Raw genomic sequence first — 72,089 nt, 5'->3', positions numbered from 1 at the left:
AGTTGGTCTAGCGGCACGTTCACTTGGTCAGCTCTCTGTCTTTGCCTACAAACTGGCTAAGGGGACCCCGGTTTGAAACTGACTCACGTCTTTTGGATGGTGACATTAAAGGTCAGTCCCCACATCAAAATAATCATATCTGATTGATACACGTCTGTAAAAACCTAATTACACACACACACACACACACACACACTTGTTGGTTTTTTACATACTTCTCCATGCTTTCAGCATTCTGCAGGGGGGGGGGGGGGTATCTTGGTTCTGGTCAGAGAGGTTTTAATCAATGGGCAGCAATAAAACATGAGTGACAGCAATGCTATGACTTTCTTTTGAAAATAATCCTAATTGTGAAGATGCATATGACTTTAGGGCTATTTGTATCATGATACAAATGATGTTCCAACATTCATATCTAAAATGAATATATTTATTTTTCCCTTACTACATATAATACAGTCAAACCTGCTTTAGTGACCACCTGTCTACAATGGCCACCTTTCTACAAAGACCACTTTTTTGTTTCCCTTGAAACATTGAAACATGTACTATAGGCGCCTGTACATAAAGACCAACTGCCTATAAAGACCATATTTTTGGTCTCCCTTGGGTGGTCTTTAGAGACAGGTTTCACTGTACTAATTGTTTTCCATCTAAACTGTTGGGGTGATCTCATTGTACAAAATACAAAGCCAAAACTTATAAACAATTTTCACTAAACTCTTTCACAGCCATGTCAGAGTGGTAAATTGTATCTTAGAAGAAGATAATACAACACACGCACAAAAACCGAACAACAAACCAACAACCATCTTACAACCACACCTACATGTACATGTACCATGGAAGCGTCATGGTGAAGTGATTCTGACTCTTGTATTTCAATCATAAGGTCGTGAGTTCGAAGCCCACTCCAGGACGTTAACTTCCTTTAGCAAAAAATTCATCTACATTGCGCTGCACTCCACCCAGGTGAAGTAAATGGGGACCTGGTAGGAATTTATTCCTTGAAGCGCAGAGCGTGTGACAGCTGCTCTGCTAAAGCCAGGGTAATTATGCTGCATTAATGTAGAGTGCTTAGAGACTTCTGATAAAGTAAGTGTTCGGCGTTATATAAGCAAATATAATTATTATTACCTTGCACTGATTCTCCCGTTGATTGTTGCAGGCGTAGAACATCCTGCCTTTGTTAGGACCATCCTTCTTGACACACACCATCTTGGCTGGTTGGCCATGCTTGCATGGGGGATTCCCCCCTCCACCACCGGTCCTCTCTGAGGGGTTTCCCCCGTGATGGGTCTTGGTGTAAGACGTGATGTCAGCTTTCTCCATGGTGGAGTGGTAGCGGTGGGAGAGCTCGAGGAGGAGGATGTTCAAATGCTCTGTTTATATACATGTACAAGGGAAGAGAGAAAGACATGTTACATTTTATTTGTCTATGACAATTATTCTCTCAGTTACAAAACAGAAGGCCTTAATTTCTTCAGTTTTTCTCATAAAGCTTCAATCTATTTTGATTTAATTACTTTATTTTCATTACACTCATCCAACATGCTTGCAATATACTGTTTTTGTAATTTTGTTGTTTTGTTTTTCTTGCTGCTTTGATGTTTTGATGTAAACATTTATTCATTTTTATATACTTTTTCCCCATTTGCTATGTTTTTCTTTTTTAATGCTTTGTTGTATAATTGTATGTATGATGTAAACTCACCATTTTAGTCTTTGGACTTTTTGACGAGATTGAATAAAACTAATTTGAATTGAATTGAATTGAATTGAACATGTTCATATGCCACAGAAAAACATCCAATTACAATATTAGGATCCCTGACTATGATCCCTAACAGTGGTACAGTATGACACAGAAGATTCTAGATTATTACCAGAAGTTCCAGAACTAAAGGAAACGTCTTAAGGGTAGCATTCACCTAATAGTTATTATATCTATGATTGGGGTTCCATGCAAGTACTGTAATACAAAATATCAACTTCAAATATAATTTCTTTAAGATGTATTGTAAGTTTAAATAATCTCAGATAAAAGCAAAATCAATGATTGAGTAGATCGACTTGTCTATGCACTCATGTACACTCACGAAGTTAACTCTGAGTTAATTACTATGTGAGCCTTAATATGAAATCACCTTTTTCCTGAAAGCTTTTCAATTTTCTTTGATCCTTTAAATTCAATATGAAATCAAGCTATCAAAGAAACCAACCTTTGACAGCCTCGGTCATAATCTGCTTGTAACTTGACACACTAGGAAAGGAGACTGGTATCACGATCTCTCTCTGACGTACTGATCCACTATGTACCGTGTCCGCCGCTGGAAAGTTGAGGTCACCACGCATTCCAATCTGTTATGCACACGAACAAGTCAAAGACAAAAGGAAAGCATATACAAATTTGCAATATATAAATATATAATATACACTGTAATGTATTCAATACATCATGTGTGATCCACATCAATTGTATTGTACATATTTTCTTGACAAAAGCATCTACCCAAATGCCAAAATGTTCAATTTACCAACAAATTGAGCAATGTGTATACAATTAAAAGATATAATACAGCAGAAACTTGTTATCACAAACTTCTCAGGATAAAGGAAATTACGGTATCATAATATAAATGTATATATATATCCCCCCCTCCAAAAAAAAAAAAAACAATAACAACAACAAAATGCAAGGATGTAGGACCAGCAAAATTACTTCGTAATTACATATTTTTGTTTTAACAGTGTTCTTTACAACTTAGGAGGTTCCACTGTATCTGACAGTTGGAAAGGTAATACAATATGCTATCATACAGGAATCCCAACTCGTTTAATAGCTTGAGTCATATGACTGCATTTTTATTGTTCTTCTGCATGTTTGAGGCAAACCAAAAAGTTCTAAATAAAAGCTGAGCATGTTACTTACATTTGACATCATGGAGACTGGTGTCCTGAACCCCTTTTTCACTTCTCTACTAGGTACTCCTCTTATAAGTGCATCTCCTGACTGTGTCTGGGAACCAGTCTTCCCAATTGCACTTTGTGTTCTATTCTGGTGTGCATGATGTAGTGAGGGTATGTTGCCTCTTGTGTTGCCGACTTTAATAGATAAATTGAAACAAAATTATTAGACACTTCATATACATCACAAAAGAAAGGGATTGTTGGATTCACAATTTCATGAGTTACGAAATACATCCAAACACTTTTTATCATTATCCTCATTCCAAACTTCCAATACAAATTATACATAATTTGGGGTGGATGCATAATTTTATGATTTATGCTCCACTATGGTTATGAACCTGAGGTTTAAATCATCCTGTTGGTGCCCCATCATGGCGGATGTGAGAAATAGAGTGTTCTCAAAAGCAAATGATGAATGCATTGAGTTCCAAGTCAGCATAATGACAAAGCAAAAGAATAAACATACAAATGATGTGTATCAATTAAATCTGAAGAAAACAATGGAAGACAAATTTACAAAAGAAAATCAGAAAATCATAACACACTAATGCAATTAGCACTGCCTTTGGAAACTCATCAGACATGTTACCACTATTAAGAAAGCAAAGTGGATATTGAAAATACAGACTAACATAGGTACCTTGTAAATCTATGTGTCCTACTTGTAAACCCTGTTGTGATGTCCCTACTCTAAACTGATTGCTTGGTTCATAGTTCTTTCTAGGCTGTACACTGTTTCCTGTAGAATGTAAACAATCTTTAACTAGCATGGGAACTCTATGTAATACATTGTTCTTTTGCTCTTGTGAGAAAACTTGGTTGTTACGGAAACTACTGCAGAGGATATCATCAGTGATGGAATCCTCACTGCTTGTTTCATGCACGTCCCGTGTTGACTGTCCATGCTCATCATCAGGGATTTTGCATGATGCAATTGTTTCAGCATTGTAGCTCTGGCTGTTCTCAAACTGTGAGGGATCACTAAGGATGTTTGTGACTGCTTGCACTGAACTTTCCTCAACTATCTCTCTGCGAAATATCTTTGGTAAAGGTGTGTTTGGTTCACCAGTGGGCTTTGAGATGAGTGGTCTGTGATTGAAGGTCAGTTTCCTTTCACGAGAAAGAGAGGCCTTACTCAGGTATATAGATGTGCTCTGTTCCAACTCTAAATTATGTTCCTGGTCTTCTAAAAACTTCTCCTTGACAGAATGATCCATAGAGAGAGGTCCCGGAAAACAACCCATGCTTTCTCGCTGTTGGTCATCACTTTGGAATTGATTGATGCGATCATGAAATCTACCATTGGTACCATAAGACAACTCCTTACCAGAAGGCTGGTTATCAAACTGTAGTCCAGGACTCAGTACATCCTCCCCCAGAGTTTGCATGTTACCTGTATGAAACTGGGACTTTCTTTGATGCGAGGAACTCTGATTGCATCTCTCTTCCTCAAAGACAGCTTCCCTGCATAACTCTCGGCCTCTTCTTGTGTATAAACTCATGACATCTCTCTCAAGTGATGGTGTATCAGTTCGTCTGTTGACATCGCAGAGGATCTCAACATTCTGGGATTGTGACAGCTGTTGGCTTCCACATCTTCCAATGCCTTTGGACAAACCACTTTGACTATCATCAACTCCAAAGAAATCACATGGTGAATGACAGTCTGGCAAACTTGGATGTTGTGCTCCATTTTGTATTGCATGTGACATATGGAACACATCCTGGAAACTTTCATCTGAGGTGAAGGGATGAGAATTTTGTCTGGATTGAGAATCACGGTAGTCAAGTGCTACAGATGAATGAGTGTGGGGTACACTTATATTCCAATTCTGCATGTTTGTGCCAGCAAAAGATTGTCCAACCTCTAAGAAATCCCTCTCTGAGAGACCAGGCAAACTTTGGTTGTCTCTCGTGTTTCTGATACAGGTTTGCGAGGAACAAAGGCCCAGCTTTTCTATTGTTGTTGGTGAGGTTATGCAATCCTCCACTACAGGTTTAAAGGATGAGGTTTGAGGAGGTGAAAACGTGTTTCCAAATGGTGCCGTAGACATGATCATTCCACTTGCAGGGGTGCTACATGCTTGGATACTGTCAGCGTGTGTTGGATGTATCTGAAGTGGTTTACTCCGGTCGTGTCTCGGTTGAAATTCTCTCTGGGTAGGAGTGTTAGGATTCCTCCTCTCTGAGGTGTCAAATGGTGGGGTAAGCCTGGCATTCCTCACTAGAGGAGTACCATATGGCAGCATTCTACTGGACTCAGAAGGCAGTATTTCTTGAAAGTCACCACAATCTTGTCTTGGTAGGAACATTGACTGGGTAGGAGTTTGTGGATTTCTTCTGACTTTTCCACTGGACACAAACTGCTTCCAGTAGATCCCCCCTTTCAAAAAATCACTCTGGTCCTGGAGAAATAAACAGAAAATAAAAGCACACTTAAACTTTCTACATACCATAATCATACAAAGGTTATTCATAAAGTTAAATAAGAGTATTTTAAAGCATTCAATAAGAATCCACCTATTTGGAGATATTACTAGGGCCTTAAAACGTAATACATACAACACAGGTTTAAAGCCCTTCTGGGTCCAAACAGACACGTATCAATTATCTAAATGTGCAACAATTATGAATGTTCCATCAGAATGCAATCAAAAGCTACATACATATAATTTGTGGCATCAAGCCTTTTATGATCAGGAAACACTGTGACCGCTTATTCCATATCTATGAAAGTGCCAATTCATGGGCATTTTGTAATCTCCTATCTTTTTGATTACTTCATGTACAGTGTATGCTGATTCTTACCTTACAAACCACAAAGTCTGATTTGTTTGTTGCATTTCTTCTAACTGAAGTTTTCAGGTATGAAGGATGAGGTAAGATGGCAAAGGCAGGGCTGGAAGAATGATCTTGCAGTCTCACGTCAGGATTGTAATAATGGTCTGTGTGATAGAAAATCAATCTCCTTTTAATACAAACTTTGAACTGAACAGTATTTAATGGAGTGCATATCAAACAAGGAGAAGAAAAAAAAAAGAGCCTGAACCAATTTGATTTATGCAAGAACATGATGAAAATTATGACTTTCATCTTGAATTTAAAATCTTAAGAGAACAGGCTCAATTCTGGTGAAAACTTAATCCAAAACTGCAGAGATGCACAACTGTAAAACTAGAAAAAAATTCAACAGGAACCTTGGGTGAATTGTATTCAAAAACCCTTTTTTCACAAAGAGAATCCTTGGCGATAAGCAAACATTTTGAGTTTGGTCAGTAGTGAATATATCATTTCAGGCTGTGAATGTTTTATAAAAGTGTTTATGCCCAAGGTTTCTGAATGTATTATTGCGCAAAGAAAGTATGGAATAGCATATGAAAATTTAAATACAAGAACCAGAAGCCACAGAAAGAAATGGAAAATAACAATTCAGCCAGTTAAAGATGGAAAAGTGCGATGGAGATGAACATACATGTAAGCAGTAATGATGAACACTCACCTGGTTGCATTGTAGCCAAGCTACGCAGCTCTTCTGGAGGTGGCAATTTGAAGACTGGTGACCATGTCTCCTGTTTAGATCCATGGCTAGACATTGATGCTGGTGATCCGAGTTGAAGTTGCATTCTTCTTTGGTCTTGGCTAGTATTCCATGTGAATCTTGAATCCAATTCATATCCTTCTCTAATCTGACAAACAGGTATGCTTTCCTCCGCTTGGTTTGGGGTCACAGAGATTGGAATCTGATGGCAGTCACTGGAGTTCTTAACATTGCCATAGATGACCATGTCACTACTGCGTTGGTCCTGAATCAAATTTTCTGTAACCAGATGTGGCGTCTGAACTAGATATGGTTGGTCATGGGCGGTTCTGACCGATTGGTGATCTTGTTCTGAAGACCATGACAAAGTGGCATTACTATCACCATTCACTTCCTTTCCAAACCATTCAGATGCTTGACCTGATAGTCCCACTATCTGAGCGGAAGTGCTACACTGTCCCATTGAAGACACCTCTCCATATGACTTCTCTGCAATTTGGACTTGATTAGTGGCCGATTCATGTTGCCTTGAATCAGACATCTCTGGAACTGACTGCTCACCTCCTGACATAAGTGTAGGATAAAACAACCCTGAAGCTTCCTTGGAAGGTGGATGCCCAGTCATACCATATCCTCCAGAAGGGCTTGCCGGAAGATGCTGTGTATCAATCAACTCCATATCCGGAACCAGAGCATCAATATCCTGAGACGGTATAGGTGAAGGGTCATTACTATCTATGAAGAAGTGGCCATTCTGTACGTCTTGGAAAGACAACGTTGTGTCCTTATTTCTCTGTGTTTCCTGTGAAAAGTCTAAGGTGTCTATGGAAGTTGCAGCGGATTGCTGACTATTGCAATCAGGAATCACTGATTCAAGATCGTGTGATATCGGTCCATTGGACAGTTTATGGTCAGCTGTCTCTGGCTTTCTGACATGTTCTTTCTTCTGCCGATTCTTAGAAGTTTCAAGCAGCTCTGAACTGAAGTTATGAAGATTGCGGTTACCAGGATGAATAATAATATTCTGTGCATTGTTCCTCAACAAATTACCTTTATTAACAGGATCAGAATCTGCTTCCAGATGCTGGGATCTCTGGAAGACATCACTTGTATCAGTGGACCAATGACATTCACCACTCAAGTCCATGGAGTCATCAATAGTATCTTCACCTAGCTGCATATCTTTCTCCACAGATTTCTTTCCATCAATAATGGGATGAGCATCTGAGTCCAAACCAAGGAATGTCTGTGAGACATGAAATAAATTCTCTGAGCTATCTTCTTTGCAGTTCATATTCAAAGACACAACATCAGAATGCATAAGCTGCTGTTCATATTCTCTCACAGGTTTGTCGCTCTCATCACCTACATGAGGATCAGAAACTGCTTTCAGGCTTGGGGATTTCTGGGACACATCAGCTTCAGGTGTATTCTTGAACCCATCTTCTTCAGATCTTGAGCCGAGAGATGCATCATCAGTATCAATATCACTTGGATTTATACAGCAATAAGAATCTTTTCCCAAAGACTGGGCTTCATTTTCAACAACATGCTGTACATCAGAACATTTCTGTGAGGTTGGAGATAGCTGACAGACATCCATTTTATTCTTTGACCAATCTTCTTCACAGCTCAAGTTCAAAGCCATATTATCATCATTATCAAAAGTAATGTCAGGAGGTTTAACGTGATGCGTATCACCACTCACAAGATTGTCTCTATCTTCAACTTGAGCAGTATCTGGTTTTGGGCCTGGGGGTTTCTGGACAACATCAGTCGCAGAGTCGAAGCTAACACGGTCATTAACACAGTCCACATACGTACCGTCAGCATCAGAATCAGCAGGATGTATAATGTATGCTGCATCATCCCTCTCAGGTTTGTCTTCATGATCACCAACATCTGAAACTGATTTATGGCCTGGGGATTTCTGGTCAACTTCAGGCATATTCTGATAGCTAGCAATGTCATTGCTAGGGTCAATACAAGTTCCATCAGTATTAGAATCGACAGGATGCACTGTGTCATGTGAATCATCTTCATGAAGATAAGAAACTGATAACAGGCTTGGGGATTTCTGTAACACATCAGTAGTATTCTTGAGTCCATCAGTTGTCCTCTTTACACCAGTATGTTCATACTTAGAGCCCATACCATCATCCTGATGTGCATTATTACTCTCAGGGTTGTCTGTACCTTCACCTTGATCACATAGTGCTGCCATGCTTGGAGACCTCTGGAAGACATCCACTTTATTCTGAGACCCATCTTCTTCACAGCTTTGGTCCTGAGACCAATCATCAGGATCAAAGTCAATCTGAAAACATATCTCCATACTATCACAATTCGATTCTCCGGAGAATTCACCTGTCAAGTTCCTACGTTTCATTTTGTGTGTGGTTTCCTGTTCATTCTGGGTCAGATCCAGGGATGGGTGCTTCACGGTCTTGTGAACTTCCTCAAAGGCTGCACCATTGTTATTGTGTGAATGCTGAGGGGTATCTGGTGCTTTGTGAGCAGTATCTATCTCAAGGGAAGATTCTTCTGGTGTATTTGATTTCATATCTTGTTCATCAATATCTGGCACAATCTTAATTTCTTCTTTTTCCTGACATTGATCAGAACTGCTGCCAGTTTGAGTTGCCAAGACCAATTCTTCATGAGAATAAATAACATCGGGAATTGCAGGGGATTGGCAACTTCTTTCATCCCTATCCTGGCCCTGAATCTGTTCAGCTGCCTTCTCAGATGGGCAATGTTGAATCTCTTCTACATCTATTCTATTACTATTCATATTTGACTCTAAACTTGTACTAGTCATAGATAGTTCTTCCTTGTGATCTTTACTTGGTATATTGCATGTACACCTGATGCCCTTGCATTTCTTACATTCCTTGTTCTTTAATTCTGACTGTGAGTCTACCTTGCACCTTTTAATAATCTTGTCTGTCTCTAAACCTAAGAGTAGGAGGACAATTTGGGAGGAAACTATCCGTTACCTTTGATATATTTGCTTGAAATTTCTTCTTCCGAATGTTAAAGCATAGCAAAACACAGGATAACTATACTTTAACTGTTTTTACTGGTACATGTATTGTTTCTTTTGTTTTAATTATCATAAGATTCAAACTGATGTACTAAGAACATAGTGACTTTTTTTTTAATAAATTGTAAATGGTATATTCAACTAAGAATATGCATGCATTACTCTCAACCAAACTACCCATAAAGACCTAAATCTGCTACAGAAGTGGCCCAATAATGTGTTACATACGTGGACTAAGAGAAAACTATAGGAAAACTATAGAAAAATTAGGATACCTAAGCATGCAGAGACAAAGTTCCCTTCAACATACCTGTTCTTTTATTCAAACAATGTTTCATGTGCTGGTTTTGCCTCGGTGCCGGACTCTCCTGGGAGACCCTGGACTCATCACAGACTGCTGCTTCCCTGTGACCACCTTCGGCTGCTTGACCACTAGTGGCCTTCAACCTCACAAGATCATTCTCACTGGGGATGCTGTGATGTTGTGACGTTCTCATCGATGCTGCAGTTCTTCTCATATGACCTGCATCAAATTCTCTAGAAGTATGTATGGGAAGACTGTCAGGAGGATGTGATTCTGTATTGTAAGACAGATGATCATCAAACACATCTTTTTCCAGCACCACAGGTTCTGAAGAAATCACACTTGCTTGGTAATTACTCTGATAGACATTTACTGGTGCTTGTGGTCTGATGGTTGTCGGAGAACTAGTATCCTTCATATGACCTATAGATGAATGTAATACTGTGTCAGTAACTCCACCTTGCGAAATCTTCTGCTTCAGGGGAGGCTGGAATGGTTTCTTCCCCTTACCAAGCAAAGCAAGAATTCTAGAGGTGCTTCTTTTAGCTCCTGGAGCATTCCCAGTGTGGCCTTTGGTTTCTTCTGACAGCCTAGCCTCCACACTATCCGGGTTAGTGCCTGGCATGACTGAACTAGCTGAAAGATCTGTGTGCTTCCTGTAGCTGGTACAGTCCTGTTCAGAAGACGTTCTCCATAGATCCTGATTTGTGGAACTAGGATCGCTAGAGAAGGAAGATTTGTTCATGACAGGTGCATCTGTCCTGGAGAGATCACTTCCACCTTCTCGATCGTCCAACGTACCTCTCATGTCAAAGTCCTTTTCTGGTTGACTTCTGACTTCAAGTTCACATGGATCTACACCCATGACAGTCTTGCTCGTACTTTCAGGATGTGGTGAGAAACTATTGGCTGTATTATGACTTGGAAGAGTCCTATCATCAAGGTAGCCCTCATTCCATTCCTGTGATTCTGGTTGAAAGTCATCCTTAAGCTGTTGAGGATCATATCCTGTATTGTTTCTTGTTGGCTGTTGTAGTTCAGATGCTGCATGATGTGTAGTGCTTTGAGCTGCCTTGACTGTGCTCCTTCCATACAGGTTCAAGATATTTGGACCCTGAGGCGAAGATACCTCTGTCTTGGTACATGGAGTACTGAAGAGTGAAGACCTGGGGCTTTCGAACCCTGATGAAGTAGCCAATTGCTGGATTTCTTGTGTCTGTAGAGGATTCTCTTTCTCAGGACTCGGTCGCTTGTTGACTTGCCTTGGAGGTACAAATCCCTGCAAACAGTACAGATAAAATTGTTAATAGAAAGTCAACTAATACAGGTAATATAAATTACATACTTGTAATCAGAAGTTAAGACCAGGGGGTGTTTCACAAAACTTGTCATCAGTGACAAATGACAGTTGCTTCTGATTGGTTATCACCAGATTTGTCACTGATTTTTGTCATTTGTCATTGAGCGCCTGCTTAACCATGGACATAAGTGCTATTCAATCAACCAAGGTTATTATACAGGTTCAAACCGTTCAATACTCTAATAACATTTGAATGTGCGATTTCTAAATACCGTATTTGCCGGCGATAAGGCCGCAGCGCCGTATAGGCCGCACCCCCGATTTTGAAATTTAAAAAAAATTTAAAAAAATTTAAAAAAAAAAAAAAAAAAAAAAAAAAAAAAAAAAAAAAAAAATCGTTTTTTTTTTTGTTTTGTTGTGTTGTTGTTTTGCTGCCGAAAACCCACGCGTGGAAGGACCTTCATTTAACATCGAGGTGCAGTTAAAGGCGCTGATTTGTGCTTGTAAACTTGTCACAAATAATAGTAACAATGTCGTTTTTAGAAGAATGTGTAAGATCATTAATGTGAATTAAAAACAATAAAGTACCTATGGTACCAGTGGTGTACCTTGTGGTTGTGGTACACCATTTGTTATAGAAACAAATTTGAGGAACTATTATTATAAACTACATATTGAGATCTATTAGAAAGATTACTTTCAAACCAAGATGACAGTCAAATTTTAGTGTTGTTGTAGTTTACGAGAGGTGAGTCAACACACTGATTACTGAGCTGGGAGACATTGCTAGGCATAGTGCCATAAATCGAAACTAAAAACAAACAAAAAAAAAATTTTACTCTTTCGCCGCATAGGCCGCACCCCGACTTTTTTGATATTTTCTCTTCCAAAAATACTGCGGCCTATACGCCGGCAAATACGGTAGGCCATTTTCGTAATGTAACCAAGTTTATGTATGCCTTTATGAAGCACCTCGATACAAATTATTTCATTATTCTGTTACAAAAAAATGTATCTCACTAGACGGAATTCAAATTGCATATTTTGTTGCTAGATAGGAAAAAAATTATGGCTTGCCCTACCTAACAACACATAACATATGCTATTTGCATTCTGATTATTGAAATGCAATTATTTGTAACAGGATATTTAAATAATTTGTATTGAGGCACTTATGTATTTGAAAGTATTAGTTTGGGTACATAAATGAAAATGGCCTATTTGTTTTTAACCGACATATCCTGCTAAAACAAAGTAGCAGTATATAAAAATTTTGTCTCTGTTTTCACGAAGTGACGGTAGTGGAAAAAAAAATTGCATTCACTTTGCGTGACGATTTTCCTCAATACCGTCACTTCGTGAAAACAAGGACGATTTGAATGCAAAACAGTATTTGCTACGACTGGTATTTGTTCTAAGTGAGTTGGTTAATTTGGGATTGCCTCCTCCATCACAGTCTTTTCAAGGCAGGGATTCTGGAAGAGATACATATTTGTGCTTCAAACTACCATACTGATAGGATAAATATATAATGGCCACTTGTCTACGATTCCCACTTTAACAATTCAAATCAAGAGATTACCGGTAAGTGTACTTTTAACATTTCTGCTAAAGAACACATACATGTACATTAGATCAGCAAGTACAGAGGGGCCACAATTGTGCACAAAATAGTTGATACTTGTGATATTAATTTAACAAGCAAATTTTTTGCTACACAGGTTTTTTTTGTTGGCCTTCAATAGACTATTATAGACAAAACGTTGGCTATTACTTACCATTCTCTTTCTTTTCAGCGGCTGTCTTCTTAGAGCCTGGGTATGAGGTCTGTGATCAGGTTGGTTTACTGAGGCCTTTTCATTCTTAACAGCTTCCGGGTTTGGTTTATCAGACGATACACTCTCTTCAATGGTGATCAAATATTTCTCACTTTCTAGCACTTCTCCAATGGCAGCCTGCACGAGTGAGGGAAGCATATAAGTACACAAAAAGTCAAGAAAACAAACCAACTGACAAGCAATGCACAGTAAACTGCAACTGTTAGAAATAGGAGCTTCTTGATATTGAAGCTGTGTTCTAGAAGTTAAACAGGGAGAACATACTTTGCATGTTGCCCTATTACTCATTATTTGGCACAGAGTATTTCAGACTTTTCAAAATTTCCATGTCAAGAACATGAAATCTCCTTGATAATAGAAAATATGAATGATTTGAATCAACATTTTAAATACCTTTTACAAAGTATTTTCAAAGATGCTAATGGCTTTCCTTAAATAATTGTTAAGTCCAACTCAGAGATACATTGTAAGTCAACTTAGGATCTTTGTGAAACACCCCCTAGGTTAATGAAGAATGATAGAATTTTACAAAATTTATTACTCCTGGGTTACTAACCATGCGAAAAAACTTAATGAGAGCAATTACTGCTTACCTGGTTTGCTTTGATATGAACTTGATCCAACCTTTTGTTTCCTGCTCCAATAAGATCAGCTTTGGTTCCTTGGTCATTGATCTTGAGGACACCATCTTGCCAAACCTTGGCTTTCTTCCTCTTCTGATGTGTGTATAAAACCTAAATGTAAACAAAAAATGACAGGGATCAGTATTAAATCTAACATGATATCATTATCTCCCCCTTTTTTGTTGTTGGATTTTTAAGAAGAAGAAGAAAAATGCATGCATATCATGTGAGTGTATATATATGCATACATGCCAACATTTGAAAATCAGAAATCTGTACAAATTATGCTATTTTCAAAAAAAAGAGGAACAATCCTAACTCTCCTATTCAATACTACAGACAAATTTGTACAGGAAGAGGAACACCTGCATTAAAATGATAATTATCTTCTCCCAAAAAGAGGAATGTTCCTCTTTAATCTGAACAGTTGGCATGTATGTATATGTATACGTAAATTTGAATTCAAAACAAATATTTTATAGTATTCAGCAATAATTTTCATAAACTGACTTACTTTAATAAATAACTACAACAATTACATCAATGTCGTTTTACTAAGAATGAATCAATGTCGTATATTTTGTCTGCTGCATGGAGACGGGTAATTCCAGCCATATTTGGCTTAAAAGCTGGGGTCTTTAGAAAATAGTAATATCTTCCTTATAATCAGACATAAATAACCGTCTGGTATGGGGTCATTTTTTAATAAAACTGACATTTGTCAATATTCAAGGCGGTCAGAGGAGCCAGATGAAATCTCAGCGAAACAACTGTCGATATCAGAGACTGAAGCTTTCGGTTTACCTTATAATGTGCTCTTTGATTGGATAAATATCAACAATACTAAATAATTGACTACCGGTATTTATTTTGTAACCTTTTGTGATACATGTATGCAGTTATACCATTACAAATGTGCAGTGTCATCTTGATCATACAGATTCTCAATAGTCATTGATCTGAAATACATTTAAGACAAAATCAAGAAACGAAATAGGATTATTTGAATCCTGACTATAAACAAGGATTGACATTACTTGTTAACTAAGTGAATAGGTAAATACATAATTTGAGTGTATCAAAAATGCTTGTGCATTGCAAACTCTATTCTGCTAACATTATTAAAAACATCACCATTGTAGAATACAGGAATAGCCTTTTGATAAACGGGCTCGAGTTGTGACGTCAGAAGCGAGAGTTTCACTTTCACTACATTGTTTTGGCCGGATTTCAGGGGGCGTTTGAAGGGTGCCAGCCTATTTTACATTTTTGAGATGCGTTTCATTACTGGGAGTCGTCCCCATAAAATCAATGAAAATTAGCTTAAGCCCAAAGTTGTAAGTAAAATATGATGCATTTTATTTCAGTCTAATGATCTGTCTATGGCATTGTGTGAATGATTTTTGTGATATTGATGCAAAAAAAATGTAATATCAGATGAAATGCACATTTATATTCTTCAGTCTAGGCCTAGACCTATTACAAAATAACTGATCGACACAGATGGTATGCTTTCGACCTTTTATTCAAACTTTAAATTTGAAGAAAGAAAAAAGGCGAGACTGTGAATGTAATACTAGAGTAGACCTACATGTAGGGTAAAGGATTATTTCTCCAGACACTAAAGAAAAAGTAAAGCCGTCATGTTGGCAACTGGACTTTACACAAAAAATAATATGCATCAGATATTAGTAGTACTAGTAGCCATTAATATTATCAAACCATTATAAATATTTGTTCTTTTTAAGATATTGTCTAAAATAAGTCTGAAAATACTAATGAAACATTGTCCGGACATAGGACGTGTACATGTAGGTGTACTAAATACGTATCACATTGAGTTTGACTAGATCTACAGAGCTAACGTATTCTTTTAAAAATTCAATATTTTATCAATCTATCTAGTAATAGTCTAGTATCTTTGAAGTGTTAATGACCACAGACACAGTTTAACTTTGGGCTTACTTACAACAAACTCTCTTCCTGCCATGGTTAATATCTGAAATGTAGTCGTAGCAGGCCCATAATAATATCACCAGGAACGTGACGTCACTGACACTTGACTTGGCAGTGAAACTTTGAGTTTGATCCTGCCAAAACAACAAAAGAAGCAAAATGGAGAAGGAAAAAAAGAAAAGGTTATTAATATTAATGTATGGTGGTGTGACCAAAGTTTGCGCGTGACCTAAGTTAGCTATCTCAAAAAAAACCAAAAAAAATTTCAAAAATCTGAAATCAACAATGGAAAGAGAAACATAAAATTACCCAGATATGAAATTCTCTTTGGAATTGTGTACGAAATTGTGAAAATATTGACAAAAGATCAGCAAATTTTGCAACCTTTTGCGTCCGTTCCGAAAAATTATCAATTTACCGATAAGGGTCTGAAAATCTTCAATTTGAGAGCAGATTTCCTCAAACTTGTACATGTAAGTAAAAAGTGGTCCAAGTAATTGTATGATGTATTGCCTTGCAAATTATGTTATTACCTTATTTTTGATGCATCACATTTTTTGATAAATCAACTGTAGATCTAAACCCCCCTGCGTGAAGTTAGGTCTTGTTGTTTTTATGACTTTTTTAGATTCAGTGCGCACGCACGATCGGACATCAAATTTTTAGATCGCTATAAAATCTAGTCTATCTCCAAAATCCTTCGACGATAATTTTTTTTTGATTGAACCAATCTGTAGAAAAAACTTTGCCGTCCATTTGGTAATAATTGAAATAAATAAATTTGTGTAGATATGAGAAATCATAGATCAAATATCACATTTTGTAATGCGTTCTAAAATGTCCGCAAACTTTGGTCACCCCTTCATACTAAACTTGTCTTGATTGTTAAAGTTTTTAACTAACCCATGGCCTACAGTACATGAAACTTGTAACATTCTGTTGAAAAACTGATCATGAATGTCAATCGAGTTTCAGAGTCTCTGAGCTGAAAGAGTGAAAGTTTGAAAGTCGCGAGTTGGCTCAGTCGGTAAAACGTCCGTCTGTCGAACCAAAGATCCCGGGTTCGACTCCCACCCAGGCGGATGACTGAAGCCTGCGTTGTGTGTTAACGTGCACCTTCCCTTGTTCATAGACTCAGGTTATGTCAAGTGGAAAACACTCCGTCCCTCGGATAGGACGTTAAATGGAGGACCCATGTAGAGAAGAGTCGATCACTACCTTTGCACGTAAAGAACCCACTGCACTATTCGTATGACTCAAGAGTAGGGGGAAACCCCTGTGTAGTGGTCCACCTGCACACACCCCCAGTATAGTACGATAATACTCTGTAAAGAGGTCTGTACTCAAAAGGAAGAAGAGGAAGAAGAAGAAGAGAAGAAGAAGAAGAAGAAGAAGAAGAAGAAGAAGAAGAAGAAGAAGAAGAAGAAGAAGATGCGCCGCATTAGGACGAGCCTGCAGACGACAAGTTGACAGACGATGTATGGAGGAGTAGCCTCCGCCTCCGCCGCGCCGTTGCGGTAGGAGCAAGGAGCTAGCTTGTCAGCGGCAGTCTTCACCTCGACCAAAGGCCCGTGGGCGTGGACGGCCGAGCTGCTTGGTCTTGGAAACAGTAATTTTACGCTAGAATCGAATACTAAATAACTAAACAATTCAAATAAATGTACACAGACTCAAATCGTGCATTCTACATACCCTGAGATTTCTATTCATGAACGAAAATCCCGGCACATTGCTCGCGAAGAGTCGAACGCCGCAGCAGCCTACTCAGCGCGTAGAACTTTTGTGTTTGCCGCCATGTTGCATAAAGATGACGTCATGGATGATACCACTACCAAAATACACCAGTTGAGGTGCCCGCACATTTGATGTTGGTTGTGGGGCGGGGCTGGGCGGGGCGGGGCGGCAAATAGGACCAGGGGCTTCACCCCTATCTTGGTAAAAACAGTATCGCATGTGTACGTTTATGGCCTCCAGTGACAAATAAAAACACGGCTTTATAGATAAGTTGGAGTTGGAGGGGAGTGCTCTTAAGATTGCGATATTTTGTTCCCAGTATCTGACCCATGCAGGTCGAAAATCCAATAGAGACCATTAGAAAAAAATCTATTGGTCTCTAATGGTTTCTGTTGGAGTCTATTGGTTTCTGTTGGACTCATAGAATTGAATCCAATAGAGACCTTTCAAACCATCATAAACCAATAGAAACCAAGGCCCATAGAAACCAATAGGACCAATAGAAACCAAAAAGGCAATAAGACCAATAAGAACCAATATGACCGATAGGACCAATAGAAAACCAATAAAACCAATAGAAGCCAATGGGACCAATATATATATGACCAATAGAATTAAGAAACATAGAAACCAATAGGTCCAATAGAAACCAATAGAAACCAACAGCTAAATCTATCTCATGCATTCATGATTACTTTACACGTTTTCACAGAAAAATACATTTATCATAATTTGTTAAGTAACTTATGACCATGCACATCAATTTTGTGATTTTTATTTTATTTCGGCAATTAATGACCAATAGATTATTTGTCTGACCATGTTACAATTACATTCACGTTCTTGATTATAATGATTACTCACCAAGAAACAACATATATGTTTATTATATAGAATAGTACAAGCCTCTAGTTAAGAAAAGGATAATCTTAAATTCACTTCAAGTGATCTTTGTGATGGAGTTAATGCAATTGAGACTTGAATGTACCTTCTTGGTGGACAGTTGCTAAAATCGATTTATTTTTTTTATTTATTTATTTTTTTTATTTATCATTATTGATTTACCAATAGAAGCCAATGGACTATTGAACCACTAGGGAATTCAGAATATGAGACCATTAGAAACCCATAGAAAGATCTCCTTCAGGACCGACAGGAACCCATAGAAAAAATCTAATGGACCAACAGAAAACCCATATAGTATACAAATATACACTGCCTTGAGAGGTTCTGGTTAAAACTATGCGCAAGAGGTGACTCCAATAGTACTATTTGCTGAGGGGCGCAGCCCCGAAGCAAATGGTACTTTTGGAGTCACCGAGGCCCATAGTTTAAACAGTACCTCGAATAGAAGGCATGGTATTTTGTTTTATATCCTGCATCAAAAAAAATTTATCTAAAAAGATTTGAAATATTTTGTTTTCATTAAATTAAGATTTGAAAAAAAATAATTGATTCAATTCAAAAAAAAAAAAAATCACATTTTGTTTTCAACTCCCAAATAGAAAACCAAAATAAAACTCTCATATAGTACTTTCTAAAAATAGGTCAAATATTTCTGGTCATGTGACAAGCTCTCAACCAATCAAAAGCCAACAAAGTTTTGATGCAGGATATAAAAGAAAAATATCTAATGGACCAACAGAAACCCATAGAAGACGTTTGTGGATGTTGGTCCAATAGAAGCTTTATGTTGGTCCATCAGCATTTATTTCTGTGGGTTTGTGTTGGTCCAACGGATATTTTGTTTTGGTTTCTGTGGGTCCAATATTTCACTTTCCCTATTGAAACCAATAGACACCAATACACCAGTTTACAGTTGTATCAGTGCGCATGCGCAGACAGTTGACCTCGGGTCATTGGCCCCAAAATTGGGGCCAATAACCTCTGACCTCTGGTATTTATGCGTAAATTAAAATTGCGCCCATGCAAATGATGATGTGCGCGCACAACGCAGCGCGCAGGCAGTGATGTCATCATTATTTGCATGGGCGCAATCTTAATTTACGCATAAATACATGACTCCTAGGTCATTAGCTTTGTTTAAAATGGCGCACACAACTGTAAACTGGTGTATAGCTCTAATGGTCCAATAGGCTATCGGATCCTATTGGAATTTCGACCTGGGGAGGTATCTGCGTAGGCTACTCCCGCCCCCAGGGGCGGATCTAGATTTTTACCAAGTGGGGGGGGGGGGGGAGGGGGTGGACCAAAAAAAAAATCAAAAAATCGCGCCGTTTTACTCTTTTTTCTTCACGTCCGGGGGGGGGGGTAAACCGCAGAACCCCCCCCCCTAGATCCGCCCCTGCCCCCCCCCCCCATCAGTGGTTTTTAGGGTACCCGTATGAATGTTCCCTATATACCTTTGAAAGCACCCCCACCCCCCCCCCCCTCCGAACATGCAGCCCATTCAGTTTACAAAATAAGACAAATCAAGATGAAAATCAAAAAGTACCAATTATCAATCATAACTTTCAAATAACAAAATATATGGTACATCAATCATGTAACTAAATACTTCCTCGAACAAAGAACATACAAATCAAGATGAAAATCAAAAGTACTAATTATCAATCATAACTTTCAAATAAAAAAATATATAATACATCAATCATTAAACTGAATACTTCCTCGAACAAAAAAACATACAAATCAAGATGAAAATCAAAAAGTACCAACTATCAATCATAACTTTCAAATAAAAAAATATATAATACATCAATCATTAAACTGAATACTTCCTCGAACAAAGAACATACAAATCAAGATGAAAATCAAAAAGTACCAACTATCAATCATAACTTTTAAATAAAACTGAATACTTCATCGAATATTACATTAATCACATGTTAAAACTTAAAAGTTCAATCTTATGTCATCAAAGGGATAAAATATAATAAACTATAATACATCAATCATTAAACTCAATACCTCATCGAATATTACATTAATCACAATGTTAAACACTTAAAAGTTCAATCTTATGTCATCAAAGGGATAAAATATAATAAACTATAATACATCAATCATTAAACTGAATACCTCATCGAATATTACATTAATCACAATGTTAAACACTTAAAAGTTCAATCTTATGTCATCAGAGGGATAAAATATAATAAACTATAATACATCAATCATTAAACTGAATACCTCATCGAATATTACATTAATCACAATGTTAAACACTTAAAAGTTCAATCTTATGTCATCAGAGGGATAAAATATAATAAACTATAATACATCAATCATTAAACTGAATGCCTCATCGAATATTACATTAATCACAATGTTAAACACTTAAAAGTTCAATCTTATGTCATCAAAGGGATAAAATATAATAAACTATAATACATCAATCATTAAACTGAATACCTCATCGAATATTACATTAATCACAATGTTATACACTTAAAAGTTCAATCTTATGTCATCAGAGGAATAAAATATAATAAACTATAATACATCAATCATTAAACTCAATACCTCATCGAATATTACATTAATCACAATGTTAAACACTTAAAAGTTCAATCTTATGTCATCAGAGGGATAAAATATAATAAACTATAATACATCAATCATTAAACTGAATACCTCATCGAATATTACATTAATCACAATGTTAAACACTTAAAAGTTCAATCTTATGTCATCAGAGGGATAAAATATAATAAACTATAATACATCAATCATTAAACTGAATACCTCATCGAATATTACATTAATCACAATGTTAAACACTTAAAAGTTCAATCTTATGTCATCAGAGGGATAAAATATAATAAACTATAATACATCAATCATTAAACTCAATACCTCATCGAATATTACATTAATCACAATGTTAAACAATTAAAAGTTCAATCTTATGTCATCAGAGGGATAAAATATAATAAACTATAATACATCAATCATTAAACTGAATACCTCATCGAATATTACATTAATCACAATGTTAAACACTTAAAAGTTCAATCTTATGTCATCAGAGGGATAAAATATAATAAACTATAATACATCAATCATTAAACTGAATACCTCATCGAATATTACATTAATCACAATGTTAAACACTTAAAAGTTCAATCTTATGTCATCAGAGGGATAAAATATAATAAACTATAATACATCAATCATTAAACTGAATACCTCATCGAATATTACATTAATCACAATGTTAAACACTTAAAAGTTCAATCTTATGTCATCAGAGGGATAAAATATAATAAACTATAATACATCAATCATTAAACTGAATACCTCATCGAATATTACATTAATCACAATGTTAAACAATTAAAAGTTCAATCTTATGTCATCAGAGGGATAAAATATAATAAACTATAATACATCAATCATTAAACTGAATACCTCATCGAATATTACATTAATCACAATGTTAAACACTTAAAAGTTCAATCTTATGTCATCAGAGGGATAAAATATAATAAACTATAATACATCAATCATTAAACTGAATACCTCATCGAATATTACATTAATCACAATGTTAAACACTTAAAAGTTCAATCTTATGTCATCAAAGGGATAAAATATAATAAACTATAATACATCAATCATTAAACTGAATACCTCATCGAATATTACATTAATCACAATGTTAAACACTTAAAAGTTCAATCTTATGTCATCAGAGGGATAAAATATAATAAACTATAATACATCAATCATTAAACTGAATACCTCATCGAATATTACATTAATCACAATGTTAAACACTTAAAAGTTCAATCTTATGTCATCAGAGGGATAAAATATAATAAACTATAAAACATCAATCATTAAACTGAATACCTCATCGAATATTACATTAATCACAATGTTAAACACTTAAAAGTTCAATCTTATGTCATCAGAGGGATAAAATATAATAAACTATAATACATCAATCATTAAACTGAATACCTCATCGAATATTACATTAATCACAATGTTAAACACTTAAAAGTTCAATCTTATGTCATCAGAGGGATAAAATATAATAAACTATAATACATCAATCATTAAACTGAATACCTCATCGGATATTACATTAATCACAATGTTAAACACTTAAAAGTTCAATCTTATGTCATCAAAGGGATAAAATATAATAAACTATAATACATCAATCATTAAACTGAATACCTCATCGAATATTACATTAATCACAATGTTAAACACTTAAAAGTTCAATCTTATGTCATCAGAGGGATAAAATATAATAAACTATAATACATCAATCATTAAACTGAATACCTCATCGAATATTACATTAATCACAATGTTAAACACTTAAAAGTTCAATCTTATGTCATCAGAGGGATAAAATATAATAAACTATAATACATCAATCATTAAACTGAATACCTCATCGAATATTACATTAATCACAATGTTAAACACTTAAAAGTTCAATCTTATGTCATCAGAGGGATAAAATATAATAAACTATAATACATCAATCATTAAACTGAATACCTCATCGAATATTACATTAATCACAATGTTAAACACTTAAAAGTTCAATCTTATGTCATCAGAGGGATAAAATATAATAAACTATAATACATCAATCATTAAACTCAATACCTCATCGAATATTACATTAATCACAATGTTAAACACTTAAAAGTTCAATCTTATGTCATCAGAGGGATAAAATATAATAAACTATAATACATCAATCATTAAACTGAATACCTCATCGAATATAACATTAATCACAATGTTAAACACTTAAAAGTTCAATCTTATGTCATCAGAGGGATAAAATATAATAAACTATAATACATCAATCATTAAACTGAATACCTCATCGAATATTACATTAATCACAATGTTAAACACTTAAAAGTTCAATCTTATGTCATCAGAGGGATAAAATATAATAAACTATAATACATCAATCATTAAACTGAATACCTCATCGAATATTACATTAATCACAATGTTAAACAATTAAAAGTTCAATCTTATGTCATCAGAGGGATAAAATATAATAAACTATAATACATCAATCATTAAACTGAATACCTCATCGAATATTACATTAATCACAATGTTAAACACTTAAAAGTTCAATCTTATGTCATCAGAGGGATAAAATATAATAAACTATAATACATCAATCATTAAACTGAATACCTCATCGAATATTACATTAATCACAATGTTAAACACTTAAAAGTTCAATCTTATGTCATCAAAGGGATAAAATATAATAAACTATAATACATCAATCATTAAACTGAATACCTCATCGAATATTACATTAATCACAATGTTAAACACTTAAAAGTTCAATCTTATGTCATCAGAGGGATAAAATATAATAAACTATAATACATCAATCATTAAACTGAATACCTCATCGAATATTACATTAATCACAATGTTAAACACTTAAAAGTTCAATCTTATGTCATCAGAGGGATAAAATATAATAAACTATAATACATCAATCATTAAACTGAATACCTCATCGAATATTACATTAATCACAATGTTAAACACTTAAAAGTTCAATCTTATGTCATCAGAGGGATAAAATATAATAAACTATAATACATCAATCATTAAACTGAATACCTCATCGAATATTACATTAATCACAATGTTAAACACTTAAAAGTTCAATCTTATGTCATCAGAGGGATAAAATATAATAAACTATAATACATCAATCATTAAACTGAATACCTCATCGAATATTACATTAATCACAATGTTAAACACTTAAAAGTTCAATCTTATGTCATCAGAGGGATAAAATATAATAAACTATAATACATCAATCATTAAACTGAATACCTCATCGAATATTACATTAATCACAATGTTAAACACTTAAAAGTTCAATCTTATGTCATCAGAGGGATAAAATATAATAAACTATAAAACATCAATCATTAAACTGAATACCTCATCGAATATTACATTAATCACAATGTTAAACACTTAAAAGTTCAATCTTATGTCATCAGAGGGATAAAATATAATAAACTATAATACATCAATCATTAAACTGAATACCTCATCGAATATTACATTAATCACAATGTTAAACACTTAAAAGTTCAATCTTATGTCATCAGAGGGATAAAATATAATAAACTATAATACATCAATCATTAAACTGAATACCTCATCGAATATTACATTAATCACAATGTTAAACACTTAAAAGTTCAATCTTATGTCATCAGAGGGATAAAATATAATAAACTATAATACATCAATCATTAAACTCAATACCTCATCGAATATTACATTAATCACAATGTTAAACACTTAAAAGTTCAATCTTATGTCATCAGAGGGATAAAATATAATAAACTATAATACATCAATCATTAAACTGAATACCTCATCGAATATTACATTAATCACAATGTTAAACACTTAAAAGTTCAATCTTATGTCATCAGAGGGATAAAATATAATAAACTATAATACATCAATCATTAAACTCAATACCTCATCGAATATTACATTAATCACAATGTTAAACACTTAAAAGTTCAATCTTATGTCATCAGAGGGATAAAATATAATAAACTATAATACATCAATCATTAAACTGAATACCTCATCGAATATAACATTAATCACAATGTTAAACACTTAAAAGTTCAATCTTATGTCATCAGAGGGATAAAATATAATAAACTATAATACATCAATCATTAAACTGAATACCTCATCGAATATTACATTAATCACAATGTTAAACACTTAAAGGGGAAGTCCACCCTGAAATTAAGTTAGTTTTAATAGGAGTAGAAAAATGAGAGAAACAAGTCAGTGAAAGTTTGAGCAAATTCCGATTAAAAATAAGGAAGTTAGGATTTTTTAAGTTGTGATCAATCAAACACAAATTGGCAACTCTATGACGTATCATGCGAGCTCAACTTTCATTTGCTCAGTACTAAAAAAATCTAAAATTTTCATTTTCCCTCAAGAAAAATTTCAACCATACATGCACCCTAAATATAATAATTGCAAATATGTTTCTATACTCCCCCTGCAAGGAACAAATATATATTCCATCATCAATAACGAAGAAAACATGATTTTATGGAATATTATGTACAAAGCAAATGAAGGAGAGCTCGTATAATAAGTCACAGAGTTGCCAATTTGTATTTGATTGATCACAACTTCAATAATTCATAACTTTCTTATTTTCATTCAGAATTTGCTCAAACTTTCACTCACCTGATTTTCTTATTATTCTGCCTCTATCGAAACAAACTTATTTTTGGGGTGGACTTTCCCTTTAAAAGTTCAATCTTATGTCATCAGAGGGATAAAATATAATAAACTATAATACATCAATCATTAAACTGAATACCTCATCGAATATTACATTAATCACAATGTTAAACAATTAAAAGTTCAATCTTATGTCATCAGAGGGATAAAATATAATAAACTATAATACATCAATCATTAAACTGAATACCTCATCGAATATTACATTAATCACAATGTTAAACACTTAAAAGTTCAATCTTATGTCATCAGAGGGATAAAATATAATAAACTATAATACATCAATCATTAAACTGAATACCTCATCGAATATTACATTAATCACAATGTTAAACACTTAAAAGTTCAATCTTATGTCATCAAAGGGATAAAATATAATAAACTATAATACATCAATCATTAAACTGAATACCTCATCGAATATTACATTAATCACAATGTTAAACACTTAAAAGTTCAATCTTATGTCATCAGAGGGATAAAATATAATAAACTATAATACATCAATCATTAAACTGAATACCTCATCGAATATTACATTAATCACAATGTTAAACACTTAAAAGTTCAATCTTATGTCATCAGAGGGATAAAATATAATAAACTATAATACATCAATCATTAAACTGAATACCTCATCGAATATTACATTAATCACAATGTTAAACACTTAAAAGTTCAATCTTATGTCATCAGAGGGATAAAATATAATAAACTATAATACATCAATCATTAAACTGAATACCTCATCGAATATTACATTAATCACAATGTTAAACACTTAAAAGTTCAATCTTATGTCATCAGAGGGATAAAATATAATAAACTATAATACATCAATCATTAAACTGAATACCTCATCGAATATTACATTAATCACAATGTTAAACACTTAAAAGTTCAATCTTATGTCATCAGAAGAAAGGGATAAAATGGTGTAAAAGAGAGGAGAAGGAAGCAGGCGCGGATCCAGGGGGGGGGGGGCCGAGCGGGCCTTGGCCCCCCCCCCCCGCAAATAAAAAAAAAAAAAAAAAAAAAAAAAAAGAGAGAGAAGAAAGGAAAAGAAGGGAAAGGGAAAGAAAGAAGAGGAAGAAGAAAAGAAAAGGGGGAAAAGGGAGATCGGGGGGGGGGCGAAAGGGCCTTGCCTCTCAGGCTGTTGACCCCCCCCCCCCCCTCCCCCCAATCAAAAAAATAAGAGAGAAGGAAGGAAAGGGAAAGAAAAAAGGAAAAGAGGAGATACTGGCGTACCGATGGGGGGGGGGGGGCTTGGGGGAAATCAAATTCAAACGTGGTTTATTTCTAATTCCACAACGGTGGATTACAAATAATGCTGATATGACATAATTTCCGAGATTTTTCCTCACTTTTTAGTAAATTAAACGTTTGTATGTGTTTGTTGGAAAATGACAAATTCCTAAATTTACAGCCAGGCAAGAAATATGATTCTTGATATTCCTACATGTCAGTGCCCGAGGTACGGCGGGGATCGGGAGCACCGAGCCCCCCCCCCCCCCACCCCCACTTTTTTGAAAAAGTATATTAAAGAGAAATAATATAGAATGAGAGCAAGAATGAAAGAATAGTTAACTGCCAGTGTTAAAAAATAATGAGGCATCAAAATATGCCCATCTGACCGTGATTAATGCCTAAAACCCCTAAGCCTCCGGGGGCTCTGCCCCCTGGATTCCACCTAGGGCCCTACGGCGGGCCCTTAGATGATCATCTGACGGTAATTTAATGCCTCAAATCCCTGATTTTTGGCGGCTCCGCCCCCTGGACCCCACGCCAAATAGTGACCTGCCAGTGTCACAAAATAATAAGGTATACAAAAAAAATGCTCATCTGACCTTAATTAAACGCCTAAAACCCCTGAGCTTCCAGTGCCGGCTCCGCCGCCTCGACCCCACCAGGGGCCCTAAGGAGGGCCCCTGAATGCTTATCTGACCGCTTGCGGGGTTAGACAAAGTATCAAAATGTGTTTATCTAACCGCAGACGCGTAGCCAGGGGGGGGGGGAGGGGGGGGGGGCGGTCCCCCCAAATCGGAAGAGGACGTAGGAAGAAAAAGGAGCAGACAAAGTACATCTTTGAAATTCAGACAAGGATTAACAGTATAGAGAACGGTACAACGCATCGGCTTCTTTTTCTAATAATTTAATGAAACGTCACAGCGTCGCGCAGGAGGGGAGGGGAGGGGGGGGGGGGGGACTGAATTCAGACAAGGATTAAAAATCGAGAACGGTACAACGAATCATCTTCTTTCTCTCATAATCTTATGAAACGCCAAAGCTTCCGCGCTTCGCGCGGGAGGGGGGAACCTGAATTCAGACGAGGATTCAGAGGCGAGAACGGTAATACAAATCTTAAATGGCTTAATGAAACGTAAAAGCTTCCGTGCTTCGCGCGGGATGGAGGGGGAACTAAATTCCGATGAGGATTATTTTCGAGAACGGTACAACGAATCGTCTTCTTTCTGTAATGATTTAATGAAAATTAAAAGCTTCCGCGCTTCGCGCGAGAGGGGGGAAGCTGAATCTAGACGAGGATTAAGAGTCGAGAACTGAACAATGAATCGTCTTCTTTCTTTAATAGTTTAATGAAGCGTCAAAGCTTCCGCGCTTCGCGCAAGAGGGGGAGGGGGGAGACTGAATTAAGACAAGGATTAAGAGTCGAGAACGGTACAACGAATCGTCTTCTTTCTCTAATGATTTAATGAATCGTAAAAGCTTCCACGCTTCGCGCAGAAGGGGGAAAACTGAATTCAGACGAGGATTAAGAGTCGAGAACTGTACAACGAATCGTCTTGTTTTTCTAATGATTTAATGAAACTGAAAAGCTTCCGCGCTTCGCGCGGGAGGAGGGGGGGGGGGGGAAGGGAGAATCTAAATTCAGATGAGGATTATTTTCGAAAACGGTACAACGAATCGTCTTCTTTCTCTAATGATTTAAGGAAATTTAAAAGCTTCCGCGCTTCGCGCGGGAGGGGGGGGGGGGGGGGGGGGAGGGGAAACCCAAATTCAGACGAGGATTAAGAGGCGAGAACGGTAATACGAATCTTTAATGGCTTAATGAAACGTAAAAGCTTCCGCGCTTCGCGCGGGATGGAGGGGGAACTAAATTCCGATGAGAATTATTTTCGAGAACGGTACAACGAATCGTCTTCTTTCTCTAATGATTTAAGGAAATTTAAAAGCTTCCGCGCTTCGCGCGGGAAGGGGGGGGGGGAACCTAAATTTAGACGAGGATTAAGAGGCGAGAACGGTAATACGAATCTTTAATGGCTTAATGAAACGTAAAAGCTCCCGCGCTTCGCGCAAGAGGGGGAGGCGGGAGACTGAATTTAGACAAGGATTAAGAGTCGAGAACGGTACAACGAATCGTCTTCTTTCTCTAATGATTTAATGAATCGTAAAAGCTTCCACGCTTCACGAGGAAGGGGAAAAATTAAATTCAGACGAGAATTATTTTCGAGAATGGTCCAACGAATCGTCTTCTTTCTCTAATAATTTAATAAAACGTCAAAGCTTCCGCGTTTTCGCGGAGGAGGGAGGGGGGGGAATCGCCCCTCCCTGCACCGACCCCCCCCCCCCCGCATTACGTCACTGTTGGTCACTATTACGTACCAATATTTGGCTCGCATAATTTCAAATTTGGGCCCCCCCCCCCCCTAAGAAATCCTGGATCCGCGCCTGGAAGGAAGCGGGTAGATATGGAAAAGAATGAGAGAGGAAGTGAAAGAAAGAAAGAAAGAAAGAATATAAATAAGTTACAGTCATGCAGAAAAGGGAAGGAAGGGGATATATAGAGAGGAAGGATGAAAAATATAGCAGAAGGAGGTAGACTTCAAAAGCATGATATCCAGGAGCAGGTGGACGCCGTTTAGAAATATTTGGCTTGATTATATTTGGGTGAAAACTGTAATAGAGAGCAGACAAACAGACATGAATCTTGGATCGGGGGGGGGGGGGGAGGGAGGGATTCCCCTTCCCCTGCAACTTGAAACTTTGAATGTTAATTGCTCGACGGCTCTGCATTTTCATGACATGGCGTCATACATGTTTGGGCTGAGGGTATATTAGGTCGTGTTTTCAGTTGAAACAGTAATAGGCCTATACAGAAATCTATAGAGTGCCGACCTATTCATTAGAAAGCTGAATATATCGTTTGTACATTTCAAAATTCAAACTGTATTGAATATCATATTACTTTAAAGGGTAATGCAAAGTTTTGGGAAATTTTGAAAATTGAATGGATAGTAATTATTAATTTTTTGATATATTTGGATGTCTCTGTGGATGTATTATAAGCACTAACATTTTTTCCTCTAAAACACTTCTGCTTTCGAGAAATTGAATAATCCAAAATTTACTGGTGCTCCCGGTAATTTTCAAATATTTCAAATAGCACCTAAGGTCATTCCATGGTAGCTGCGACCATGAAAATCTCGGAATATGCAGCTCTGATATATATGATTTCCAAACGGGAATAGCAAATCGGTCTATTGATTTACAGCAAGTTAATTTCAAAATTATCATTTCATATCATTTTACGTTTTTTGTTTGTTTTTTGTATTTTTTTATTAATTGTATAAACACCACTTCTAGGGTTAAAAAATCTGTGGCTTCAACCATGAACCTGATGCTTCAACCAAGGTCTCCTCGTCTTTCTTCATTCTACATTGTACTGTTATGATTAAATACTCTAGTCTATTATTTCATGAAGATATATAAAACTCGAAACTTATAAAAGTTTTTCATTCTTTATCTGACTTTTCGGCGACACCATAATTAGGGTCTGATATTTTGGCAAGGCTCCGACGACGCGACCAAAATTGTGTCAGAGAAATGGCGTTCAGAAGTTTAATTCGAGTGCAATTATGTCAGCATCAGAGAGGGATTTTACTCAGAGGAAAGGAATTTGGATCACAGAAGGTATTTATAATGTTTACTAATTATTGGTGCCTGTTGATAAGCAGTATCAACGTAAAAAAATAGGCCCTTTGTGTGGTCGGTCGGAAGTTGGGCGGAGTGGGAGCGGCAACGGCGGCAGCGGCTCGAGCCCTGCCCCAGAGCGGCTGCGTCCAGCGAGCCAGCTTATCTTGCCGGGCTCCGGGCCCGTCGTCTGTCTGCGACTCGCGCTCGGCGATCTTGCTTTGGTGGACGTGGGCGAGGCATTGAAACATAAATTGTTGTTGTCTTATTTTGTTATGCTTTTGTCATTAAATTGTGAATACTTATGCAAAGTGATGCTGGTGATGCTAGGCACCGTTTCTCGAAACTGTCATAATATTAACAACTCCATTTACTTGTTAGGCCTACTCATAATACATTAAGAAAAGTCAATGAGTTAAAAGTTGTATTGTTTATTACCTGTTTCGTGTCAATTTTCTTGTTATTTTTGGAGTATGTTTCGGAAAAACATTGATATTAGTAGGCCTAGACTATACACTTTTTCACAGGTTTCACAGCAAAGCGCTGCACAATACAAGTGCATACCGATGGTGGGTTGCAGGCAGGTGCGCGCCTGTTTGAAGTTATTTACCGTAATGAGGATCTGAGACATTACTTACAGTACCTTCACACAGAATTTTAACTCATGATCTTTATTTGGACATTTAATGAATATTTACTTCATTTTGGATATGTTTTAGTAGGATATCGTATCTCCACGCTGGAGTTGTGGGTCAAATTTTTTATAGGTTCCTGAACAAGCGCCGAAAGATCATCATCATAGCTGGACTCCTGGAGGATTTCTTGTCCTTTAATATTAAATGACATGCGCTGGCACTGACCATCGACTTAAAAATGATGACAGAGATATGACAATGTCGGAAGCATCATAACTCCTTAGTCAGAATGTTGTCCTTGATCTTAGTCTAAAGGGCTTCATGAAACTGATGTACATGTGCGTAGCGGACAAGTGGCTTTCTATATTTTTAACACTGATTTAGTTTTATAAAGAAGTCAAGTAAAGTCTAAAGAGTTAATATTATGACAATGGAGTTGTTAATATTATGACAGTTTCGAGAAACGGTCCCTAGCATCACCAGCATCACTTTGCATAAATATTCACAATTAATGACAAAAGCATAAAAAAATAAAACAACAACAATTCATGTTTCAATGCCTCGCCCACGTCCACCAAAGCAAGATCGCCGAGCCGCAGACAGACGGGGCAAGAGCTGGGCAAGTAAAGCTGGCTCGCTGGACGGGCTCTGGGGCAGGTCTCGAGCCGCTGCCGTTGCCGCTCCAACTGCGCCCAACTTCCGACCGTCCTCACACAAAAATCAAAACTAAATCACTGGTTATGAAATGAAATACTCATAATTATGATTCACAATTAATTCTATAGTATAATCTACACAAATTTTGAAGTATTTACATCTCTTATTTCATGGTACTATTTTCAATCTTTTTTTTTTCCCTACTTCGTTGAAATAATTGCAGTTTTCCTAAAATTACTTTTTTTTAAATCTGGTGGAATTGCGACTAAGGCTATGTCATGGGCTCCTTTTCTCCCTGATAGTATAGATTTCATGAGATGTCTAGCTAGTTAAAGCTCTTTGTGAAATGGTTTAGGAAGATCAGAGACATCTTCTTTAATAATTGGCAGATAAAGTTACTGTATGTCTGTCCTGTCATTGGTTTTGAGAAACAAGCCCAATGATACACATCTTCATAGTCATTAATTAATGAACATCTCATGAAGTTGAATTATAAAACCAGCAAATTTCATGATCATGAAATGATCTTGAATTTTGTGATTGGTTCAGCACTTCAGATTCATGACAACTCTCCTGACAAACTGACATTGTCTGACAACACTGTATTTTGGCAAATTTGCAGAAGTTTCTTGCCAAGAAATCACTCTATTTTTTATAAATTTGCAAAGTTTTATGTCTTGCAGGTTTCTGGGTATTGCGGATTGGGGAAGAATAACAAAAACAATGCTTCATGTACATGAACATGTAGTGCACATTAACACAAATTGGAGAAAATAGTGCTGGAATATTTAATATAAATGAGGAAGAAGAGCCGAGATTAAACTTTTCTTGGTCTAGTGCTTCTCCAATCTCCATTGTGGTTAATGACCCAATATGTATCATTGTTTTTATGCACTATTTCCCCCCATTTCTATTATACCTTGCAAATCATACTTTGGATGTTTGTTTTTTTTCTTTACTGGAGATGTAGAAAATAAATTCCCATTCATCAATTTGGTTTCTTTTAATTATTATCTATATTTTGTTTTAACTGGTGCATTTAGGGGGTAGATCGCAAGACCCTTTTTTGAGATTGCTAGAGCAACATGTATCTTAGAGTTTTCCAGAGCTAACTTGCTCATCACTCCCCATTTCATTGACATCCTACATCACGCTGTGACCTTATGGCTTCTGCTGGGGACAGCCCATCTACACGTAATGATGCATGTAGCATTAAACTGAAGTGATTAATCATGTGGTTAGAATGTGAAGTGCGCGCAGACCAGATCTCATCGCTAATATGATTAACCACATACTTGTCTCTTTCAATTAGATCAGCAACTATTTCTCTTCTCTTAATCAGTAAAAATAGACAATTTGCCCATCTACATGTATCAAGAAGCCATCTTTTCCAATTATCCCATTAAGTGTAATAACTTTTTACAAAACAGTTAAGCCACCTGGACAGTGAACAGCATGCAAACATCATCTGCTCCACTGAGAATCAGAAGGATCTTAAAGGGGAAGTCCTGCCTGATAAAAGCAGGAAAATGAGAGAAACAAATCAGTTGATGCCCTGCCCTTTCTTGCTTCTCGCTCTCAACAGACATAATTTTGATTATTATTAAAATGTAATATTATAATTATTTCTACATTTGCACATTACATACTGGTACATGTAGTTGCAGCTCCTTAGCACAATTTGTCATCATCATGTTGATGATTATTTATTACACATAATGTACATTGTACATGTAAAGTATTTTTGAAGAATTGTTTGTGTACCTGTAGTTCGGGAATGAAAGTGACTGCAATATCAAACCAATATTTTCATGTTGATACCTGATTAGTGTGACTCTGAAATCGGACGTACATTTGTAGACATATATGTTGAAAAAACCTAAACTGAAAAAGACAAGATCACTTCCATTCGTTACGTTAATGATATTGTTTTCCCTTCCATATCCAGCTCTAACCTGAATTAACCTTTTAAAAAACAAAGAATAATCGTATCCACTGTTGTGGACAGTATGATAATTTTGACCTTAATTCTTTATTGTCTGACCTTGTCCTAAACAGGATGCAAGTGTGATATGCCCGGCATGGAGACAGAGTGCACTCATGTATTCTTCACTCAACGGAGCAGGTGAGTTTCACTTCGAAGGTGGTAAAATATATTTGCGGAGTCAAGGACCTCTAAACACGAAGGGCCATGGTTGAATTCTGGAAGTGAACTTGTAGAATTGTACAATTTTGAAGAAGATTTGTGACAAACGATTCCTCTGACTCAAGCATGAATTCAGAGGAGTCTACACATATTCTACACTGTATGTACATGTACCTGTACTCCAAGCAGTTTGGGTCGTCAAAATTATTGTGTAAAAAAGAACAGGTTTCAATTCTAAAACATAAATTATACAGATAATAGTCAGGCGAAAATCTAAAAAGTCCAGACCACCATGGTTGATTTATTTCAATCTTTAAACTCACAGGCCCGAATTCACAAAGGAGGTTTGTTGACAAACCTAGGTTTATGTGCGTCATATGCGTTTTTACAAACCTTGGTTTATCCATAAACCTCTTTTGTGAATTCAGGCCACAGTGTATAGTACAACGATCATACCGATACATATAACTTAGCATAAATTTACGATGACATAAAAAATAAAAAGGTGAAAATACATGTATACAACTGTACATGCTGTATGAACAAATATTTCAAAGCACAGGTAGCTTAAAATGACTTAGGATGAGATGCAAAAAGAATAAGAATCTGTCGAAGAAAACCTCAGTGTATACAATCATATTCTACGAATAAAACCGGTACCACATGTACTTTTGTAATATTATCCAAGCTGCTTTAATAAGACGGGGTTCAATTATTGGGTACTCAAGCATTCAATTATCAGGCACTCAAGCATTTGAGGAAGTTCTTTCTGCTGGGTACCCATAAATACAAATTACCAAGATTTAGTGTTGCACTTTGTTGATATGTAGCATGTAAGGCTGAAGGAAGTTTACACATGTAAATTGTATAAAGAAACGCATAAAGAAACGTCTAAAGCATCATCATTGTAAATTGTACATGTAGCTGTCAACCATTTCTATTTTGGAAGAATTATTCCTACTTTTAGGTTCTCAAACTATTGCTATGAATCCCAGATTCCTCTCCATTTCTCAAAACTTTTCTGTGTAAAATGTATACAAAATGACTGTATTCTTAGTTTCGCCTTGAGGATGAGAAGGAGAATGAACGTACACACACAAAAAGGGGTATCGTATTTAAAGATGGTGTCTAGGAACTAGTGTTTAGGAGGTCACGACAGCTAGCCAATCATCACTGCATGCTCACAATTAGTCCTGTCCAGTTATAAATGCATTTTCTGTATGATAACATTCAGACAAGATCAGGTTACTTGATCTTTATAGAGTTTTCATTTGAAACAATGCTCATATAAAGTGCATATATGCTATATCAAGTTTCACTTTACCTGTACAATGTTTAGTATAGGATATGCAGATCAGACAGATAAAATTAATCACTTATCGTATACATGTAGCTGTAGCTATGTAGGTCTAGATACATGTACAAATGTACTTATTTTACTACTATGGTTCCTCAATTTCCTTTGTGAAGTTGATGTTTATAAGCAATGGAAAAGAAGCGTTCATGAATCAAAAACTTTAATCTCAAAAATTTGTCTTGAAAATAAGCTGTATTGTCTGTATACTATTTAAAGGGTTAGTACAAACAAAATGAACATGTACCAGCCTACATGTACATATAGTGTACATGTGCATGTAGGCCCTACGTTGTACCATAGACGTATTACGTCTATGGTTGTACACTGCACTGCACAATTATAAATGGCATTTCAACAGCTGTATGAGAGATTGAGAGTTTAATAAGTTGGCCTACTTGTATGATGTCAAGTCCTCTGTAGGTACTCTCTACTGTAATTATGTCATTTGAACAGCACAGGATATATTAATTGGTACAGGAGAGGCTAATTTGTATTTTCAGTGGTTGACTTTTTTTCTCCAGACTGTTAGGCCAAATAAATAAAATGAAGTGTCCCCCCCCCCCCCCCCCGCCTCCATTTTGGCTGCTGCCTCTTTTTTTTAATACTACATGTATTTACTATTCAGAAAAAAGCCCACCCCCCCCCCCCTAAAAAAAAAAGCCTGTGATATACACTTTGTTTAAATTGCTTCTAAAGTGATATCAATCATAACATTGCATCAGCATACTCACATAGCACAACATCTGTGAAAAATAGGCTTGGCCAGCTATAATTAGCATGGCAGCCGTCTTGGGGAAAAATTGGCAAAATAATAAAAAGTAATGCCCTGCCTTCTCCTTTTTTTTAAAAGTCCAGACGAGAAACACGTTATTTTTGTTATTTGGCCTTGTTTACTATAGATCTGTACACAGGTCTGCTGTGTATTCTTATACAAAACATGTACATGTACATTGTATGTACTTGTACAGTGTAAATAAAAACAAGGTGTTGTTTCACTATTGAAGCAGGGGCAGTGTCAGCACTCTTGCCCTTCACCTTTAAAGGTAAAGACCAGTTCTGGTCAAGCGGTTGCATTGTGAAAGAAACGTTGTGGAATCGATCAGAAAAGGTTGATCATCTAGCATCTAGCATCTGCAAGGTTGTGGAATCATCAAAATGATAAGAAATATGGCCCATTCTTCGTAAAGTTACAAGCACTATACACGGAAAGATGTATATGGGACTACCCTATATCTCTCACAAACCATGAGAGAAACATACATACATTCTTTCACATGATTGGTAATGAGAGCTTCCATTTCATTTTTTGAAATTGGGGCGTTTCCAATACTGGTCTTAACCTTTAAAATAAATCTGTATTAAATTCCTTTTATTGGCAACATCTACATTTGCCACAGGTATTTAATGGGTACCTGTAGGAATGTTCCTTGAATGCTGTGAGCACCAGAATCGATAGCCTAGCAGAGTCAGGTGATATTGGAGAGCCTTGAGCACTCACTTGGTGGAGATGTGTGCTATATAAAATATCCATGACAGTATTACAGTATACATGTACACATGTACACAGCATCATGCGAACTGTGTAGTCCCATAGATGCCTGTGATTTCTGCATGTACAATGTATGTGCATTCATTTGATCTTCACCAAGACTGACTTTTCATTTTGATCATCCCAATGAATAAACAATTCTTGACTCGATCATTCCCAATAGACCGGTATATTCACAAATTTATGAATGTTTCTTTCCTGGCGACCTACAGTAGGGACGAGTTATTCGATTTAAACCTGTTATACAGTCCTAGGAATTCCTGCATACATTATTTATTGCTATGTCAGGCAAGTTTTCAGGTTGTCAAGAACAACCTTTGTTTAAAAAAAGTATGCATAAAATGCTATTAAACCGTTCTATTGCTTTAGTCTCTTGCACGATGTTATCTCATGGCCAGAACTCAACGTTCTCTTTAGCCATACATGAAAACATCAATCGAAAATACGCTGACTTGGAATTGATCATATTACCTTTACTTGGCATCAAAGCCATAAATGAAGGAAATACCTTTGAAAAGGAAATTGTTTTTGATGGGTTTAAAGTGTAAATAAAATCTTGGGGGATGATATGTTGATGCACGAACTGAGAATAATAATTTCATAGTCCATTGCATTACAGATTATAATTACCTGGGGGATTCTACATGTACATTTGTACAGTACATTACAGTACATACATGTACAGTAGCCAGCAGACTGAATTATTTTCTTTTCTTTTTCAAAGGGAAATTAACTCTCTGGTATATCTGAGTGTTGCAAGAAGCACACAATGTACTGTATGTACACTGTACGTGTATGTATAGATCAGATTGGTGTATAGTTTTAGGAGAGTCTGATAAATGATGATGTCTGTCAAGGGTCATATACATACAACATGTAGCTATAACATACTCTTCTGGCTCTGTGTAGTCAGAGTTGATGATAACACAGTTATGAATTATATAGTTTTACATGCATGCATATGTAATCACTTTAATAAGGAAATGAGAAATTGGTAATTATATGACCAAGCGTCTTTGACGTGATTGATGATGCAGCAAGGTGTAATACTAATACACAGTTTTACATGTACACTGTCACTTTAAGTAAATGACAAATTGGCAATTCTATGGATGTGTCTTTGATACGATTGATAATTATGCAGTGAGGTGTATTACTGGACACGCACACTGTAATCACTTTAATCAGCAAATGGTAAATTGGCTATAGATTGGCTATTCGTCTGTGACCATGACCATATGATTGATATTAAATAAGGTGTAATAGTAGACACATTCACACATCTCTAGACTAAAGAGCGGCAGAGCCGAAAAAACAAGCAGCTATGCTTCAAAGCCCCTGCACGCTCTGTGTGTCTTTGGCAGGCTAGTCTGAAGAAAAGATTGCCAATATTACATGTAGTATTGATACTGAAAGTGATACACTGTCACAACATCTCAGGTCTACATTAGACGGTTGACAAGTTTCATCCTGCCTATAGGGCTCCCGCTCACAAGCTTAGCTTCTAAAGGGGTCCTAAAAATCATTCATTTTATCAAATTTTATGTTGATTATTGTACTACAGTACCATCAGTCTCTTTTCATGTAAAAGATTATCTCATGTTTTGTGTGGTTTTTAAATGAAATGAACTCAAACTTGCCTGGCTGATGTGTCTTATGAATGTCTGAGATTATGAAAAGTTCATGGGAGCAATAAGAATTACAATCACACACTTTATTTACCCCCCCCTTCACAACAACAACAATGATAATGAAATAAAGCAAACAAATATATGTACTGTAATGTATATATTGAAATTGCTGTAAGAGGAAGTAAGACTTAATAAACAAAATATTTTTTTAAAAAGAGCTTGAACAGAAGTCATTTTTACACTAATCGCTGGTCAGTGCTTTCGAGGTCCTGCACATGAAATTATGATTGAGCTATACATGTACATGTATGTATTGAAAAGAATCAGGCTTACAATGTAAGTCTCTAAATTCATTTATTTATTTATTTATTTTCTTTTTTTTGGGGGGGGGGGGGGGGAGTGGAATGGTTGTCATATAATATCAATCAATATAATCGCTTTGATCGAAATCAGCATCATTTTTTGTTTTGCCAATTTAGATTGCTTGAAAGTCTAGCTCAACAGGTTAAGGTACACATAAATCACAAATGAATTATTAAACCTGTTTTGCAAAAATTATTCTGATGCGGATTTGGAAAAGGAAGCTTTTGGAAATGTGTGGAAATATATATTTGGGTTGTCTGAGACACCGGAAGGTTCATGCACAGTTCACTGAGACAGACCTTATTATATTCAGGGATGCAGGCCTTCAGCTTAAAGTATGATCAACTTAATAATTCAAAGTCTACATGTACCTGTGCTTGCAGAATACTAATAACACAATGAATAACATCTGATCTACCAGTACGTGTACATGTACATGTAGGAAAACAGGAGAAACCCGTAAATGAAATGTATGAGATTGTATTTTTCCTTTTCTCCCCCCCCCCCCCCCCATAATACAGTACATGGTTGATTACAATTTGTACATTTATGTACATGTAGTATGTACATAAATAGGCAAGCATTTACGACCTTGCTTCATGCTCATGACTTCATGTACACTGTGCATGAATGTTCCAATTTTGATATACCCGTAGATCGATGTGAAATGGATTGGAATGCAATTAGTCTTCATGCCCTTGACTTCTCATGATTAACATGTTATATCAATCAACGGCCAACGACCAGAGAATCGTAATCAAACTGAGTCACACTGGTAGATGATTTTCTGCTAGCGGAGACTGCTTGTAGCCTTATCATGCACTTATGAAGTTCATCATACATACACAGTAATTTTGCAAAGCATTTCTCTAATAATGCACATGTAAAATGATGCAGCTGTACAGTAGTACTACTGGTATGCAGATTTAAGAGAAATTCTTTTCAAAATGATTGAAAAAAATACCCAATTCTTCTGCCGTAATTCCGTTACCGACACACTTTTGGTCCTGAGTTGCTCCGAATGTAGATTTAAAAAAAAAAAAATTTGATTTGCTAACAATCACGTGCATAATACAGTGATTAAAAAAGATAAATAATCAGCTAGGTCTAACCACCCGTCTACAGTTTATAAAAATAGAGCCAAAATTTCTCTGAAATGTAATTCCGTTACCATGGAATTGCCTACATCTACATGTACCGTTAACAACTAAATTATCTATACCCTTAATACCAGGTTTTGTAATCACTTTAAATATGTCAAAAACTGATTTGTCCCAATTATTTCTCTTGAGAATTCAACCAGTCCACCTTTAATTTTTGATTTACAAAACACACAGACAAAAAACATCAAATTTTCAAGGGGTACATTATGAATATATTTCAGTTGATAACTGTACTTGTGGGCCTACATGCTGTATAATTGTGAAGACACTTGAATAATACTTTGCAAAGTAAATGTTGGCACAGTACATGCAACATGATTCCTTGCATGCAGTGTTTGCATTTCAGCTTGTACATGTAAGTGATAATTGGTCTAGGTGCGAACGACTGAACGTTATATATGTAAATTGGCAAATTTGTTCGTGTCCGGAAATGCCATAGGTTACAGCACAGAGACTCCTTCACTTTAATAGTTTGCGCCCAGAAGCTTGACCTAGATTTACAGATTCGTTACAACTAAATTGCAATTGGTGTCTTGTTCACACATGTACAGTATGACAAGGGGAAATGGGCTCCATTGTATATTTTGTTTGTCTATTTGTTTGTTTTGGTTCTTTTGGAAGTAAATAATTGGCTAAAGGAAAGGACAACTGTACATGTGCACATGTACATGTATACAACCAGATCCTCCTGACTCCTCCGTGAATTTACTGTCTCAATCTTTGTGTTATTGCTTGCTGGGTGCCTTGTCTGTTCAAGACATTGGCGATCAAGGCCTTCTGCATATTACCAGTCAGCCCAGTGAACTCATCAATGCATTTGATGGGCGGTTTCCTTTGCTTCTCTTTGCCCTCAAGTTTTCCTGTCAGTATCCTGTTTTCTGTTCCTTCTCTTCTCTTAATATGCCCAATAAACTGAAATTGTCTTTTCCTTAATATGATTTTAAAACAGGATCTATCGACACATTCCTTATTGAGCACTTCTTTGTTTGATATCCTGTCAGTTCAGGGTATCCTAAGCAATATTCTGAAGGACCACTTTTCTGCTGCTTAAATTCTTCTGTTCAAGGAATTATTTATTTGTTTATTTATATATTTGTGATTTATGAAAAATGTGGAGCAAATCATGCTTGTAAAATATCATTACAAAAAAATAACCAAGACCATTTACCCCATCTTAAGTGAACGAGCCCTCACAAGAGTGTACTTCCGACAAACAGAGCTAATGTAGGATGATATCTAAATGTAGTACCTCGATCGTGTCAATAATACCACAGCTTACATGTAATTTGTTAAGTGCCACTTTTTGCAGAATTCTATTCACAACACGCCCTCAACCCTGGCTCTCCTCTCCACTCAAGAGACAAGTGAATGTCATAATCAAACATACTTGTGTCACTTTACTTTTCTACAATGCTACAAAGTAAGGCTGCGACGGGTAGTCGAATGCTCGAGTACCCGCACGGTTGATTTTCTCGTACCCGAATATTCGGCCGCAAAAAAAAAAAAATGTCCAGGCCCACGCTTACACGTGCCAGGGAGAGCGGCGAATGCTGGCATGGTACCGTCAGGAAAAATGTTTCCCAACTCAAGCACTGTCAAACTCACCTTTCAGAAACTGGGACCAAATGTCCAGATTTCTGTTTGGACTTGGAGGAAAATGGATTATTCTGCCATCTTTGGTTTTTAAAACAGCATTGTTTACTGTTATTATTCTTATTAAATCGGCGCCTTCAACTGCAACTCAAAGTAAAATTGCATGCGTTTTCGGCGAGGGACCTGGGAAACTGCCGAGTGGTATGGTAGTGGCAAAAAAAACAAAAAAATCAAAACAAATCAAAAAATCAAAAAATTAAAATAAAATAAAAAAAAATCAAAAAAATTCAACAAAATTCAAAAAAATTATAAAAAAACATGGCGTCCGAATATTCAAGTATTCGCTTGTGAGCCTGGGAGTGTACTCGGGTACCTCATTACACTGTTGTGCACAGCCTTACTACAAAGGAATGGTTTGTTTGCTATTTAAAGCAGCCTTCTGCTCAGTGATCGGGAGGGGGGGGGGGGGGGGGGGGGGAATCCCATAACTGTACTGGTCTTGTCTTTCATTTATTTGCAGTGCTCCAGTGTTTTTTTTTTTTTTTCATAGTGTTTAAGTTTTTAGAATATTATTTCTTTTCCTGATCTTATTCTTAATCATTATTTGAATAAGATTGTAACAAATAAGGAGTTAGTACAATTTTGTCCATTTTTTTTCTTCAAGATTATTAGAACAAGATTGCCCAAAGAAGAAATGAACAAAGTTTTGCTAATTCATACATTTTCATTGTAATAAGAAGGAAAAAAAAACACATTCCAGGTTCATAGAACTGTGCATTACTTCATCGTACAATAGGCAACACAGATATAAAACTTCCAAGCATAACATTTTTTTTTTTTTTTAAGGAGACAAATCTTTCTAAAGTCAACATAATCCAACTCTTAACCAGGTTTCTTGAGCCGAGAGAAATGTAATTTCATGCTTGTTCGAATTTGAAAAGTCTCTACAACGTAGCAATGTTTTATTATGAACATGTTTCATAAGTGCTACTGGGGGAAAAAATCATGATAAAAGTGTAGAATAGAAGAAAACAATTCCCGGTATCCAAGGATTCCCACATCCCCCATTTGAATTGTAAATCTTGTGTAATTCTAGATGCGCAGTCTCCATTGGGACCATCACTTGTAATTTGATCTTGCATTTCCGTGCATATCACCAGTGTGTGAATTATGACAGCTACAGTGTAAGATGGCAAGCTCTTGCCCTCTCATCTCCTTTATCTATTTTCTCTCCCTCGAAGCCCGATACATGGTGATCTGATAATTTTCACTGTAGACTATCTGCATGTACAGTATGTGCATAACACCAGAGCATGAATTATGACAGCTAAGGCGGCAAAATCTTCCCCTCTCTTTTTCCTCTCCATCAACGAGGGATTCCTTGCGATCCAATAATTTTCACTTTCTTGCATGTACTGTATTGTACCTGCATTATTAACACCTGTGTGAATTGTGGCAAGTACGGTAATGCAAGTCGATCCTCCCTCGAGTTCTATCTTTCTCTCCATTCTATTCTTTCTTTCCCTCTTTCTCTCCATCTATCTTTTCCTCTTCCTTTTCCTCTTCCTTTTCCTCTTCCTTTTCCTCTTCCTTTTCCTCTTCCTTTTTCCATTTTACCCTCCTTCTTTCTCTCCTGCTGTCTCTCCCTTTTTCTTGCTCTCTTTCTCTCCCTCTTTCTCTCCCTCTTTCTCACACACACTCTCTCTCTCTCTCTCTCTCTCTCTGTCTCTCACTCTCTCTCTCTCTCTCTCTCTCTCTCTCTCGCTCACTCACTCTCTTTCTCTCTTTCTCTTTCTATTCTGCCACTCCCTCTCTCTTTCCTCCAATTGCGGTGGTCTAGATTGCATCGTTGAAATGAGCAAAGTCCAATTTCATATCTTGAACATTGATCTTGTGTCTTGAGAGGTAGAAAGAGGAGGAGGAGAGAGAAGAGGAGACTGACAGTTTGACATTTAGGAGCCCTTCATTACAATCTATTGCGATGGAAGCGTATTGAATCTTGCGACAGGGCAATGGTAAGATGAGAGTTGCTCCAACAAAATCTCGCCAATTGCCGAGGTCTAAATAGATTGCCTGTACATACTAATAATGAGCAGAGTCCAATGTCATGTCTGGAAGATGATCTTTGTGTCTTGCAAGAAGGAGGCTTCTTTCATATTTTGACATTTAAAAACCTGTTACATGTATTAGAGTATAGAGATCTATTGCAAATAAGGATATTGAATCTCGCAACAGGGCAAGAGGAGAGTTGCTCCAATAAAATTTCATCAATTGCCCAGGTCTAACCAGATTGCCTTGTACTCCTCAAAATGAGCAGAGTCCAATGTCATGTCTGGAGGATGATTTTGGTTTCTGGAAGGATTATCTTTGTGTCTTGAAATATGGAGGCTTCTTTCATATTCTGAAATATATAACCTGGTTATTATAATAAGATATATTGCAAGAAAGGGTATTGAATCTTGTAACAAGGCAAGACGAGATTTTCTCAAATGATATACATGTAACATCAATTCCCTCGGTCTAGATTGCCTGTACTCTTGAAAATGAACAGAGTTCAAGTCATGTTTTGTCTGGAAGATGATCTTTGAGTCTTGAAAGATATATATTTCTACAGTGACATTTAGAAACTAGTCATTAAAATGAGATCTATTGCAAACAAAGTGTATTAAATCTTGCAACAGGGCAAGACAAAAATTTCTCCAATAATATTTCATCGATTTCCTCGGTCGAGATTGCAGTTCGTCCTTAAAGGTAAAGACCAGTACCGGTATTGGAAACGCCCCAATTTCAAAAAATGAAATGAAAGCTCTCATTACCAATCATGTGAAAGAATATGTTTTGACTAATACATGATGATAAAAAATTTGCCGGGAAACCGCCTACTAATTCATTTATTTGGTAAATTTGTTTCTCTCATGGTCTGTGAGAGATATAGGTAAGTCCCATATACATCTTTCTGTGTATAGTGCTTGTAACTTTACGAAAAATTGGCCAAATTTCTTATCATTTTGATGATTCCAGAACCTTGCAGATGCTAGATGATCAACCGTTTCTGATCGATTCCACAACGTTTCTTTCACAATGCAATCGCATGACCATAACTGGTCTTTACCTTTAATATGAGCAGAGTTCAAGTCATGTCTAGAACATGATCTTTGTTACCTCTATAAAGATATATACATGTACTTCTTTCCCACTGCGAGATTTAAAAACTGGTCTCTAGATTAAGATCTATTGCAAAAAAAAAGCGTGTTGAATCCTGCAACATTGCAAGACGGACAATTTCTCCAATGATATATCATCAATTTCCTTGGTCTAGATTGCCTGTAGACTGTAGTCCTTAAAATGAGCGGAAGATGATCATTGTTTCCTCAAAGATAGACTCCTTTCCCACTGTGACATTTAGTGGAGGCGCGATAGCTCAGTCAGTAGAGCAGTGGTCTCATAATTCGGTGACCCGGGTTCGAAACCAAGTCGATGCGCTAGTGCAAGGAATTAATCCTCATTACCGGGTCCCTCGGAGAGGACCTAAAGCCATCGGTCTTCTGGTTGCTTACTTACAAGCATTTTTTGCTTTCTTAGCTGTCAGGTAAAATAACCACCATTATACAACACCTACGTGGATCCTTGTCATTTGATTGGAGGTTTGTTGGTCACATGATATTCAATAGATGTTATATTGCATGGGCGTGCATTTTTGGTTATATGCGCCGTGCATTTTTGGTTATATGCAGACTGCGTACCTCTCTGCCGTGCGCGTATCCCTGCGTGTATCTGACGCGAAGGCAATCTGAATGTAATCGAGAAGGCTTGACTCCAACTTTAATTTATCTTTAATATAAGGAGTAAAGCATAATTTGTTGATTAACATTCTATAGTATTAGGTCTTCTTCGATGTTGTATAAAACAAATAATGAATGTTTTTCGTTCGGTCAATGGTGCGAATATTTTCATTCGTTGAAAGATAAACGTTAAGTCTATTCAAATCATGAAAATATTCGCACTATTGAACTCATAACCATTCATTATTTGAATACTATAAAAAAAATAAACAAATTTAAAAACTGGTCATTAAACTAAGATATATTGCAAAAAAAGCGTATTGAATCCTGCAACAGGGCAAGACGAACAAATTTCCAATCATATTTCTTCAATTGCCTCGGTCTAGATTGCTGTACAGCCTCATAATCAGTAGACTTTAATTCATGTCTCAGGGCTTAAATTAATCCAAGGCCACCAAGGCCATGGCCGTGGATGCCCCTTTGATGGCCTCAGTGCCCCTCTCATTGGCCTTTGGAGATTTTTTATGCCCTTTCCAATTCTTCCTATTTGTGCTGCAATATAGGAATGTGCCCTACAGAAAAGTGGCCTTGCCCTAAAAATATTGAAATTTAAGGCCTGATGTCTGGAAGATGATCTGGTGTCTTAAAAGATACAGACTTCTATCATCCTCTGACATTTATAAACCAGTTATTAGAACACCATCTATTTCAAGGAATGGTATTGAATCTTGCAACAGGGCATAACCACAAAAAAAATCCAATAATATCTCATCAATTTCATGTAATTATTTGTTTTAATCATTCTATCACTTTTTCTTTCTGTCTTTCCTTATGTTATTCTTTGTTTCTACCTTCTGTCACTTTCTCTTATGTTATTCTTTGTTTTTATAATTCTATCACTTTCTCTTAGGTCTAGATTGCCATACATCCTTAAAATGAGCCTAGTCATGTCTTGAACATGATCTCTTAGTGTCTTGAAAAATGGAAGCTTCTTTCATATTCTGACATTTAAAATGTAATCATTAGAATATGATCTATTGCATGGAAGTGTATTGGATCTCGCTGGAGGGGGGCACTTCTCTGATGACAGCTAAAGGGAAAGTGTAAACAGGGTCGAAGAGAAGATTGTTGTTACAGGCACACTCTTCACAGGTTTTACGGCGATGATGTAGTTTTCATTTCATGCTTACCCATTGTCCTAGTTGATCAAAACATTCATATGGGATTTGATCATCATTCACCGTCAGTACGTGCACCTCATTTCTCTGTGGCAAGGAGATGTGATGTGAAAAATATTTGGACAGGTGAAATACTGGCCACCAGACGCATGTTCTAATTTCTATCACATCATGAAAAGAGGGTGCCTAAAATAAAGGAAGAAGTGTCTCGTGAAAGAGCACCAAAGTGTTATTTTCATGATGTCTTCAAATAATTTTTCTTTTACAAAAAAATACTCACCAAGCCCCAAAAGTGCATCAAGCAAATATGTTTATAAACACATAACAAGTTTATATGTTTATATGATCATCTGCAACCTATAAGAACCAGGAGGCTGTTAAAAATATAATCTACAGGTTTGTTTGTTTTAATTCAAATGTATGTAGGTTTACAATATTTCAGTAAAAATTATTAAGTACCGTATGCTTTAATACGATTTCATGTATTTTTTTCCTCCTGATTATGATACTGGGTAGTCTTTATTGATATTTATATGGACTTCACATGACTCTTTCTCCCATGCATACATGTACATGTATACCGGTATGCACAACATCATGATACATTGTACAGAGTGATCTTTTGAATTGTGTGTATATATTTAAAGTTCTTGCTGAACAGTCAATCTTGTAAAACACAGTTTCTTGTTTTTATAATGAAAGTTAAGATTGCCTAAATAACTTGTTTTCTCTCTCTTCTTCTTCCTGGTACAGATGGCGTAGTGTGTGACTACCAGAATGGGCTCCCGACCCTGCTGGTACCCCTCCCTTCCAGGAGAGAGAGGTGTCAGTTTACCCTCAAACCGGTCACAGAGACGGTAGGTGACTTCCTCCGGCATCTCAAGAATGAAGATGGGGGGATCGAGACCGTCGCAATCTACAATGATGGTATGTTACGTGAGCGGGGCACTCTCTGCCTGTTTGCACTCAGTATGCATAGTGTTGCTACAGACGAGACCCATTATGTACTCTATGGTGTGTGACTTGCAATAAAACATACTGTAACATCTGTGGTTCTAGTATGAATTGAATTGCATTTCAAGACTAACTGGCTGACAGTGATATTTTTGATTGCTTTTCACAGGAGATTGCTTAATATTTAGACCAAAAATAAATAAATTGAAGTTCACATTCATATTGGATATCACATTAACTGAAAATCACAACACCTCATGTACTTTTCATTACATATGGTTCTAGGTTATGCCACTACAGATGTACATACATTTACATTGATGTTCACACAGTTTCGCTCAGTAATATATGGATTCTAATTAAGGCTTAAATTTTTTTCTTGTCATTATTATGTGTTCTTAATCTTCTGCTTTAATAAAAGATGTCAGTAATGTCGATTTTGTTAAAGTATGATACTTATTAAGCTGTATTCAGCTTCTCCTGTCAAGTGACATTCTTAGCATTCAAGCTCAAAAGATTTTTTTTTTAAACAATGCTTTTAATAAGGCAATACTGTACCACAATGGGCTAGACATTATCATAAAGCCTCATGCATGTATACAAATTGATTTCTAATGTATACGGTGAGATTACTTGATGAATTCTTAACATAGGGTAATCATTTGCGTGGATGGTATAGTATGTCTGTCTGGCAATGCTCTAACGTTCAAACCAAAGTACAATACCATCTGGCACGAAGGTCATGGTAACTCGTTGATGAATAATGTGATCAGGCATCTGCTCAGGCGACATCTCTAGGCTTTATTTCATCAGAGATACAGAATAAGGTTTAGAAGACTTTTTGTGATGGAGCTTAGGTTTAGGTGTTTAGTGTTTTATAGTCCAAGGTTTAAGTTTGGAATTTGGTTCGTGTTTATAATTGACCCCAGAGTAATTGCTGGATCTTACATATATGTCAAAAACCGAAACCCCCCTTATTCTGTATATCTTTACAATAAGCTTAATACTGACATGAGTAGTAATATTCTTTAAAAATATTATCAATATTCATACATACATGTACCTGTACATGAATATCATGTATATGCTATCTGAGCATCACACTTTTACGAGTGATTTCTTTCAGTTCTAGAGTATTACCATGTTCATATCTTTTTTGGATGTTATCTACATGTAAACATTGCATTTTTTTACATTTTATTTGAATATGAGTGAGTCTTTTAAGTTTGAAAAGGGAATGTACATATATTAGGTTCATGTCTTATGTGATTGTTATGTAGGATTGTAGGTAATACTGTTTTACATTCTAATTTTAATATGTAGGTTAATGCTATATGGTACATGTATGTTCTTTAATACCTTATTTTTGTTATATATGTCTTCACATTTTTACAACTTTTCTAAACAAACATGTTCATATCTTACCTAGATTTATGTTTTTTTTTAAATGTATTTTAATAGTACATACATTGTTCATTCAGCTGGGCCGGGCAAAACATATTTTGATACCAAATTAATACATTTTAATTACACCCTTCGTTGCAATTTTTGATATAGCAGTAAATAATGGTATTGTTGCATTCATGTAGAAAGAAGTCTTTCTCTCTCTTACTTTTACTCTCACTCTCTGTATCTATTTATTTTTCTTTATTTGTGTTTCTCTCTCTCTCTCTCTCTTTCTCTTCTCTTCTCTTCTCTTCTCTTCTCTTCTCTTCTCCCTGTGCAATTTATATGCCTTTCAATATCTTTCCTTCTCATTTTCTCTCTATCTTCAGATGATGTAAAGGTGGCCAGATCAACGAGTATAGATGTATTGATGAGGAATCCATTTTCTCTCCGGATAAATGAAGATACTTACAGGGTAGACCCGCCAGAACTAGGTAAGTGTCTAGATGGTCATCTGGGCCCTGTTTCATGAAACTTGTTATCAATAGTAAGTTGGGTAACCGTTAAAAGCTACTGAAATCGTGGCATCTGATTGGCTGAGAGCAAATTTGGCATAGATATTCAGCATTTGTTTATTGATAACAAGTTTTATGAAACAGGGCCCAGGGCAGCGTTTCATGAAACCTACATAATTTCAAGTTCACTGAGGTGCCATTGAAGTTTGTGTATGTTAAATAACACATCTTTCAATGGGATCTCGTTGAACGGGCGACATTTGCTCTCACCTTTATTTCATCGAATATGAAAGGGTTAGGACTTGATATTTGATTTGTTTTAGGTAGGCAGTGCTCGATGCTGTAATGAAGGTCAAGTGAAACTATTTTCTATTTTCTCTGGCGACGTACTTAGCAAACATTTTATAATAGTACTGTTTCTTAGCTGTTCGTAATAAAGAAGTTAATTTATTTTTATATATAGTATACTTAGTTCTATTATTATCATTACGTTGTTTCAAGAACTGTTGATGTAATTTTTGTTTCTTTCGTACTGATATTAAAAGTCCTTTACTCATCCATAGTTGCTTGAATTTGCACTTCTTGTTCTTTTCAAAAATGGGTAACAATGGAAAACAATCATCGTACAATAATGATAATTTACATATAAATTCATTATAACAATAATTCACATTATCAACATTATACATATTTGACCAATCTATTTTTTTCAACTCATTCTTCAATCGAGATATCCCGTCTTTTGTAATTTTTCTTTTCTTCATACTAGCAAATTCAGAACGATGTCTATACTGATTATCTTTATTATTTTTACAAACATTAATACAATACACTGGAAAATGGTCAGAGAAGTCGGAGTATAACAAACCTGAATGTACATTATCATTTAAAGTATTTGTAAAAATGTTATCAATAAGTGTTGCAGTTTTTGTAGATACTCGAGTAGGTTTCGAAATTAGTGGAAGCATATAAAATGAAAGCATTTTTTCTAAAAAATCATTTGTTTTATCATGAGAAGCACAATTTAATAAATCAATATTAAAGTCGCCCATAATATATATTTCTTTTCGTTCACTATCCAATAATTCTAAAACAGAGTTCATCTTTTCTATAAAACATGGTATATCAGAGCTTGGAGGGCGATAAATACAAGTAATTACAATAGGTTTTTTTAAAGGTTCATTTGTTTCAATTGATACAATTTCATAATCAGGTGTAATGCATGTCAAATCATTGCGAATTTTATACTGGATATTGTGCTTAACATAAATTGCAACGCCCCCACCGTTTTTATTGTCTCTACATTGTTGTATCAAGGAATACCCCTGCATAGAATATATATCAAGATCAAGATTTGGGTGGAACCATGTCTCAGAAACAGCAATAATATCAAAATCAAATTTCACTGAACTGAGTAGTAACTGAAAATCATCAAAATTCTTTTTTAAACTTCTTGCATTTATATGTATTAAAGACAAAGATGGTGTACATAAGCTATATTTCTTTCCAAAATCTTCACAAAACATATAATCACATTTGAGTTGAGTTACATCATAATCATTATCCAAAAATGGTGTTTCACTGAATTTGAGTTCTTTATTCATAACAAATGGATTTATTTTCAAATTTTGGAGTCTTTCAATATTAATATTTTGATTCAATTGAAAGAAACTGAATACATTCCAATAAAAATCATTGTCACTAAGAAAATGATTAAAAGGTAATATACTTGAAATACATTGCGTACAGATGAATGATTGAGCAGAGGATAAAAAATCAGCGCAATTCACACACTTCATACACACTCACCCAGATAAGTCAAACAAGTTACAATAAAAAAAAATCACAAAATCACAAATTAAATCCCCTATTAGGGAATACTGAGTTCAATAATAAAAGTTCAAAGTAAAAATGTCTATTGAGAGGGTCGGGAACCTCCCAGGGAAATATTATAGTTCTGTCATCTTACTTTCTCTTTCTCTCTCTAGCTGTCTATCAGTCTATGTGAGTTTTTCTTCACGTTCTATTCGTGTTAATGTGGTTACCTTAATTTTCTTGCCTCTTCTATGGTACCGATAACTTTCCTGACCGATTTGCCGTTTGTCGCAGGGAGTGCTACCAGGATGCGGCCATCTGACGACCAAGCTGCGGATACTCTTGGTGACGATCTTGCCACCTTGAGTATTTCGTAGTTATGGGAGGTCAGGTCCTCCGCTATAGTAATCCCGGAGTTTTTGAGCCGCCGTCTAACCGCCATCAGTGTCTGCTTCGCGCGGTAGGTAGCAAATTTGACGATGATCGGTCGGTGGTGAACCTGTTCCGACCTCCGCGTCGCCCTATCCGCCACAGCGGCCCACGATGTCGGTGTCGATGCGGCTGTGTTCTCCGGTCCACCCGGAGTCGAGGTCGGTGTCGCTGGTAGTCTCTGCTGGTGAACTGAGGCTCCTTTGCCCTGAGTGTCTGGTCTCCAGATCGCCCCGATCCGGTGGCTTCGGTCGAGGTCCTTTAGTTGTAGCTCCACTCCTAGCTTCTCCTTGGCAATGTTCATGATGACGTTGTCGGTCTGTTCTCCTGTGCTTTCGGGGACTCCAAAAACTCGTATACAATTTCTCCTCGAGTACTGCTCGGCGTCGTTGCACTTGTTTTGTAGTCTGTTTGTTGAGTCTTCCTGTGTTTTGAGTCGTTTTTCCAGATCGTTTATTTGTTGGCTTTTACGTTCAGTCTCGATCTGAAGTGAGACAATATTTGACTCGTTTGACTCTACTTGCTTCGAGAGTTTGGCGAATTCTTGTTTTAGTTCTTGCATTTCCTCTCGTATTGTTTTCTTAATCGTTTTTTTGATCATGTCAAAGAAGTCTTTATTGTTGAGAAGTTCAGGGATCGGAATTTGCGTGATTTCGCTTGACTGTGAGTTTCGCGTTGCTCTCCCTGCCATAACTCGGGCTGATTTCCTTTCATTAGATCCACTGTTTAGACCCTCCATTGTGTGGAGGGGTACGGCGATACAAAGGAGGGGGGTAAACTGTATTGTTGTTCAAAAAATAGTTCGAAAGCTTTGCGTGGACTAGTGATCACGTCGCGATAGTGTCACTGAGATATATTTCGGCCGACTCTGGCCCGGTGTTGTGAACTGCGATGCCGTTTGAAGTTATATGTTTAGATATGAGAAACTGGCTCAATACTTTCAAGACATATTTTGCCCTACAAAATGTCAGGAAACTCACTTATATGTCCTGGGAGGTCCTCATGGTATATGTAGACACAATCAATAAATCACATGTAGATGTAGATTGACGAAAAGGAAGAAATATCCGTGATTTTGTTGCACAATCAACGCATGAGCCGCAAGTGTAGATCTCCTCGATTGTACCAAAATGCCCTATTAACATTATTTTGTGAAGTAGAAGGGATTAGGAGTTGATATTTGATTTTGTTTTAGGTAGGCAGTACTGGATGCTAACGGGTCCAGACCGTTTTGTACTCATAAACCCCCAAATATTGGCTCCAGTCTCCAGACCCCCCCCCCCCCCCCCCCCAAATTTTAAAATTTAAAGAGGAGCCTTCGGTTATGTATAATATTGGGTACAATGTAAGAAATAGACAGTCAGTTTGACCACATAGCAATTTAAGTTGTAGCAGGTATCATACAATCGTCTTTATAGTTGAATCAGAGGACTATGACTACGTTGAGCGTGCTCGCACTGATTTGAAAAGTGTTATCCATTCAATTCTATTCTCCTTGCAATCGTAAGTACTCTGTTAAAGGCTAAATCACATTTGATATTTCACTTTCAGACACAACGATTAATGCCCTTTTTTTGTACTGTATTAGTAAAAGGCCATCTAATTATGGACATTAACATGACTACATTTGATAATCACCCCCATGTATGTATGGATGATATAATCTCCTAGCGCTTCCATTCTCCCCTCTTCTCTCGAATGTACCTAATTTACGAGAGAGCGCTCATATGACGACACCCCTATTCATCAAGCCCAGTTTGATTACGCTCTGTCGCTCATACGCAAAAAACAGGAAAACCCACTCTCGCTTTCGGCTCATTGTCTCCTCATTCTCTTGCTTTTCTCGTCCCATTCTCCGCTTGTTCTCTCGCCCGATGGCTCTGGCTAGAAGAAATTATGATTGAGGAGAGGCTGACGAAACTAATTCATTTTTGATCAGCCCTACTGCTCATGATTTATTACTGTGGATTCTGTGTGCTGAGCAAAAAGGCAATCCTGGAATTAGACAATTTACTCTCATCGATTTGGGCCTCAAAAGTGAAGGGAAAATGATGGGTTTCTGATCGCTTTTTGATTCAGCAATTTACATTTTATTACCCAAGGTACACGTACATGTATCTTAATCCTTGCCTTTGAATTGAATTGAATGGTTTATTATCTTTTTGTCTTAGCCAGTGGCTGAATTGAGCAAGAAATACAATAACATACAAATGTTAAAAATTTACATACATGTATACACATGTACATACAAATAATTATAAGGATATAACATCAAAATGATAAATGAACTTTATACATACATGTAGATGAAGAACATGAGTATTTTATGCATATTTACTTGTAATAAATTTAAGAATTACTGTATCCTAATCAAGAAATTCAGCACATGCTTTAATGCATGAGGTGCATAAAATGTAGGTGAACTTTGACAATGCTGCTATTTTCAAATCATTCACAGTCCAATAGAGTAGGGATCAGATTTATGTCCCTGGTAGTGTAGTGTCCTATATTTACATAAAGCATAGAATATACAAACATGTGCTCTTTGGTGGTGCTAAAAATAGATGATGAATGTTCATTTCCGCATGACAATCACAACAACAATATATGCTGGTAATAATACATCAGCTACTGTACTTCTGTGATGAGCATTTTTATCAGCATCAAATGTTGATTTTGCTTAATTATTCTTCAACAACATTTTATGATATTAATTTTGAATGATAGATCATATTTTCCTCATACATGTACATACAATGTATATATACCTCATATTTACTGTTCATCAAAAGGATTGTTGTTGCAGGACATTTACATTAATCAATATATAAATAACCACTTTTCATATACATGTATTTTGTATACAGTTAACAAGTATGTAAAATATTGATATATCCAATTTATATTTCTTGAGAATGTGACGTGTTAAAGCTTACATCTAAAAGTACTCAACAAAGGCCCTAATTCAACCAGTCCACCTTTCATTATTCAGTTTATACAAAAAAGCAAAGAAAAGCAAAAAAAAAAAATTGAATTTACAAATGGCATGAATAATTTAGTTGTTAACTGTATATACATGTAAATACAATTATACAAGTACAGGCTGTACATTACTTTCCTCATCATGTACATAATAATAATAATAATAATAATAATAATAATAATAAATTTATATAGCGCAGCTTTTATACAAAATATATTCAGCTGCGCTGGTTAAGAGCTCCTTTTTACTAAATTCAGTTGAACAAATAAGTTTTTAAATTGGATTTGAAAACATTGAGAGATGGAGTGCTTCATATTTCTATTGACGAGCTATGTAGTAATCAGCTTGATAGTCTCTTATGAGAATTCATCAAAGGCAGAAATGTCATTCTAAAAAAAAAACATCTCGTGTTGACACCAGGGCCCACAATTCCAGTTCATTCGGTTCGTTAGTCAACTCTAGATAATTTCTCTCTAGATAATTAGTATTGATTGCATTGGCAAGCCATGCATGCAGAAAAATGAAAATGATACGGTAATTGCAATCGCAAATTCTCCTGGGTTTGTTCTCTCAAGATAGCAAACAAAATTGCTTCATCATATCGTGTGTACATGTACATGTATCTAGCTGCACAGTGTATTCTTACAGTGCACAGGAAATTCCAAACGTTCCTCATATATATCTCTTTAAAATATATTTTTCCGACTTTTGGTCTCATTATTTTCTACATGGATTTTATAGGGCATTTAGAAGGTCAAATAAAATCAGGTATATTTTGCATTTATAAGTAAATTGGTAATTATTTATTATTACCATCACCACTTCTTTTATAATTTTTATTTTCTTCCTGTTTACCTTTTACCCTAAAACTAAAGCTAAACACCACTTAAAACCCTAACCCTAATTCTTTGATAAAATGAAGCCTGAAGTAATGGTTGTTGGAGCTTGTGTTGGAGCTCCCATGGGTCACACACTGCTTCCGTACTTCTCTGCAGTGCATGTGCTTGCAAGGAGTTATTCGGAGGACTTTTGAGATGCTGCAACCGCATGCAGTGATGGCTTCAGTGTTTTCCTTGATAAGCATCTCTGCATCTGTACTCCAGGGCTTAAGCATCTAGGGTTTCTGAGTTGGGAAAAACATACACCGAGGTGGTGAATTTACTTGAGCAGCCACGAAATTGAGTCAGGGTGCCAGATTTAAATGTAATAAGGTTCAGGACTTTGCCTCACAGCATTAATATATCCCGAGGCATGAATATCTGTATGTGTGTTTATTCTTTGTCTGGCTGAACTGAACAAATATCCTGTGAGAATTGATTTTCTTCTCTTTAAATCTATGTGACTTCAAATGTAATCTACATTGTAGGATGATCTCAAGCAATGAGAAGGGAGGTTTAAATGTACATGTAATAAGGTTCAGGACTTTGCCTCACATCATTAATATATCCCGAGGCATGAATATCTGTATGTGTTTTTATTCTTTGTCTGGCTGCACTGAGCAAATATCCTGTTAGAAATCAATTTTTTTTTTTCCTTCTCCCTCTTTAAATCTTTGTGACTTCAAATGTGATCTAGGATAATCTCAAGCAGTGACAATGGAAGGGGAAGAATGAAAAGAAAATACATGAAGGATCACAACTTTCTTTATTTGCAGACACCTGTCTGCAGCAGCCGACTGGAAAATTCCTTTCAGAAAATGACTATGTTGCAAATTTACAGAGACCACTTAACACTAAATTGAATGAACTCTACCAAATGAATATGAAAGAAAATGTGTAATTACTTTTAGCTGAGTACATTTCCCCATCCTTTAGGACAATGATACTGATACATGTAGTTATTCTATAGGCGGTGTTACACAGAAAAATCCCTTTAAAAATCCTTTCAAGGGAGAATTTTCTTGCTTTGTTAGAGGATTTTTAATGGGATAATTGATGACAGACAGCAATTAAGAGGATAACTAAAATCTGGATAACTAAAATCCAGACTTTTGGCCTCTGTGTGACACCGCCTCATATGTGCCTACTTGTGGTGCTTTTCAGTCAACATGGTTTTTGTAGATGTGTTTACTAAATAATTTTTGAACAATGCCTCAAATTACCTGCTGAGAGTCAGGCACCTCTCATTCCTGAATTGTTTGAGAGAGCTAAAGGACAATCCAACCCTTAAAATCACTTCAATTGAATGGAAGTAGAATTAAAATAGAGAAACCGAATGGCAAAAGCTTCAAATAAATCAGACCGATAGTAAGATGGTTATGAATGCTTAAAATGTCAGATCACTACAGCTACATGTATGCGAACCTCAAAATGACAATTTTGTTAGTGGATTGCGACGTAGTGACGGATTACTCTCCCATTTGTCGTTTACAAATATATCACTTCTTTCTGCTTTTCTCCTGAGTGCCTTCACTCTTGGGGCACTGCTCAAAATATATTATGGAATAGCATTGTCTAGATAGACGGCGCTATACAAATGACTATTATTATTATTATTATTATTATTATTATATTACCAAAGGTCCTCTTAAAGGGATCCGGTAACTTTGTTTCAGATTCTGACACAAAATTCAGGATTTAGCTCAGGATGCAATGATAATTATAAACCTTTAGGTCAGTCAGGAACCCCATGACTTTTACAAGCCGATCGCCTGTCTGATTATCAAGATATTTATGATTGGAATTACAAATTTCTTTTATATAACAATCTACATCATCATCATCAGTTGAGAGCAAATTTTTGACAGTGTCCCTTGATCAACTCTACCTTTAAACCTGTCCTGTGCTGTTGGACGCCACATTGCATTGTCAATACCCACGGCGCACGACTGCCAGGCACCGTTGGCTTTGAAAGGCACACACATTAAACTGCCTGATGAGATAATGTTTCATATGAAGACAGTAAGAGGATTCTTATATAAGTAATCTACATGATCATCATCAGTAGAGCACATTTTTGACAGTGTCCGTTAATCAACTCTACCTTTAAAGGGATATTTGAGTTTTTGGTCCTAATACAGCACTAGAAATGTCATGAATAAGAAAAAGAGCAATAACCATGCACTTTGAAGGCATTTGCGGTGTGAAACAAGAACTCAACTATCCTTTTAAACCTGCCAAGCTGCCTTTCGACGCCACATTGCTTTGTCAATACCCACGGCGCACGACTGCCAGGCACGGTTGGCTTGGAGAGGCACACGTATTAAACTGCCTGATGAGATAATGTTTCATATGAATAATAGTCTCAACGACACCGTCATTTGAGACAGAGAAGATGATGGAATTATTCAAGAGCCATTATTGTTGATGGAAGCTAGAAGTCCATTATGGTGATGGCCTTTAATCTGCAAGGAGAGCCAGAAGGACGTTATTCCTATCATTTTGATTTGAGTTTTTGAGTTAATGCCTTTTCGATTCTCAGGTGATAGAAGTAGAATCCATTATGTAGGACCTAGATGATGGCTGTCTTATCAGTTCTGTTGGAAGTCGCAAGGGGGTAATTTAAAATGGTTTGGCATCTAGGTAGTGTGCTTCTTGCAGACTTGCTTGTAGTTGATGAAAGTCCTGTCCATTTTGATTCCATTATATATACATTGTAGACGTCTGATTTATCATATATGCCTAGAGCCAGACAGATGTACACTCATAACATTTGCATCGAGTTGAGGCTCTTAGAGGCTGTTCACACCGGCAGAGATAGCGCGCGCTAGACCGCGCTATCTCTGCGGTTTGGAAGGTACAACGTCGTTTCGGTCCGCCCAACAGCGAGCCACGGCGAGCCAAAACGGCGTGCCACTGGAGCACCTCTTGGGGGTGGTCCACGAGAGATAGCGCGGTTTAGCGCGCGCTAGAATAAAGGGGGTGCTACGATAGACCGCGCTATCTAATTGCGGTGTGAACAGCCTCCAATTCTAGGTTGATGGAGGAAAGTCCATTATACAATGTCCATTTATATATGTCTGCACATATCAGTTCTGCCGAGACTTACAAACTAAGGCATTATTTATACCATATTCCACCTATTTTAAGAAGTGCAGTGCATTGTGTATACAATATAGATGGCTGTTTTGAATCAGATCAGCTGATAGCAAGAAGGGAACTATTCATATAGTTTTGAATAGATTTTATGCCCTTTTGGCTTTCATTTAATGGTCCTTTCAGTCCATTATATCGATGGATGCTTTGTCAGATCTGCTGGGGGCGACAAGGGCATTATTGATCATATCATTTCGCATACGTGTGATAGATTTGAGACCGTTCCGAGTCTTTTGATAGAAGTGCATTCCATTATGACTGCCGTGAAGAAGGGCATTAACTCATATCTTAATATGGCTCTTTCTTAAAGCCCCACTGTACTACTTTTAGCTTCATGTACTTGCTCCCTCTATATAGAAAACATTGCCTAATCGGTGCCTATTAGTCCCCCATGAGCCCCTTTTTCTAATGTTAATTGAGAGCTGAGTTGATGAGATAGCCACCTGTCAGTGACCACACTGGGTGGTCTAATCCCTCCTGACCAAACTAGTACAGACTGGCTTTAAAATGAAGGTTCGGTCCATTAATATGTATGCGTAGATGTGCTGAGAGCCAGAAGGGCATTGATTCACACATCACTTTAAATAAAGATGATGAAGCACTAGCTTTCGTTTGATGGAAGTTCAGCCCATTATGTCGATGTATAGATAGATGTTTTATCAGATCTGTTACATGAACAACATGTAAAAGCAAGAAGGACATAAAGTCTTGTCATTTGTATAGAGTTAGTGCCCTTATGGCTGTCACCTGGATAGGCTTCCATGTCCTTGTCTGGAAACGACTGAGTCGATTCCCACCACTAATGTGCCTGTAGCCGCCATTAGGACTCTGGCAACATCTTGGAATTGGGAAATGGATTCGAGGGCAGCCCACTTAGGAAATTTGTTACGGTTGCATCATTTCTTTGACAGAGGAGAGTGAAGGTTTTGTCATGTAGTACTTATCAGTACATGTACATTTATGTACATGTCATGTAACCTTAATCATCTCCTTAATGGGAGCATTGGAATTTTATATCAGGAAATTTCACGGTGCTCTTGTCGTTGTACAGTAACAAAGAGTGAAGCTTTTGTTTAATATGTATTACTTGTCAGTATTCATATAGCTTACATCATCTCCCTAAATGTGAGTATGTCATTTCAAATCAGGAAATTTGTGCGGTCACTTTTGTCACTATTTCGAGATTGGAGAGAGTGAAGGCTTGTTTCGTAGAACTTCTCATCAACCTTTACTCATCTTCTGAGAGCTTGTCATTTCTTTTGAATTTATTCCCTGATTTGTTGCTCAAAACAGAAATGAGATATCTCCGCAAATTTCAACCGCACTCCCTTTAGAAGACTTGGGGAAAACAGAAAAATGTACTAATGTTAAAGTAAGGCAGAACCTAGCTTTCATGGCAATGTATAGGAGAGTACACAGTACATGTAGTAGACTTTGATCATCTCTTGTGAATATGTCAATTTTTACAAAGTTATTACCTCCTTGTTTGCTCAAACAGGAATATCAGCATTTCCTGAAATTCAACCCTACACCCTTTGAAGACCTGAGAAGCAAACCAGATAAAGTGTTTACATTAAGTGCATTTACACTCCAAGCAAAAACCATCATTTTGTCCACATTCTGCAGTTTTGCCGGCAGTTGCTAGGCAATTTCCCATAAACACACAAAAAAACCTGAATTGAATAACCTGTTGGTTTTTGCAGAATTAATGCTTGCTCTCAAAACATTGATGAATTAGTCTGTTTTTTGCTCACATGACTCTCCTTGCTTTCGCATGCAAAGCAGTAACAAGTCGTGCATAATTTGCACAACTCGCCTCAAAATCAGAATTAGCAAACACCAATGGACTTCGGGGTTTCTCCAGTAGTGAACATGGTAGTTCTCCTTTTTTTTTTTTTTTTTAAATGTTTCTTTTTTCTGCAATGTAAATGGGCCAATTTGAAGAACCTTTTATAGCAAAGAGAGTCTGCATACAGGTACTTCAGTCATAGTTTGTCCCATGACTTTCTGCATTGTTCAACCCTTGCACGGGCCTAGGACACATGTACCCCAAAAATCTAGGTCCAGACCCCCTCCCCCCCCCCCCCCACACACAAAAAATAAATAATAATAATAATAATAAAATGAATAAATAAATAAAAATCAAATCAAATATTTACATAGGGATCTTCTTCTTCTTCTTCCTTTTGAGTACAGACCTCTTTACAGAGTATTATCGTACTATACTGGGGTTGTGTGCAGGGGGACCACTACACCGGGGTTTCCCCCTACTCTTGCAAATAGATTCATAAAATCTCAAGCTATACCCCCCCCCCCCCCCCTTCACATGAAGTTAGTGTGGAGTCTTGCTCTCTACCTTCTAACTTTATCTAAGGCAATTTGTTCAGATATATTTACAAATCCAATATGCAGTATGCTCTATACTGATTCTGCTAATAGGCCATTTTCATATTGTAATCAAATTTAATGCATAAATCTTTTTTAAAATGTAAGTGCCTCATTACAAATGATTTCGTTTATTTGTTACAAATAATTGTATTACGATGGCGAGAATGCGAATTGCATACAATGTACATGGCATGTTGTTAGATAGCGCAAGCCATCATTTATGTCCTTCCTAGCAGCAACTAATGCAATTTGTATTCTGACTACCGGTATTGAAATACATTTTATGTAACAGGTAAATGAAATCATTTGTAAAAATGAGGGCATTTAACAAAGACTTAAGTGCATTAAATTTGATTATATTTCAAAAATGGTCTATTGTTAGTTGATGTGAAGTTATCAGTCGTCACTATACTACAGTGTGTCCCCCAAAAAACTATACACTTTTGAAATGGCTGCCAAATAAAAAAATATATGATTCTGGGGGAAAAGTTTTATATGTTTGGAAAGCTCATAAACTCAACTTTTATATGACACCAAAAAGTCCGAACATAATTCATGCTTGGTGAGCACTGCTCACTTTGGTAAAGGGTATGAAAATTAGGTTGCGCAGTAATTAGCCTTCCAATTTGTGAGAGGTAAATCCTTAGGAGCTTACAGAATTGAGAGTGATATTTTTTTGGGGACGCACTGTATACAGTGTAGCTCTGAACGTGGGCAATGAAGAATCACTCCTCCATAGCTAGGCCTATGCCATTCCATACATATCTGTGGGTAGTCAACCCTGGAACATGCAGACCCTATTTTGTTCCTTTTATTCACTATAATAAAAAAAAAAAAACATCAAAAGATCCCCCCCCCCTTTCTCCCTCCACTGTCCCTCTTCATCATCTTTTATAGCACTAGAGATGTTAATAGACCGAGGGTTATGTGGGTTTTGTTGTTGTTGTTTTTTTCTTCACAATGTTGTCTTGTATCACAAAATTGCTTAAAAAAACATCGGATAACTGACAAATTACGAAAAACGATTATATGTAGTTTGCTTCATATATGTACATGTATGTATAAAGCCTTAGATGCGTTTTAAAATAGATCTGACTTAATTAAACCAAATCTTAACGTTATGAAGCTATCAATATGGTTCGTTTGCATTTTCTGTAGAATACAGTGCTGGGAGCAATGTAAAAAATATAAAATGATTTATACAATACATTTATGAGGAAATACATTAGAAACAGAACTCATGCCAAGATATAGGAGCAAGGTAAGGAGACCTGTGTGATTACCTGAATAGGAAAATTGGGTCATTTCCTTAACTCACAATTCTTGGAAATATGTGCTAATTAAAACTGGAATATTTTACTTGCTTCCTTATTAGTCATCTGTAATTTCGTAGACCTTATAAATGCATATCACAACATCACCAATAGGAAATATGCATGGTACTTTTATAGACAGGCAGACATTACTTTTTGCCAATACCTGGAGCATTGTCTGAAAAATACCACTAAATAAAATATAAACCAAACAAACAAAAAAAAACCAAAAAAAGAGCATTCACACCACATAGTAAATAGAGCTGTCAAAATAGTTTGTTATGACTTTTCAGTCATGGAATGTGCATTACTTTTGCTGGTATAGTTGGGCTGTGCATTCTTCTTCCTTTGAAGACTGTGGGGCTGCTATACCTGCTTTGCATACATTGTAACAATACCAGTGGTTGCCAGTGCATTTTACAACTTTTCACTTATGGCCCTGCCCCTTATTCTGATGTTCTGCTCACTCAAATGGCTGCAAAATCCTAACAAATATGGTATATTTTAAAGAGAAATGAATATACCTTATAATGATACTAATTACAAAACAAAGCGATAAATATCCCATGACAAGTGATATATTCTTGATCAAACCCGAGTTACCATACTTATTTTGAGGGGTTTAGAAAGGAAATCAGTCTACAAACAAGGAGATAGCTGATAGGACAGTGTCATATATATATTATATTCTCTCCTAGCATACCACAAGGTATTATGAAAACAGTGCGGTCATTTGTCGCCAGTCAATCATTACAAATGGGCTCCTTGCATTCTGTGTGGTTTTCCAAACCAGAGAACGCTGATTTGCAGGTGGCAAGGGAGACTATTTGACTTTGTGTTTTCTCATTTCTACATCTCCCCCTTCATCCTAACAGTAAGGGCGCGTTCATGCTTGATTTTGAAGGCAGAATGTGCGATTTGTAACGCTCATCGTAAACGCTCATCGTAATCGCAGTTCCACGGTGCACTGTTCATGCTCACTTCTCCAGGCAATTCTCCTTGGGTGGCCTTCAGCTGGATTCGCAAACCTGTGTGCGCATGCTACGTAGACCCACTAGAGGTCAGTGCGTTGACCCCATTTAAACGCGTTTACAAATTGTAAACGCATCTTTTTGTGAGTTTACGATCGGCGATCGTGATCGCCGTTTTTCGGTGATTCTACTAAAGTGAGCATGAACGCAATCGTGTTTTAAACTAAACGCGTAACAGATGCCTGATTCTGGCCGTCAAAATCAAGCATGAACGCGCCCTAAGTCTAAGATCTATCACTTTTTTCATCCTTGTAGAGGAGGATAAAAGCCTAATCTTTAAAAACCCCTTCATTAAATTAAATTTGTAGGGTTACAGACCTGTTGCATTGCAATCTTTAAATATAAATCATTTAAAGTTACTCATGCATGGGTATATAGAGGGCAGCACAATGAGCATACTAGTGTCCTTTTATGCGTACGTCCGTATGGGAGAGTAATACTCGTTGGCTTAGTGTTCGCCAATTGCCTACTTCACGTATGACTATACCCATGCATGAACATCTTTATTTAAATGATGTGCCTCATTGAGCTTTGCCTATCGCTTTCAACGTATTACACCTGTTTTCATTTCCCAGGTAAACTCATATTTTTAAAACCCTATAGTCCATGATCTACCAGCTCTACTAAAAGCCTACTATGTAATGGAACTTTGGGGTTCCAGACTATTAGTGTTGAGTTTCCTTTGAATTGGAATCATTAAAATGATCATTTGTCTCCTAACTCTTTGTAAATCACTTTCAATGTGGACTAGTGGATAAGTCACCCGACTGCAGATCACAAGGCACGGGGTTCATTCCCGCGGCGGCACTAATGTCCTTTGGCAAGACCTTAATCTACATTTGCCACTCTCCACCCTGGTGTAAATGGGTACTGGTACCTGATATGCTTGAGCGCTAGTTACTTTGGCAGCTCGGCTACGACCAGGGTAATACATGTATAGCGCCATGAGCATCAGAACCGACAGATACCGGCACTATATAAATAACCATATTATTATCATTTATTTTCATTGTCCAGATAAACTCATAAGTGAGGATGCCAAGACTCTGGATGATGTCAAATCCATGATCTACCAGCTCTACTCCACCCTCCATGTGGAGGAGCATCAGCTGGAGAAGGAGAAGGTCTTGAGAGGCAAGCTGGAGCTACTCCAGGAAGAGCTGGATCCTTTAGAACGGGTAAGAAGAAAGAAAAAAGGAGAAGAGTTGTGAACCTTACACAGCCTCAAAGTTGAGCTGAAAGGAGACTGATCACCCCAAAATAAAGAGATGAAATTAAAAATTGTATTTAATGGTCTACATTGTATCCTCTTTGGGTTATCTATCAATGCAGTACTCCAGGAAGAGCTGGATCCTTTAGAATGGGTAAGATAGAAAGAAATAGGGAGAAGAGCTGTGAGCCTTTAACAGAGCCTGGAGTTCGAGCTTAAGTCTGCACTAGTTTGGCCAGGAGGGATTAGACCACCCAGCATGGTCACTGACAGGTGGCTATCTCATCAAATCAACTCTCAATTAACATAAGAAAAAGGGGATCATGGGGGACCAACAGGTACCGCTTAGGCATCGTTTTCTATATAGAGGGAGCAAGTAGCTACAAGTAGTGCAGACAGGCTTTAAAGGGTTCTGATCGCTAAATAAAAATAGATTGAATTCAAAAATTGCATCGTATGGTCTACATTGTGGATCCTCTTGGGGTTAATCTGTCAATGCAGTAACCTTTTATGTGGATCCCAGAATTTAAAACATTTTTTACCCCCTTAAAATTAGTCATTTGGCATCTTCTGTGCCTGAGAGGGATAAGCGAACTTAGCTCTCTGGTCTCTGCCAGTGTAACTGATAAGGATATGCAGGTGTATCACTGCACTGGGGTTCAACCTCCCCCCCCCCCCCCCCCCCCCCCCAATGTGAAAGCCAAAGTTCTACAATGTATTGGAATACCAATTGAAATTTGAATGATAGAATTTCAAAATAAATATGAGCACAAGGAAAGACAAGTGTTGGGGTTGCATAAGAAGATTAATATAATGGCATATAAGAAAACACTTTTTGCATACATACACTGTCCAAGTAATTAAAGATGCAACAGATGATCTAGAAACCTTCTGCTGTTAAAATCATATCTAATTTTTTTTTATTCCAGCTTAAAATGGACCTTGATATGAAAGCCAAGAAGAACACCAATGCTTATGTCTGGGGTGGTCTTGGTTTCATGGCCGTCCAGTTTGGACTTCTCGCCCGCCTGACATGGTGGGAGTACTCCTGGGATATCGTAGAACCTATCACCTACTTCGTCACCTACGGAACGGCAATCGCTGCCTACTCCTACTACGTAGTTACCCGTCAAGTGAGTATGCCATTTAACCTCTAACTAATATCCCCAGCTGTGAGCCAGAAAGATTTTAACCCACACACGTTTACCAATGATTAATGCTTCTTTGGGCTGTCAGTATTAGCTACGCCTACTGCATGTACATGTTTATAGTTAGTAGTGAAGTAAGTATACACTTTAACCCATCACTTTACCCAGGGCTCAGCATTAACAATCGCCGGGACACATGGGCGCCCACATCTAAGTCTGGATGCCCAAAATTTGAACATTTTCATATAGGGCACATGTATACCAACTCATAAAAGATCATTCCAGACCCCCTTTAAAAAAGAGTAGGTGTGGATCCCTTCTTTACCATGTAAGCAAGGGTCATTTGCACAAGGGCTTTACTTTCTTTGGTTTTTGTAAATTGTTGTAAGGTTATGAATTCAACAACGCTTAAAAAAATGAGCTGGCATCACATATATGCAACCATATATTCTAAATGACCTGTGTTAAGTATTGCAATAACAACATCTCATGGAAATAACTGTGTCCCTGTCGTCTGCGGAATTGCAATAGCTGCTGACACCTACTACATACATTTAGTCAATTTTCAAGTGGTTTTTTTTAAGTGGCAATTAAAGCTCCAGGGGGGAACCCACTATTTTCCAGGGCGTTGTGATACTTCAGTTATTGGCTTATTAATTATTCCAGGAAATAGAATTATATCGCAAAGTGATACACACCAAAAAGGGAACCTCCCCACGTTTCCAATATTAATGTGTTAGGAGAAATCCATACACAGTAAAAAAAAAGATTAAAAATTAAAAACCTCAGGGAATATATGTACCTGTATGTCTACACAAGTTTTTGACAGATTAACTCTGTTTGCCTTTGAAAAACTAGGTTTATTGGCGATTTACTGAGTTTATCTGACAAAAAAACTGAGTTTATCACTTTATTGGGCTTTGGGTTTGCAATACACGGGAGTCACCTTAGACTTCACAGTAAGACCGAAGAAAACCCACAAGACGCAAAGGGCAAGTGAGCATGAACCAAAACTTTAAGCTGTCGGCATTTAACAGAAGAACTTAAAAACCAGAATCTATGAATGAGCCTACTTTGTGAAAGGTTCCTCTGTATTTCTGGATGACATTATTCCCCTGTTGTTCTTTTGTTCATCTCCACCTTTCTTCTCCTCATTAAAATTTGATTAACACCATGCTGTTGTGATAACCCTGTGAGCCCTGTGATGATACTTTCTCCGAGCTTCATTTCGTCAAAGGTACCTGCATACAAGTTAGGCCAGCAATTAGAGTAGCAATTGGGAATTTGGTTAGTGTTACAAAATGACAGAGAGAGAGAGAGAGAGAGAGAGAGAGAGAGCAATGCAAATAGACAGCAAGGGAATCAAAACATACTTAACAAATTGAAATACTAGAAAGAAAACCTGCAAGATGACCTGTAGGATGAGAAAGAAAATCTCTGGAGCAATTGCTAGAGGGTTTGTCATAGAAGCAGATCAGTAAACATCTACATGTACATGATATCCATTCATATTTCACATGCAGGAATTCCTCTATCCCGATGCGAAGGATCGCAAGTACCTAGTCCTGTTTCACAAGTTCTCCAAGAGGAAAAGCCTGGATCTAGAGAAGTACAACCAGCTCAAACACGACGTTGCTCAGGTAAATGCCGAAAGATATATCAACTTCTGGTACTGATTTTTAAAAAGACTGATCCTCAAATCTACATATGAAGAGCTTAATTCCAAAAGGAGCTAAATCCAAAATTGAGTTATTGATATCAGAACATTGTTCACCAAGTACCCGATTTTCAACAAAATTATTTACCTAAATTTGGGGAGCAATTATGAAAAATTGCACCTTCTAATATCACTTTTCCATAGACGCCTGTACAAAATCTGGTAAACAATTTTTTTTCTTCTTCTGAAGTAACAAAAATAGATTTGGCTCCTTTTGGAATTAAACTCTTCATATGTGTAAATTGATAGAATCTGCCAAGTGATTCACCAATAAAATAGTTCAAGTAATAAGCAAAAGATTACAAATTCCATGAAATACTTCTCCCTGCCTTGTTGTCTCTATGTACATATTTTCAGGGGATTTCCCAGAAAGTTGCTAGACAACTTGTGAAGCACACTGTGCATATCATTCCTAACATATTTTTTGTTAATGCAGTGCATAGGATGTTATTACAACTACTCTGAAATTGAACAGATTTTCTGCTTTTCATTTTTTTTTAAATAATAGATGCCACATTGCAAACATTAAGGGTACATAAACCACAATTAAAACCATAATTAGTCTGGCAATGCCAGGCAGTTCGAGCCAACCCCCGTAACGTCTGCGCAACCTTTCACATAGACACCTAATGATATCTGATGAACGCCTGTCCATGGCAGTGAGACACATTGTGGCTAGTAAATTTAATTACCTCTCCTGATGACTAGGCCAAGGCTGGAACAATCAATAGTGCTTTTTGGGCAATTGACAGCTTGCGGTGTGTGGGGGAGCCCCTGTTCACACTTTCAGATGTCGCAGTTGCTGGAAGATTTTTCTCCAGATGATCCTCACAATGCAAAGAAAAATTCTGATTTGAACATATTTCAAGTGAATTTTATAGCCTATCTGCACTTTGGTCAGGAGGGATTAGACCTCCCTGCATGGTCACTGACAGGTGGTTATCTCATCAACTCAGCTCTCAATTAACATAAGAAAAAGGGGACCATGGGGGACCAATGGTCACCGCTTAAACATTATTTGATATATAGAGGGCGCAAGTAGCTATATGTAGTGCAGTGGGGCTTTAAAGGGTGTTGCTCTTGTGTGATTGGCATCAGCAGCATAGATTTGTCAATTTTTAATTGATCTGGATATTTTTGATACAGAAGGATATGGAAAGTACAAATCATTGGAATGATGACTTCTAGATAATTCAGAGAATTGCTCATCATATGGATAATAATGTTTTGAAGAAGCTTTGGGAAAAGTGCAAATTGTTTGGAAGATAATGTTCTTAATGTTTGGAGAAAGACCTCATCATATACATGTAAATCATGATGTTCCAGGAAGATGATGATGATAATGTTCCCCGAAATTTTTGAGAAATAAAAGAAATAACGTTGATAGTAATATTCTATAATCTTTGAGGAAATGCAAATCATACAGATAATAATGTTCTCAAAAGTTTGGGAAAGTGCAGATTATCTGGATGATAATTTTTCTGAAAGACTTAGGATGTGCTAATCATGTAGTTAGATGATAATATTCTGGAAAGTTTTGGGAAAGGCAATCGCACCCACCTCTAACGATAATTATGATAGACATTCTCTCTATTGTCTCTCGGCACCCATCAAACTGTGAAGGCCTGGCCCTGCTAATTCTTTATGGCATCAATCAAATTCCAAGTATCTTGTGTTGGTTTTGAGTTATGCAATCAAATCAATGCATCATAAACTGACCTAATTTGCTTGGTATGCCAAAGAGCACCAAATGAATTGATTCCTGCAATGGAACCAAAACAGAGACACTTCCCCTGTAATATCGTTTCAGGTTTTATAGAACAGATTTTGCACACAAAGGAGAGGGAGGATAACCAGATATTAAATGCAATCACTGCTTGCATTGTTGATTGATTGCACATGAAACAGTAGAACCAGGCTCAGTTAAAGTACATATGACAGACATACCTTACACTTGTGTTTGCTTGATAGGAGTGTCTCCTTCTTTAATATGTTTGTTAATATGCTCTTCAAAATTATGTCATTTAATATGTATTCATTACTGGCATATTACTTAAAGCTCATCAGTACTAGTAAACAGGAGGGATTAGACCACGCTGCAAGGTCACTGGACAGGTGGTTATCTCATCAACTCAGATCTCAATTAACATAAGAAAAAGAGGATCATGGGGGACCAATGGTCACCGATTATGCATTGTTTGTTATATAGAGGCGCGAGTAGCTAGTGCAGTGGGCCTTTAAGTAATTTGTTGATATTGTCATTACATTTAAGTGCTCATTAGACCAATAGATAAGTAGGCGAAATGATTATTAGACTATGTGGAAAGTAGACGGTTCTGGGTGTAGACCAAAGGCAATTTACCGATACAAGAAGGAATACAGGTAAGTGTGTCTTGACTCTCAAATTTCGAGCATTGAAGTTTTAACCTTGCATCTTGAATTATTGTTTTTTTTTAACTCCAGGTGAATGCTGACCTCCAGCGGCTACGTGATCCTTTGACCATCAACCTTCCCATCCCTCCTCCTCCCAGGGAAAAGGCAGAAGAAGAGGACTTTTGAGTTACCATGGAAACGCACAAGTTAATCGTACCCTAGACCAAAATTATGTATATCATATAAATATCTACATACGATTCTCCAGCCTGTTGATTTGAAATACTGCTCCAAAGAATATTAGTTTCATGGTGGGGAAAATAGTAAGGATACCGCCCTGTTTGTCTCTATAGTTTCATATATTACATGTAGATGTTTTACGTTAATAATTTGGAAATAATCACAAGCTAGCTCTAATTGTGTGGGAAAAGCTTTGGTGATCGTCTTGTTTTGGGCTCATGATATAACTAACTTTATGTAATAATGTGTGTTTGGTAAAGATTGGGAAAAGATAATCAGTAGACCAACTGAATTATTGAATAAAGTATTCATTTTTTAAATTCGGAGCACTTCAGATATGAAAATGGCATGTATTGGTTGTTTGTAAATTTAGCGGAGAGTTGAAAAAGGCAAACGAGCTTGTCAGTTTTCCTGTAAAATCAAAAAAAATTAGACAAATTATGAAAAATGCTGCTGGAGTGGTATTGAATATGCCCTGTAGTATTTGCTTTAATTGTAAATATTTGGCTTTTTTGAAATTAAAGAGTTAATTTAAATTTATAAGCATAATTTCAGCTGCCTTTTTATTTCATGAGTACTCACATATTGTTAGGAAATCGTTTTAGTTGTTTACAAAATACATGTGGGGGGTTTATGAAACCAATGTTACAGTCAGGGAACGATTTGTGTATTTGTATGATTTATATTTTAGATTAAGCAAAGGATAGAAAATTGTGTACTACCTCCCATGGCAGTTTCTACTTAGAGAAAAAATTATAGAGGCATTTTTGTTTTCATATGTAATCTGATTTTAGAAGTTTTTTGTTGATTTATAGCAGATTTCCTTTCAGCCGAGTCAGATTTTGTTGTTGTCATTCTTTTGTGAGATCACAATGGTATTCAATTATACTCTTGTCTTCTCTTTTAACTGAAGTATTCCTGTTTGTCTGTCAGTCTTGATAAAGCTATCTATAGATAACAGTCACCCAACTCATATGTTGCTATGTCCGGCCAATGTTCAGGCAGGCTTATGATTCGGGACAAGTGTCGTGTGGAAAAGATGTATTTCTGATTGCCAGCATTAATCTATAGATAACAAACACTTAACTTATTTGTTGCTATGTCCAGCTAGTCTTCAGGCAGGCATCCAGGACAAGTTTTGTGTAAAAAAGGATTTATTTCTGATTACCAGTACAGGCATGCATGCAGAGCCCTTGAGTTATACAATGAAATGCATGTTTTGGAAATGTACATAGGAAAATAGGGTTTGTAATTAATTTGTATAAAATTAAAAAAAAAAATTCTTTATATGGAAAGAATAGAGTGAGTAGAAATCTAATTGCTGCTGATAAAATTATTGTTATTACATATGTATAATCTATTAGCAGGTATTTATATAGAATATGTCAGATTTAATAAATTGCCTAAATTTCATTTAAAAGATGGTGCAAGGAGATGGTTGCAGGAATCTTACAACTCTACGTGTAGATTTTCATTCTGTGGATTTGCATGCTTGTGAAACTTTTTACCAGAGCAGACATGTCTAAAGCAATACAGTATTGATATTTCAGAACAGAAATCTCCAAGGTACTATCAACTATCCAACAGAAAAATGGAAGATGATGCATGATGGAATCTTCAACTGCTTGACAAACATACCAGAAATTTTCTTTGAAATTCTTTGATTTGTTTTGTTAAAGGAGAATATACCTCCTCCTTATTTAGTTTTCCTAGTGCATTTGACAAAGTTATATTGCATTTCAAGCAAAATACCATTTTAGTATAACCTTCGCTACTGTTAACCATCTATTCCTGCATAATTTTAATAGGTTTTTGTCAAACTTTTCTTCTTTTAGCCTCCACTATTGATAAATTGTACCTTTAAGAATATATTTGTGACCGTGTTTCATATTGAACCAGCTCAAAATAAGCCTGGAAGGTACAGCATCTATTGACCAATGGCTCGTAAGAGGCCACAACACCGGTCAGCCCACAAGAC

The 72,089-nt window shown here is 36.6% G+C and overlaps 3 protein-coding genes across 4 annotated transcripts in view; 1 reads left to right on the top strand and 2 right to left on the bottom strand.

The window, feature by feature from the left end:
* LOC762659 (protein ZGRF1-like) overlaps positions 1-3,078 on the bottom strand; it is a 17,549-nt gene extending 14,471 nt beyond the window's left edge. For both annotated transcript variants that reach the window (XM_030979782.1, XM_030979783.1), the window contains exons 1-3: positions 2,933-3,078; positions 2,223-2,361; positions 1,138-1,382 (exon numbers count right to left, since the gene is read on the bottom strand). In XM_030979782.1, coding sequence (XP_030835642.1) covers positions 1,138-1,382; positions 2,223-2,361; positions 2,933-2,944 — 396 coding nt within the window. In that variant the 5' untranslated portion in view covers positions 2,945-3,078. The remainder of the gene's footprint in view (positions 1-1,137; positions 1,383-2,222; positions 2,362-2,932) is intronic.
* A 6,661-nt stretch (positions 3,079-9,739) lies between these two features.
* On the bottom strand, positions 9,740-17,379 carry LOC115921736. Its single transcript, XM_030979781.1, has 5 exons — positions 17,271-17,379; positions 15,592-15,712; positions 13,593-13,733; positions 12,940-13,116; positions 9,740-11,140 (listed from the first exon to the last, which is right to left on the bottom strand). The coding sequence occupies exons 2-5, from the start codon at positions 15,610-15,612 to the stop codon at positions 9,833-9,835; spliced, it is 1,647 nt and encodes a 548-aa protein (XP_030835641.1). The 5' UTR covers positions 15,613-15,712; positions 17,271-17,379; the 3' UTR covers positions 9,740-9,832.
* A 12,990-nt stretch (positions 17,380-30,369) lies between these two features.
* On the top strand, positions 30,370-71,379 carry LOC115921735 (calcium uniporter protein, mitochondrial-like). The gene is made up of 8 exons (XM_030979780.1): positions 30,370-30,521; positions 33,872-33,938; positions 47,329-47,502; positions 49,305-49,409; positions 64,441-64,601; positions 65,563-65,766; positions 67,305-67,421; positions 69,962-71,379. Exons 1-8 carry the CDS (start codon positions 30,435-30,437, stop codon positions 70,055-70,057), a joined length of 1,011 nt encoding a protein of 336 aa, XP_030835640.1. The 5' UTR covers positions 30,370-30,434; the 3' UTR covers positions 70,058-71,379.
* Positions 71,380-72,089: the final 710 nt, after the last annotated feature.

Source organism: Strongylocentrotus purpuratus, unplaced genomic scaffold (assembly GCF_000002235.5).
Source record: "Strongylocentrotus purpuratus isolate Spur 01 unplaced genomic scaffold, Spur_5.0 spur5_scaffold_10, whole genome shotgun sequence".
In the NCBI taxonomy this organism is placed as follows: Eukaryota; Metazoa; Echinodermata; class Echinoidea; order Camarodonta; family Strongylocentrotidae; genus Strongylocentrotus; species Strongylocentrotus purpuratus.
Note: the sequence above shows the minus strand (reverse complement) of the source record. Positions and strands in the feature narration are given on the sequence as shown.

What these genes read in the sequence shown, in the direction of transcription:
- LOC115921736 (XM_030979781.1), bottom strand. Translation starts at nt 15,612, where the DNA reads ATGGCAGGAAGAGAGTTTGTT. An exon ending in TGGCAGGAAGAGAGTTTGTT is followed by an intron (nt 13,734 to 15,591) that starts GTAAGTAAGCCC and finishes GTTTACATTTAG; the next exon opens with GTTTTATACACACATCAGAA. An exon ending in CGCTGAAAAGAAAGAGAATG is followed by an intron (nt 11,141 to 12,939) that starts GTAAGTAATAGC and finishes TACTGTTTGCAG; the next exon opens with GGATTTGTACCTCCAAGGCA.
- LOC115921735 (XM_030979780.1), top strand. Translation starts at nt 30,435, where the DNA reads ATGGCGTTCAGAAGTTTAATTCGAGTGCAATTATGTCAGCATCAGAGA. An exon ending in AGGAATTTGGATCACAGAAG is followed by an intron (nt 30,522 to 33,871) that starts GTATTTATAATG and finishes TGTCCTAAACAG; the next exon opens with GATGCAAGTGTGATATGCCC. An exon ending in AGCTGGATCCTTTAGAACGG is followed by an intron (nt 64,602 to 65,562) that starts GTAAGAAGAAAG and finishes TTTTTATTCCAG; the next exon opens with CTTAAAATGGACCTTGATAT.